This window comes from Bubalus bubalis, chromosome 9 (assembly GCF_019923935.1).
Source record: "Bubalus bubalis isolate 160015118507 breed Murrah chromosome 9, NDDB_SH_1, whole genome shotgun sequence".
NCBI lineage: Eukaryota > Metazoa > Chordata > Mammalia > Artiodactyla > Bovidae > Bubalus > Bubalus bubalis.
The window spans coordinates 102,207,146-102,279,234 of record NC_059165.1 but is presented as its reverse complement, the minus strand read 5'-3'; the positions used below and the strand labels follow the sequence as shown (position 1 = coordinate 102,279,234).

General features: G+C 42.3%; 2 protein-coding genes and 1 pseudogene across 2 annotated transcripts in view; all 3 read right to left on the bottom strand.

Annotated features, from left to right (window-relative positions):
* Positions 1–16,390: 16,390 nt before the first annotated feature.
* CASP14 (caspase 14) lies at positions 16,391–25,531 on the bottom strand. Its single transcript, XM_006044848.4, has 7 exons — positions 25,347–25,531; positions 22,486–22,555; positions 20,850–20,999; positions 20,522–20,747; positions 20,065–20,181; positions 19,729–19,832; positions 16,391–18,788 (listed from the first exon to the last, which is right to left on the bottom strand). The coding sequence occupies exons 2-7, from the start codon at positions 22,510–22,512 to the stop codon at positions 18,684–18,686; spliced, it is 729 nt and encodes a 242-aa protein (XP_006044910.3). The 5' UTR covers positions 22,513–22,555; positions 25,347–25,531; the 3' UTR covers positions 16,391–18,683.
* A 17,530-nt stretch (positions 25,532–43,061) lies between these two features.
* LOC112586998 lies at positions 43,062–44,602 on the bottom strand (annotated as a pseudogene).
* A 24,071-nt stretch (positions 44,603–68,673) lies between these two features.
* The window catches only part of CCDC105 (coiled-coil domain containing 105), a 9,779-nt gene continuing 6,363 nt past the window's right edge, over positions 68,674–72,089 (bottom strand). Inside the window, exons 3-7 of the mRNA XM_006073518.4 lie at positions 70,543–70,741; positions 70,205–70,371; positions 69,971–70,066; positions 69,769–69,882; positions 68,674–69,039 (exon numbers count right to left, since the gene is read on the bottom strand). Coding sequence (XP_006073580.3) covers positions 68,788–69,039; positions 69,769–69,882; positions 69,971–70,066; positions 70,205–70,371; positions 70,543–70,741 — 828 coding nt within the window. The 3' untranslated portion in view covers positions 68,674–68,787. The remainder of the gene's footprint in view (positions 69,040–69,768; positions 69,883–69,970; positions 70,067–70,204; positions 70,372–70,542; positions 70,742–72,089) is intronic.

Here is a 72,089-nt window from a genome sequence, read left to right as displayed (position 1 = left end):
GAAAAGCTTTATAAATTAATTAACTATTTAAAAAATGAAAGTATAGTTAATTTACAATGTTGTGTTAGTTTCGGGTGTACAGCAAAGTGATTCAGCCATCTATATCTATCTATCTATGAAGGATCAGGTCAATCATATTAAGATTTCATAGTAAGTCCTATAAACTAAAGGGATGTTACAGCTCTGGATTTACTCAGCATCTGCTCAACAGTCATACCAAGAAATTCACACATTTTCCAGTCCCAGGTGAGTCTTGGAGATGCTGGGATTTATTTTTAATTTTTGGTCTTGGTGGAACTTTCTGGACTGGATTGGTTCCCACCTCTTCAGTTTCTTCTCCAAGCCAGAGCAAGAATAACTCACATTTGAAAGCTCTAAGTGGTTCAAGTTCACTCCATGATTTGCCAAAGACCTTGTCATCCAATCATCATTCATTTCTGAATGTCTCAAGTCACTTGTCTTTGAACATGGACTTCCACCCACAGTCATTTGGTGGGGTCAGTGAGAAATCCCACTGTTGACATTGTGTCCTTGTGACATTGATGTGACCATTTCAGTCAGCTTAGATGTCCACAAGTAGGAGGACCTGGGCTCAGTCTAATTCAGTTGCTCAGAGGGCTCCAGCCCTTTGTCTTTGTCATCTAATATTAAAATCACTGTAACATGTGCAGTCACTATGGAAAATAGTATGAATGTTCCTTAAAAAATGAAAAATATATGATCCAACAATCCCACTTTGGGCATATATTTGGAAAAGATGAAAACTCCAATTTGAAAAGATACAATCACCCCAATGTTCATAGCAACATTATGTATAGTAGCCAAGAAATGGAAGAACCCTGTGTCCACGGACAGATAAATGGATAAAGAAGATGTGGTACATATATATATGATCGAATATTAGCCACAAAGAAAAATGAAACAATGTCATTTGCAGCAACATGAATGGACCTAGAGATTATTATACTACATTAGAGAAAGGCAAATATCATATGATACCACTTAAAAGTGGGGTCTAGAATAAGACACAAATGAACTTATATAAAAAATAGAAATAGACCCACAGAGACAGAAAACAAACTATGGTTACCAAAAAGGAAAGCAGGGGAGGGGTAAATTGAGATTGCGATTAACAGATACAAACTACTCTATCTACAAATAGCTGTGAAAAGAAGAGAAGTGAAAAGCAAAGGAGAAAAGGAAAGATATAAGCATCTGAATGTAGAGTTCCAAAGAATAGCAAGGAGAGATAAGAAAGCCTTCCTCAGCAATCAATGCAAAGAAATAGAGGAAAACAACAGAATGGGAAAGACTAGAGATCTCTTCAAGAAAATTAGAGAAACCAAGGGAACATTTCATGCAAAGATGTACTCGATAAAGGACAGAAATGGTATGGACATAACAGAAGCCAAAGATATTAAGAAGAGGTGGCAAGAATACACAGAACTGTACAAAAAAGATCTTCATGACCCAGATAATCACGATGGTGTGATCACTGACCTAGAGCCAGACATCCTGGAATGTGAAGTCAAGTGGGGCTTAGAAAGCATCTCTACGAACAAAGCTAGTGGAGGTGATAGAATTCCAATTGAGCTATTCCAAATCCTGAAAGATGATGCTGTGAAAGTGCTGCACTCAATATGCCAGCAAATTTGGAAAACTTAGCAGTGGCCACAGGACTGGAAAAGGTCCATTTTCATTCCAATCCCAAAGAAAGGCAATGCCAAAGAATGCTCAAACTATTGCACAATTGCACTCATCTCACACGCTAGTAAAGTAATGCTCAAAATTCTCCAGGCCAGGCTTCAGCAATATGTGAACTGTGAATTTCCAGATGTTCAAGCTGGTTTTAGAAAAGGCAGAGGAATCAGAGATCAAATTGCTAACATCTGCTGGATCATTGAAAAAGCAAGAGAGTTCCAGAAAAACATCTATTTCTGCTTTATTGACTATGCCAAAGCCTTTGACTGTGTGGATCACAATAAACTGTGGAAAATTCTGAAACAGATGGGAATACCAGAGCACCTGACCTGCCTCTTGAGAAACCTATATGCAGGTCAGGAAGCAAGAGTTAGAACTGGACATGGAACAACAGACTGGTTCCAAATAGGAAAAGAGTTCGTCAAGGCTGTATATTGTCACCCTGCTTATTTAACTTCTATGCAGAATACATCATGAGAAATGCTGGGCTGGAAGAAGCACAAGCTGGAATCAAGATTTCTGGGAGAAATATCAATAACCTCAGATATGCAGATGACACCACCCTTATGGCAGAAAGTGAAGAGGAACTAAAGAGCCTCTTAATGAAAGTGAAAGAGGAGAGTGAAAAAGTTGGCTTAAAGCTCAACATTCAGAAAACGATGATCATGACATCTGGTCCCATCCTTTCATGGGAAATAGATAGGGAAACAGTGGAAACAGTGTCAGACTTTATTTTTTTGGGCTCCAAAATCACTGCAGATGGTGACTGCAGCCATGAAATTAAAAGACGCTTACTCCTTGGAAGAAAAGTTATGACCAACCTAGATAGCATATTGAAAAGCAGAGACATTACTTTACCAGCAAAGGTCCGTCTAGTCAAAGCTATGGTTTTTCCCGTGGTCGTGTATGGATGTGAGAGTTGGACTGTGAAGAAAGCTGAGCACTGAAGAATTGATGCTTTTGAACTGTGGTGTTGGAGAAGACTCTTGAGAGTCCCTTGGACTGCAACGAGATCCAACCAGTCCATTCTAAAGGAGATCAGTCCTGGGTGTTCATTGAAAGGACTGATGCTAAAGCTGAAACTCCAGTACTTTGGCCACCTCATGTGAAGAGTTGACTCATTGGAAAAGACTCTGATGCTGGGAGGGATTGGGGGCAGGAGGAGAAGGGGACGACAGAGGATGAGTTAGCTGGATGGCATCACTGACTCGATGGACATGGGTTTGGATGAACCCTGGAAGTTGGTGATGGACAGGGAGGCCTGGCGTGCTGCAATTCATGGGGTCGCAAAGAGTCAGGCACGACTGAGCGACTGAACTGAATTGAACTGAACTGTATGTAAAATAGATAAACAACCAGGTTGTACTGCATAATTGGAGAAGGCATTGGCACCCCACTCCAGTACTCTTGCCTGGAAAGTCCCATGGATGGAGGAGCCTGGTGGGCTACAGTCCATGGGGTCACTAAGAGTCGGACACGAATGAGCGAGTTCACTTTCACTTTTCACTTTCATGCATTGCAACCCACTCCAGTGTTCTTGCCTGGAGAATCCCAGGGACCGGGGAGCCTGGTGGGCTACCATTTATGGAGTCGCACAGAGTCAGACACGACTGAATCGACTTAGCTGAGCAGCAGCAGCATACTGCATAGTACATGAAAATATTTTCAATATCTTACAAACCAAAAAGAAAATATATATACATATATTAAACTGAATCACTTTGCTGTACACCAGAAGCTAAAACAACATTGTAAGTCAACTGCTTCAATAAAGACGTTTAAAAAAAAAAATCACTGCACCATGATTTTAAAGAGAGTAACAATGTCTCACTTTATTTGGCAAGAGGCCTCATTCTGGGACCAGACAGGTCAAAACTGAACAAAATGGGCTACTGTAATGCAGATCAGGAAGCAACAGTTAGAACTGGACATGGAACAGCAGACTGGTTCCAAATAGGAAAAGGAGTACGTCAAGGCTGTATATTGTCACCCTGCTTATTTAACTTCTATGCAGAGTACATCATGAGAAATGCTGGGCTGGAAGAAGCACAAGCTGGAATCAAGATTGCCGGGAGAAATATGAATAACCTCAGATATGCAGATGACACCACCCTTATGGCAGGAAGTGAAGAGGAACTAAAGAGCCTCTGGATGTATATTGTAATCACCGACTCGATGGACATGGGTTTGGATGAACTCCGGGAGTTGGTGATGGCCAGGGAGGCCTGGCATGCTGCGATTCATGGGGTCGCAAAGAGTCGGACACGACTGAGCGACTGAACTGAACTGAACTGAATGGAATTTTGTTTCTTTGATTTATTTATTTTTAGTTGAAGGATAATTGCTTTACAGTATTACATTGAGTTATACCATTTTATAACCAGAATTTTATTTGGGAATGATTGGAGAAAATTAATCACTATGTTAGCTTCCCTGGTGGCTCAGACGGTAAAGCTTCTGCGTGCAATGCAGGAGACCCAGGTTCGATTCCTAGGTCATGAAGATCACCTGGAGGAGGAAATGCAACCCACTCTAGTACCCTTGCCTGGAAAATCCCATGGACAGAGAAGCCTGGTGCAGGCTACAGTCCGTGGGGTCACAAAGAGTCGGACAGGACTGAGCGATTTCACTTTCACTTTCAATCACTATGTTAGTCACTTTTCAAGTAGTAGCAGTTTGATTTCATGGCTACCTTATATGTTTACTCATTTATTCATTTTTATGGATGAGAATACCTTTGTGCTAAGTTGCTTCAGTCATGTTTGACTCTTTTTTTTTTATTCGTTTCATACATGATATTTTACATGTTTCAATGCCATTCTCCCAAATCTTCCCACCCTCTCCCTCTCCCACAGAGTCCATAAGACTGTTCTATACATCAGTGTCTCTTTTGCTGTCTCGTACACAGGGTTATTGTTACCATCTTTCTAAATTCCATATATATGCGTTAGTATACTGTATTGGTGTTTTTCTTTCTGGCTTACTTCACTCTGTATAATAGGCTCCAGTTTCATCCACCTCATTAGAACTGCCATTAAAAAGAATACATTTGAATCAGTTCTAATGTTTGACTCTTTTTGACCATATGTACTATAGCCTGCCAGGCTTCTCTGACCATGGGATTCTCCAGGCAAGAATACTAGAGTGGGTTGCCATTTCCTCCTTCAGGGGATCTTCCCAACCCAAGGATTGAATCCACATCTCTTACGTCTCCTGCATTGGCAGGTAGGTTCTTTACCACTAGTGCCACCCGGGAAGACCCAGATGACTATAAATATTTGTCAGGAGTTTTTGAGGCTCAGCCCTCTCTCCTGATTAGAATTTATTAGCTCAAGGAAGGAGAAATAAAGCACAATAAGCTCTACAATGATGTGATAAACAGCAAGCTTGTGAACTGCCCATGGTGGGCCATCTCCCAGATTTGGAAAGTCAAACTCTTTCCAACAGCTAGAAGAAAGTTCCACTACACTCTAACACTGACATGGGGCACCTCCCTCTCCATCCCTTTTTCCCCTCGTTCACAGTGGCACAGAGGTTTACTGTGAATCTCTGTCTCTGTCGTGGGTTCTGAAGTCTGATCGGTATTGATGCCCTTTGGAGGGAACCAGATGTGGGAAGAACTCAGAGCACAGATGAAATGGGCTTGTGTCACTTACCAGCTCGTAACACTCATCTCTCATAGCTTCCATCTCTTCTTTGAAGACAGATGGGGAGAACATGTTATCTTTCCTACAGGGTCCTTATGACAAGGAATTTTAAAAATGTATTTTCTGTATTACTTCCTTATTTTATTAAATTTTTTTTTTACAGTAGGTTCTTGGTTATCTAATTTAAATACAGCAGTGTGTACATGTCAACCCCAAAGTCCCAATCTATCCCTCCTCCCCTTCCCCCTTGGTAACCGTTAAGTTCATTCTCTTAAGTCTGTGAACCTGTTTCTCATTAGTAAATACGTCCATTTATATTATTTTAAAAAACTTTTTACTCAGCTTTAAAAATATTTTTTACTTATTTAAAAAAAAACTTTTTATTTTGTATTGGGGTCTAGCGACAGAGGATGAGATGGTTGGATGGCATCACCAACTCCATGGACATGTGTTGAGCAGACTCTGGGAGATGGTGAAGGACAGGGAAGCCTGGCATGCTGCAGCCCACAAGATCACAGTCAGACACGACTTAGCGACTGAACAACAACAGCTAGCTGATTAACAGTGTTGTGATGGTTTCAGGTGACCAGTGAAGGGACTCTGCCATACATGTATACGTATACATTCTCTCTCAAACTCCCCTCCCATCCAGGCTGCCACATAACTTTGAGCAGAGTTCCATGTGCTATATAGTAGGTCCTAGTTGGTTATCCATTTTAAATATAGCAGAGTGTGTATGTCCATCCCAAACTCTCTAACTATCCTTTCCCCCAACCCCCACTCCCCACCAAAAGTTCATTTTATGAGTCTGAGTCTCTGTTTTGTAAGTTTATTTGTATCATTTGTTTTTGGATTCGACATATAAGGGATGTCGTATGAAATTTCTCCTTTTCTATCTGACTTATTTCATTTAGTATAATAATCTTCAAGTGCATTCATGTTACTGCTGTGCTGTGCTTAGTTGTTCTTAGAGTCCTGTCTGACTCTTTACAACCCCATGGACTTTAGCCCATCAGGGTCCTCTGTCTGGGGGGATTCTCCAGGCAAGGATACTGGAGTGGGTTGCCATGCCCTCTTCCAGGGGATCTTCCCAACCCAGGTCTCCCCTGAATTGCAGGTGAATTCTTTACTGACTGAGCCACCAGGGAAGCCTGTGAATACTGGAGTGGGTAGCCTATTCCTTCTCCAGTGGATCTTCCTGACCCAGGAATCAAACCGGGGTCTCCTGCATTGCAGGCAGATTCTTTACCAGCTGAACTACCAGGGAAGCCACGTTGCTGCAAGTGGTATTAAACGTCCATGTGGTGAAAGCTATGGTTTTTCCATTAGACATGTATGGATGTGAGAGTTGGACCATAAAGAAGGCTGAGCACTGAAGAACTGATGCTTTTGAACTGTGGTGCTGGAGAAGACTCTTGAGAATCCCTTGGACAGCAAGGAGATCAACCCAGTCAAAACTAAAGGAAATCAACCCTGAATGTTCATTGGAAGGACTTATGTTTAAGCTGAAGCCCCAATACTCTGGCCACCTGATGCGAAGAGCTGACTCATTGGAAAAGACCCTGATGATGGGAAAGATTGAAGTGCAAAAGGAGAAGAGGGGATGGCAGAGAATGAGATGGTTAGATGGCATCACCTACTCAATGGACATGAATTTGAGCAAATTCTGGGGGATAGTGAAGGACAAAGGAGCCTGGCATGCTGCAGTTCATGGGGTGGCAAAGAGTCGGACATGATTTAGCAACTGAACAGCAACAACATATGTGTGTCTGTGTATTGTGTGGGCATATGTGTATGTGTGTGTATAAGCTCCTCAGGGCTGCCATAACAAAATGCCACAGACTAGGTGGCTTACACAACAGAAATTAATTTACTTGAAGTTCTGGAGGCTAGAAGTTTGAGATCAAGGTGTCAACAAGGTTGATTTCTTTAAAAGTCTCCCTCCTTGGCTTGTGGATGATTGTCTACTCTCTGTAGCTGGTCCTAATCTCTTTTTTATAAGAACAGTGGTTATATTGGATTAGCACCCACTTCAATGACCTGATCTTACCTCAATAACCTCGTCTCCAAATAAAGTCACAGTCAGAGGTAGGTACTGGGGATTAGGACTATGAAATGGAATATCTCCTGCCACATCAATGAACAAGGATATAACAGCCATCAGTGAATTCAGACCTTCAAATATGAATTTCTGAGGCCGGAGGGCCCCTGAGATGGAGAACAATGCCTGCAATCCAGCAGCTGTCAGCTGAACAAGGAACGAGGTGAATGAGGAATTAAAGATGTGAAAAATCAAGAAGCAGGTTGCTGGCCCCAGATAGCTGAGATGTATATGAAAGAAATGATTTCATTGAGCCCAGATGCTTGCATCTTCCCATACAAAGAAGAGTGCTGAATTCTTTAATTTGAGATATCTCATTTTTCCTTAATTAACAATAATCTTTTGATATTCAGATTACCTTCCCCTTGCTGCAAATGTTGATGTAACCTGCACATTCACATACATGTGTGTGTGTGAAAGTGTGAAAAGTGAAAGTGTTAGTTGCTCAGTCGTGTCTGACTCTGTGCAACCCCATAGACAGTAGTAGCTCCTCTGTCCTTGGAATTCTCCAGGCAAGAATACTGGCATGGGTTGCCATTTCCTCCTCCAGGGAATCTTCCTGACCCAGGGATCAAACCCAGGTCTGCCCCATTGCAGACAGATTCTTTAGCATCTGAGCCACCAGGGAGGTCCCATGTGAATATGTACTTATGTGTACATATATGTGTATCAGGCGAGCATGTTTATGTGTGCAAATGAATGTGCATTTATATGTGTGGTCGTGTACTTATGTATGTATTTACTTAAGCATGTATATGTACTTAGGGAGGTGTGTGTGTGTGTATGTGTATTGTGTAGACATATGTGTTTGGGTATAATTTTATTTATTTTTGGCTGTGCTGGGTCTTTGGTGCTGCTCGAGCTTTTCTCTAGTTGAGACTAGTGGGGATACTCTTCATTCAGGAGCACGGGCCTCTCATTGTGGTGGCTTTGATTCTGGACATGCACAGCAGTAAGCTGCAGCTTGCAGCAAGCAGCAGCGAGGGGTAGCTGAAAGCAGGGTCTTAGTTTCCTGGACCAGGAGTCCTAACCACTGGACCACAAGGGTGAGCAGTTAGGGCTAGAGTCCCTTGTCCTTGCCTGCCTGTTCAGGAACAAATTCAGGCAAGGAGGCAGAAGGTAAAGAGTAATGTAGAAAGTTTAAGGAAAGGAAAAGTACATGCAGAAAGGCACACGGGCCAGCTCAGAGAGAGACTTGCGCCTTTGGGAAGTGTAAATCCTTGATAAGTGGGCTGTTTTCCAGGTCTTTGTCTTCCCTCAGGCCAGTCATCTTGCTCTGTCCCCTCTCTGGTTAATTTGCCTCAGGTCCCTCCCCTGGGTACATGACCCTTCAGCCAAGATGGGTCTCAAAGTGAAGGCTTTTGGGAGAGCAAGATGCATTATGGTCTGGAATTATCCCCTGACTTTTGACACCCAAGGAGCTCCCTTGTCCCACAAAGGGGGGGATTGGAGAGCCCTTAATCCTTTACTCAAACAGGGTTTTCCCTCTTTTTGTTCTTGCCATGATTATTACCTTGACTATTGCCATGACGATTACCTTAAGGTCTTTACTAGAGGCAAAGACTGGTTATTTACCCTGTTTCTGTTGTTACTTCCATTTTGGAGGGCAAACAGGAGGCTGATTGTAAATGCCTTGACTGGTGCCCACCTGTCTCTTGTCTCAGGGAATGCAAACATGAGGCTGGTTTTAACTATTCAGTCTGAAGCCCATTTGTTCGAGTCCCATGAATTGCAAACAGGAGGCCAGTTGTAAATCACACTTGGAGCTCGTCTGTTTCCTACCTCAGCTTCTCTTGTTGTGCAGCATGGGCTCTAGGGGCAGGGCTTCAGTAGTTGTGGCATGTAGGCTCAGTGGGTTCCGGGCTCTGGGGCACAGGGTCAGTAGTTGGGGCACATGGACTTAGTTGCTTCTTGGTATGTGGGATTTTCCCAGATCAGGGATTGAACCACGTCTCCTGTATTGACAGGTGGATTCTTCACCACTGAGCCACCAGGGAAGCCCTGTTGAATTATTTCTTTATGATAACTTTCCTGAAGTGGAGTTACAGGGTCAAGGAAAAGAACATTTTTACAGCTCTTGACGAAGCCAGTCGTTTCCAAAGGTTATAAATTTATACATCACCAATTCATAAAACTTTGTACTAATTTTTAGGGTGTTACAGGTCCCTATCTGGTGCTGTGGTAAAGAGCCCATATACCAATGCAGGAGAGAGATGTGGGTTCAATTCCTGGGTGAGGAAGATTCACCTGGAGAAGGCCATGGCGTCTATGGGGTCGCACAAAGTTGGACACGACTGAAGTGACTTAGCAGCAGCAGCAGCAGCAGTTTCTGCAGAACACTCCCTTGTTTGCTTGCATTGGATTTATGAGCTCCTTTGGGGGATTGCTGTGGGTGAGCTCTGTTTAAATACCTTTGGGGGTTTGAGGTTGCAGGAAGGGAAATCTTGAAATTCAGAAGTGGATGCTTACCTTGGGGGATGGGGTAGATTTTGGTATTACAAGTTTCTAAGGTTAAGCCAAAATCTGCTTCCTTCACATTTCTTCCTGGAGGTCCTTGCTTTCATCCCCAAACCACAAAGAATGTTCTCACTGCTTTAAGAGCTTAGTGTCTTCAAGGTCCCTTTGTGCTAATGTGTGAATTAGTGGTGCTTTAGTCGCTAAATCGTGTCCAACTCTTGTGACCCCATGGACTGTGTAGCCTGCCAGACTCTTCTGTCTGTGTGAATCTGTATTACATGCTTTTTTAGATTGCCAGGTAATATTCTGTTGTATGTTGTATGGGTAAGTTCTATTTTTTTTTTTTTAAATAGACTCATTAGAAGAATTGAAGCATAGTTGATTTACAATGTTGTGTTAGTTTCAGGTGTACAGCAAAGTGGTTCAGTTATACATTGTCAACTACGAATTGGCACTTGCCATCTGCCTCTACAAGGATTAAACCATACGCTGCTGTCACTGCTGATTTTCAACACTCTCCAAAAGGAGTTTGGGGTGGAGAGCAGAAATGAGGCACTCTGTGCTCAGGGGGGATAAACTGGCAGAACAGGTCTTCAGATAGTTATTTTCAGGAGTTGATTTTATGAACCCAATTCTTGCATCTCCTCATACCTAGAAAGGCACTGAAATCCCTCATGGGGATGATTGTTCCTCGTGTCTGGCAGAAAGCTTCAGGTGACTAACAGAAACCTTCTGGAAAAATATGTGCTTGATTGCACATATTCCCCTTCATCAAAATCGTATATATACTGCCCTTGCCTGCCTCCCCCGCCTCTTTGGGGCAGTTTCTCAGAGCTATCTGAGGTGCTGTCTCCCAGGCTGCAGTCCTCATTTTGCCCCAAGTAAAACTTAACTCACAACTTTCATGTTGCACGTTTTTTAAAAGTAGACAACATGTATGTTTATATGTCTGTTCTTTTTTCAGATGCTTTCCCATGATAGGTTATTACAAGATATTGGGCATAGTTCCCTGTGCTGTAAGTAGGTCCTAGTTTATTTTATATATAGTAGAGTATATTAATCGCAATCTCCTAATTTATCCCTTCCTCCCATTTTTCTTTAGTAACCATAAGTTTGCTTTCTATGTCTATGAGTTAATTTCCGACAGTTTATTTTATTGTAAAGTAATTAACCTCCAATTAAAATACATAAATTTATATTAAAAATATATAAAAAAAGAATTTAAAGAAAAACGAGTAAAATAATAGTGTAGGGGTTTGTAGATATATGATGAACATAATGTGCATAGACCATTAGATCTTTACATGGTTCTCACTCATCGTTTCTTCAGATCTCTGCTCCACTATCACCTTTGTTGTTGTTCAGTCGCTAAATGATATCCGACTCTTCCCTCCAATTCTTTAGCCTCTTAAGGTGCTCCCCACTCCACTGCACTCAGCGCTACCAAAAATCACATTGTTCTGTTCATTATCTCCCCACCAGAATGTGAATTCCATGAGATCAGGAGCTTGGTCAACCACACTATTTCCAGAACCTAGAACAGTATTTGGCATTGGGTAGGAATTTGATAAATTATTTTAATGTAACGAATGAGTGAACACATGGAAAATAAAAATGCTCCTACCTTTGTCTTAGCAATTCTTTGAGAAATATTTATACACATGAACAAAGAGGCAAAGACCAGGATACCGGCCATGATGTCAAAAGGCAAACTGGTTGTACACTGAGGCGACTCTTGATGTTTCATATATAAACCTTATTTTTTCTGTTACCACTTTTTAATGTGGTAAAATAGGCAATTTTATAAATTTTACAATTTTATACATTAAAATTTATAAAGTTTATAAAATTTCATACAATTTTATAAATATACAATAAAATATATAATTTTAGTTATTTTTAAGACTATAGCTCAGTCTTAAGTTCAGTCTCAGACTTAAGTACATTCACATGGTTGTGTAATCATTACAACTATCCATCCAAAACTTTTTCATCTTACCATACTAAAACTCTGTACCCATTAAACAATAACTCTCTAGCCCTCACCCCAAACCCTGGTAACCACCATTCTTTCTTTGTCTCTATCATACATGAACATTTAAACTTTTAATTGTATGTATGGACTAAAAAATTGAGATATAATTGACATACAACATTATGTAAGCTTAAGGCGTACTGTGTGTTGTTTGGAAACATTTATATATTGCAATACAATTTCCACCACAGCATTAGCTAACACTTCTATCATGTCACATAATTATCATTTCTTTTTTGTGGTGAGAGCCCTTAAGATTCAGTCTCTTAGCAACTTGGAAATTTATACTACAGCATTGTTGACTATAATCCCTATTCTGGGCATTAGACCTCCTTAACTTATTCATCATCCAGTTTGCAAGTTTGTACCTTTAAAACATCTCCCCAATTCCCCTATCTCCCAGGCTCCAATCACCACCTTTCTACTCTGTTTCTACAAGTTCAGCTTTTAAAAGTTTCATGTACGAGTGATTTCATACAGGATTAGTCTTTGTGTGGCTTATCTCACTTAGCATAATGCCTTCAGGTTCCATCCATGTTGCTGCATGTGGCAGGATTTCCTCCTTTCTCATAGTTGAATCATATTTTTATGCTTATATCCTAATTATGGCAAGTAATACTGACTTTCCACGTATCATAGTAGGTAACTACTCCCTTTAAAACGTAGTTTTATTATATATAATTCACACACTATCAATTTACCCTTTGAAACTACAGGGTTCAATGGTCTTTGGTGTGTCTAAAGAGTTGTGCAACCACATACCAAGGGAGTTGGAATCACCAAAGGAGTTTTAAAAATCTATATTAAGGTAGTTTTATTCCCTATAAGGCAAACAAATTATTATTTTTTTAAAAACAACTTTGCTATACATCAACATGAATCCGCCACAGGTCCCCATCCCGAACCCCCCTTCCTCCTCCCTCCCCGTACCATCCCTCTGGGTTGTCCCAGTGCACCAGCCCCAAGCAACCAGTATCATGCATTGAACTTGGACAAAACCAATACAATATTGTAAAGTAATTAACCTCCAATTCAAATAAATAAATTTATATTAAAAAAACAACAATTTTGTTGTTGTTGTTATTTAGTTGTTAAGTCATGTCCGACTCTTTTGTGACACCACAGACATAGCCCGCCAGGCTCCTCTGTCCAAGGGATTTCCCAGGCAAGAATATTGGGGTGGGTTGCCATTTCCTCCTCCAGGGGGTCTTCCTGACCCTGGGATTGAACTCACATCTCCTGCACTGGCAGGCAGATACTTTACCACTGAATAATCAGGGAAGCCCAAAACAACTTTATTGAGATGTAATTCACATGCCATCCAATGCACCCATTTAAATTGCTCAATTCATTGTCTTTTGGTATATTACATTATTAGCTTTTAAAAATTGTGGTAAAATATATGTGACACAAAGCTTGCCATTTTAACCATTTTAAGGTGTGCGGTTCATAATGGGCAGCCAACTTCACTATCTATTTCCAAAATTTTTTGTCACCCCAAACAGAAGCTCTGTAATCATTATACAGTAGCTCCCCAATCTCCTTGCCTCCAGCTTCTGGTTGTCTCTAATCTACTTTGTGTCTCTATGAGTTTGCCTATTTGGAGTAGGCAAACCTATCAGTGGACTCATATAACACTTGTCTGTTTATTTTTTTAAACTTATATTTATTTATTTGGCTGTAATGGGTCTTAGTTGTGGGATACAGGATCTTTAGTTGCAGCATTTAACTTTTAGTTGTGGCATGTGGAATCTAGTTCCCTGACCAGGGATTGAACCTGAGTCCCCTGCATTGGGAGCACCAAGTCTTAATCACTGGACCACCAGGGAAGTCCCAATACTTGTCTTTTTGTGTCTGGCTTACTTCATTGAATGTAACACTTTCAAATTTTATTCGTGTTGTAGATGCACTCAAGGTATTTTAAAAGAGAGAATTTATCGTGGGCATTGACCTAACAGGTAGTGGGGGACTGGAAAGGCAATAAGGCATTTCTAGGGTTAAACCAGAGATAGTTCAGGTAGGGATCAGGTGACCTGCCCAGGCCTGGGAAGCAAAGGGAGCAGCTGAGGTTAGCAGATCCTAGAAGCACAAAGGATGGAGAAAAGTGTACCATGTGAATCTGGTACTCATACCTCTGTGATGGGTTGCTGACCAGTTGGGGCTGGTGTATTTAGGGGGAGGCATGATGATGCTAGTTTTACATATGGGTCAAAGCAATTGGAAACTGGAAAGATCTGATACAGCTGGACAACAACAGGAGAATTCAAATCACATGTCCTTCCTCCTCCTTCCTGTCTCTCTCTTGTGTCTTGTATGGTCAGAATGTAATAGGAAGCCAATTGGGTGTAAGGAGCTCACCTTGGGTGAGTTGTGGGCATGGGTGTAGACTGTGGGCAAGGAGATTAAATTAATTGGTCAGCATGAGGATGACCTCATTTCCTGTAATTGATCATCTGTAAGGACAACTTCATAAACAGTTGAAATGTTTTACTCCCCGAATAACCCAGCCAATTAGAATGAAAGCAGACCAGTTTGTATCCCAAGTTCTGAAAGCTAGATATCCCATTGCTTTTCTTGTGTCTTGTGCTGAACTGGAGGCCTTTAAAATAGCTTTAGGTGATCAATTCCTTGTGCTTCCCTTGCTAGTGTATGTTGTTGTTTAGTAGCTAAATTGTGTCAAATTCTTTGCCACCCCATGGACTGCAGCATGCCAGGCTTCCCTGTCCTCCACTATCTCCTGCAATTTGCCAGGAGATAAAGTTTGTGTCGATTGAGTCAGTGATGCTATCTAACCATCTCATCCTCTGCTACTGTATACACTCTTTAAAAATAAAAAAATTATTAAATAATTTTCCAGTTTATCAGGATATTCCAGTGGTCATGTATGGATGTGAGAGTTGGACTGTGAAGAAAGCTGAGCGCCGAAGAATTGATGCTTTTGAACTGTGATGTTGGAGAAGACTCTTGAGAGTCCCTTGGACTGCAAGGAGATCCAACCAGTCCATTCTAAAGGAGATCGGTCCTGGGTGTTCTTTGGAAGGAGTGATGCTAAAGCTGAAACTCCAGTACTTTGGCCACCTCATGCGACGAGTTGACTCATTGGAAAAGACTCTGATGCTGGGAGGGATTGGGGCAGGAGGAAAAGGGGATGACAGAGGATGAGATGGCTGGATGGCATCACCGACTCGATGGATGTGAGTTTGAGTGAACTCCGGGAGTTGGTGATGGACAGGGAGGCCTGGCGTGCTGCAGTTCGTGGGGTCACAAAGAGTCGGACACGACTGAGTGACTGAACTGAACTGAACTGAACTGAAGTTTAAGGTATACAATGTGATGATATATTGCATATATTGCAAAATGATTAAGAGGATAAACTTTAAAAGAAATTTATTTATTTGACTGCATCAGATCTTAGCTGTGGCATGTGGGATCTGGTTCCCTAATCAGGGTTTGAACATAGGCTGCTGCATTGGAAGGTGGATTCCTTATTTTATTGTTCTCATAGATTTGAAAAAAAATGTGTTTATTTTTAATTGAAGGATAATTGCTTTACAATATTGGTTTCATTTCTGCCATATATCAATATGAATTAGCTGTAGGCATACACATGTCCCCCCATCTTGAACCTCCCTCCCACCTTCCACCCTTTCCCACTGCTCTAAGATGTAACACAGCCCCAGTTTGAGCTCCCTAGATCATATAGCATATTTCCATTGGCTATCTATTTTACATATGGTAGTGTATATGCTTCCATGCTACTCGCTCCATTCATCTTACCCTCTTGGGGAGGAGGATTCTTAACCACTGAACTGTCAGGGAAGTCCCTAGAAAGTGTGATTGATTAGTCGTGTCTGCCATGGGCACCAACATAGAGAGAGGTGGCACACTTGCTAAATATCTGTGATCCTATAACTAGTTGATCTCCAAGATCCCTTAGGGTTCCAAAAAGCTACAGTTCTGTGTGTGGATACTTCCTTGGGAACATTCTGAAGCTGGAACTGTCAGGTAAAATACAGCCACATGGCATGGAAGTGTGGCCTGTAACTTTACCATTCCCAGCACATCTGCTTATATGAAAGGAATGAGGCTCTTTATTCTCTGTGCATTATAGACATACTGGGAGGCAGCTGGCCATCAGATAAAAGGAATCAAACACACAATGCCTATCTCATCAGCCTCACTGTTTAAGTACAGAGCAAAGATTCCAACATATTCTTTTATTTTATTATTCAAAAAGACACATCTACCACAATGTCCATTGCAGCACTATTTACAGAAGTCAGAATATGGAAGCAACCTAGATGTCCATCAACAGATGACTGCATAAAGAAGTTGTGGTACATATACGGAATATTACTCAACCATAAAAGGAATGAATATGAGCCAGTTGCAGTGAAGTGGATGAACCTAGAGCCTGTTATAAGTGAAATAAGCCAGAAAGAGAAAAACAAATACCACCCATTAATGCATATTATATGGAATCTAGAAAAATAGTACTGATGAACCTATTTGCAGGGTAGGAATGGAGACCCAACAGATTTTTAAAGTTTGACAACTATTTACTGAACATCTATTATGTTGAGGAAAGACTTGTTCCCCACCCTGGAGAAATTGTAATTTGTGTCTGATCCTGGGTGAGAGAGCAGAATCAACCGGAAAGAATATTAGGAATGGCTTTCTGGAATAAGCAGGGGTGGGAGATAGTGGAAAGTGGGTGAACAAGAGAGAGAGGGCACTCATGCTTGGAAAAATGGTAAGAGCAAAGGCTTAGATGCAGGGATGAGTAAGACATTAGTCTTGTTGTTGGAGCATGGTTGGGGGTGGTGGGAGATGAGTTTAGATGATTGCTGATAGAAGTGGGATTGTACAGGTGTGAGAAATCAGGGTGTGGAGTTGAGCCTTGATCTCTGTGTAATGAGGCACCATTGTGTCTTCTTTAGTGTTCTGGGGAGATCAAGAATTGTAGATGATATGGAGGTCAGAGGAGGAGTGAGATGGGAGGGCATAGAGACAAGGAAGGAAACTGGTGCAAAGATACAGACATGAGAGGATGGAACTAGAGAGTGACAAGGAAAGGAAGAGAATGTTTCAAAGTCAAGCTGGGCTGGGTATGGTAGCTGATGACATATGAAGGATGAAGGAAGATGGGTGTCATAGATGACTGCAGAGGTTTGAGGTTGATGGTTCCAGGGAACACTTGGAGGATGGACCAGGAAGAAATGATTCTTCTTTAGCCATGAGTTTTCAGTGATGGCAGATATGACCACAGGTTATCATGGTGGGAAAGGTCAGGGCTGTAGATAGATAGAAAGTTGTCATAGACTTGGGAGCCTCTGATCCAGCTTCCAGCCCAGTGTCAGAATCCCATGGAGGTAAACTTGCCCAGGTAGTGCTAGTGGTAAAGAACCTGTCTGCCAATTCAGGAGATGCAAGAGACTTGGGTTAGATCCCAAGGTTGGGAAGATCCCCTGGAGGAGGGCATGGCAACCCTCTTCAGTATTTTTGCCTGGAGAGTGCCATGGACAGAGGAGCCTGGTGGATTACAGTCCATGGGGTCAAAAAGAGATCAGACTGAGTGACTAATCACACACTCACTAATGGAAGACTTAGCAGGTAATGGAAGTGGGGCTAGCCTGGAAGCCAGACCTTGACCCTGCCACTGGCTTACTGTGTGGTATTTGAGAAGAGATTTAGCCTCTCTAGTCCTCTATAACCTTCTCTGAAAAGTAACAGGGTAACACTAGGGGTTTTTCCATAGCTCCAACATGCTATGATTTAGAGTGGTTGGAAGTTGACTAGTGGGAAGTTGCTGTGTGACACAAGGAACTCAACCTAGTGCTCTGTGACAACCTGGACGAGTGGGATGGGGGTGGGGTGGGAGAGAGGTTCAAGAGGGAGGGGATATATTATATTTATGGCTGATTCACACTGTTGTACAGCAGAAACAACACAACATAGTAAAGCAATTATCCTCCAATTAAAAACAGAAATTTTTCTTTTAAAAAAGAGAGTCAAAACCTGAGAATGGGTAAATGGATGGATTGTCTCAGACAGATGTCAGAATTCAGAGCAGTGGATGGGGTGGCATTAGTTAGGAGGAAGGGCTTCAGAAAAGGAGGAAGCAGCTCCATTAACCAGAGAGAACCCATGAGGTGGATGGCGTCAAGGCACCTGCTTGCTGGCCAAAGAAGAGGGGTCTTGGAGAGAGAACAACTCTTGCTTTACTGAATTTCCAGAAGTTGAGAGGAAATCTCTCGGAGATGGGAATGGATGCAATTGCCAGGAGGAGGAGGTTATAATTCCACGTGAAATTCCAGAGCCAGTGAAGTTTTGATTGGGATGGGAGGTGATGAATGGGCATGGTTTATCAGTGGAAAATCTTGAGTGTTATCTGGTTACATTTGTATGGGTATGATTCATGGCAGAAAGAAGAGGGCTTCACCAGAGCATAGGAATAGAGAGTGGGATAAGTGAGTGTCTTTTTAGGTATATTAATAGAGGTGGAGAGTCCAGCCTGAGGGAGGTGATGTTAATGTTATCACCATGCCTTGTGCTCAGTTTTAGCTGGTTTGCCCTAAGAAGGATGGGGATAGATTGAAGGAGGACCTTCATGAAGGGTGAAGAGCTGGGCACCATTTAGCTTTGGGAAGAGAAGATTTTGGAGAAGTGGTGAGAGCTGCTTTTGAATCTCTGTGGGGGCAGAGAGGGCACCTGAAAGAGAGCTGCACCCCCACCCTTTCAACTACTGCAGATAGAGTCGTTTCCGAAGAGTGCTTTGGATTTCAGGGTTCACTTTCTTTGCTTCCCCTTCTTGAACCATCTCTGCTTCTGCCATCCGCCGGGTCACCTGCAGCAACAGGAATGGTCAGCTTGGGGCTGGACTTTTGGGGGAGTCAGGTAATGGGCTTATTGGGAGAAAGTTAGGGCAGGTGAGTCTCCTTGTCTTAAAGTGAGAGACCTTTACTGTCTCATCCTACACTATAAGCAGGCTTTTCTGTTGGCTCAGAAGGTAAAGAATTTGCCTTCATTGCAGGAGAGCCAGGTTCCATCCCTGTGTCAGGAAGATCCCCTGGAGAAAGAAATGGCCACCCACTCCAGTATTCTTGCCTGGAGAACTCCACAGACAGAGGAGCCTGGGGGGCTAAAGTCTAAGAGGTAGCAAGGAGTTGGGTACGACTGAGCAACTAACACTTTCACACCATAATCTCTGTGGAATCACTGGCTGCACATTCTCGTTATATGTTTTTTTCTAATCTGCCAAAATAACACATACCCATCAGAATGTCCAAATATGAGTTAAACCTAAGGGGCTTGTTTACAGAAATTTATCCATATTTCATCTAAATTATCTCACATACTGTAATCTTTGGAATTCCCTGCTTTAGGGAAAGTCACTTCTGGGAGATGGGTGTTCTAGTTTCTGTGCTGGGACCCAGGTTGGCCTTGGAGCAGGAGGCAAGGGAGGGGGAACATGCAGAAAGGTTTGGAAGAGGCTCAACATGCAGGAAAGGGATGCAGTTGGTAAAGAACGTGCCTGCCAATGCTGGAGGCGCAAAGGATGTGGGCTTGATCCTTGGGTCAGGAAGATCCCCTGGAGGAGGAAATGGCAACCCACTCCAGTATTCTTGCTTGGGAAATCCCATGGATAGAGGAGCCTGGCAGCCTATAGTCTATGGAGTCACATAGAGTTGGACATGACCGAGTGACTGGGCATGCACATACATCCCGTTCTGCATGCTCCCTGATCAGGCTGGGTGGGGGTTCCAAGGTACCTTCTCCCAACTCACCTCTGTCAGAAGCTCGAGGATGGGTCCTTTCTTATTGATGAACACATCAACCAGAGTCTGGATGAAGTAGGAGCCCTCTTGGTCGTGTCTGTAGGCAATGTACCCTGGAAATTACAGAGAAGTGGGCTCAGGGGAGCTCAGTGGGGTGGGTGACTGTGTGTGTGTGTGTGTGTGTGTGTGTGCACGTGTGCACATGCATGCGTGCACATACACCTGCACGTGCATATGCTACAAAATGCCTTGGACAATGGTGGGTCCTGGAGGGGAGTCTCAAGGGTCAGGAGTGGCAGGCGAGGTGGAGAAGCAGGCCACACCGGGTCAGCTGGAAGCTCATACCCTCTATGGTGGAGAAGACATGGAGGGTGTCTGTGTATGTTGGGATGGTTTCAGGAGTGTTTTCTGTGATCATCACAAGATGCCCTCCAGTGACTGGTTCACCAGGGTCCTTTTGTTCTGAAACATCAAGAAGGAAAAGGCATAATCAGAGAGAAAGAAGGAGAAAAAAAGAGAAGGTCGATGCAAGATACAGGAAGCTTGGGGCTGGTGCACAGGGATGACCCAGAGGGATGGTATGGGGAGGGAGGTGAGAGGGGGGTTCAGGATGGGGAACACGTGTACACCCGTGGCAGATGCATGTCAATGTATGGCAAAACCAATACAATATTGTAAAGTAAAATAATAATAATAATAATAATAATAAAAGAAGGTCATAAGACAGATGGGAAACCCAAGGCTTAGCAGGGGTTTTGGATCTGGGAGGGAGGGGCTCTGTGTCCTTGGCTCTTGGCCCCACCTCCTCGACAAGCCTGCACGATGTACACCTTAGGCTTGGCTCTCAGGGCCCGGCAGTTCTTGTTGTTCAGAGCCTGGAAGAGGTCCTCCAGCTCGACCATCTTCTCATCCTTCCCTTTGAGACGCCCTTCTAATCCGTGTGCCATGAGAACCACAAAGGCACAGCTGACAAAGTCTTCTCGGGCATCGATGGCCTGTTGGAACTTTTCCAACTCTTCGTGGAATTGCTGGAGAGAGAGGAAGGGCCGAACTCAGGGGTGACTCCGGAATCCACCTTCCTCTTCAGCCCCCACCCCTCCCCTGCTGGGCTGGAGCTGGCAGCGCAATACCTGGGCGGTAGGGTCTCTCTTCATGGTGCTTTCAAAGCCCAGCTGCCGGAACATGCGCTCCAGAGCATCCAGATCTGCCTCGGAACCTTCCCGGGCTTTGGTGACGCACAGTGTCAGGGCCAGGCGGGCACCCGACATATCGTATGTCTCCTGGGCCAAGAGACGACAGAAATTATCAAAGGGGTATGCAAGGGGAGGAGAAAGCCCATGTGGTCCAAAGATGCCTGGGGGTAGGGTTGCTGAGTAAAATACAGAATGCTAAGGTATACTCAAGATTCAGATAAAAAAAAAACAAAACCCAAGTTTTAAAGAATAAAGCCCTTTAAAGAATAAAGGCCTCAGATGGTGAATCTGCCTGCAATGTGGGAGACCTAGGTTTGCTCTCAGGGTTGGGAAGATCCCCTGGAGAAGGGAATGGCAACCCACTCCAGTATTCTTGCCTGGAGAATCCCATGGACAGAGGAGCCTGGTAGGCTACAGTCCATGGGGCCGCAAAGAGTTGGACACGACTGAGCGATTAACACTTTGAAGAATAAGTATGTCCTCAATATTGCATGGAGTATATTTACACTGAAAGATTATTTGTTGTTGACGTGAAATTAAAATTTGACTGGGCATCCTTTATTTTTATTTGCCAAATCTGGCAATTCAACCTGGAGTCCAGTGTGAACTTGAGTAAGTCACTGCTCCTATTTGAATCTCAGTTTCCAAATATAGGGGCTTCCCTGGTGGTTCAGATGGTAAAGAATCTGCCTGCAATATAGGAGACTTGGATTCAATCCCTGGGTTGGGAAGATCCCCTGGAGAAGGGAATGGCAACCCACTACAGTATTCTTGCCTGGAGAATTCCATAGACAGAGGAACCTGGTAAGCTACAGTCCATGGGGTTGAAAAGAATTGGGCATGAATGAGTGATTGACACACTCCCAAAAAGAGACAATGAATATGTGTGAGGGGGCCAGATTTTGAGGGTCTCCTCCAGGTGTCATATTTGATAGTCTTGTCTCTCTCTCCATCATTCCCAAGAGTATTCTGAGCATTACCTTCTCACTTGCAGAGGTCTCAGACTTTATGAAGCTAATTCTGAGATTCTATCTTGTCCTATCAGAGGAAGAAGAATATTGGGGCCAAAATTTCTTCTTTTAGAAGAAAAGCAGGGTGAGACTTCCCTGGTGGTTCAGTGGTTAAGAATCTGCCTTCCAATGCAGGAGACACGGGTTCGATTCCTGGTCCAGGAACTAAGATTCCACATGCCATGGGGCAATAAACCCATGTGCCACATCTAGAGAGAAGCCCTCTAGCTGCAATGAGGATCCTTTGTGCCCCCATTAAGACCCAGTTTAGCCAAAAATATGTAAATAGTTATAAAAAAAAGAGAAGCAGAATACTGAGTACCATAATTATAAAAATTTTATCATTGAGATAAAGGTAGCCAGGGTGCCCCTTTCTTTTCCCAGTTGCCACAACTTCAGTTCCATTGCTGAGTTTTTTTCTCCAACTGAATGATCACAAAGCACCTGAGTTCTGAATCCACGTCATGACTTTTCACCCCCTCTAGTGTCTCAAACATTGAGTTCCTCTCTTCCCCTCTCCCCAGATGCTCCCACCCCTCTCCCCTAGCCTGCACCCAGCCCACCTCTTCCAAAGGCTGAGGACTGCTCATCTCTTTTGATTCTGAGTCCGAATCTCACCACCCTTGGCTGATCCTAAGGGAAAAGGGACAAGAGAAGATAGGTTAAAGGTCTCCAAAGGAAGACTGAGGGGCTCAGGGGACAGACTAGGTTGTCTATTTGGGTTTTTGAGACTGAACAGGATCCCAGGGGTGGGGACTTGGTTCATGTTAAAACTTGGGGCAAGAGATGACATTTCATGAAGTGTGTCCTGTCTAGTGTGATACTCCGATGATTCTTGCTCATTGCTTCCCGGGTGGCTCAACGGTAAAGAACCTGCCTGCCATTGCAGCAGATGTAAGAGACACAGGTTTGATCCCTGAGTAGGGAAGATCCCCTGGAGAAGGAAATGACAACCCACTCCAGTATTCTTGCCTGGGAAATCCTATGGACAGAGGAGCCTGGTGGGCTACAGTCCATGGGCTTGCAGAGTTGGAATAACTGAGCAACTGAACAATAACGACAATGTTCATTGCAGCATTATTTACAAATGCCAAGATATGGAAACAACCTACATGCTCATGGTAGATGAATGGATGAAGAAGATACTTATATAAACGATGGAATATTATTCAGCCATAAAAAGAATGAGATCTTGTCATTTGCGACAACATGGATGGACCTAGAGGGCATTATGCTAAGTGAATAAAATCAGACAGAGGAAGACAAATGCTGTATGATTTCACTTATATGTGGAATCAAAAAGGAAAAAAAAACAAAGCAAATGAAGAAACATAATAAAACATAAACAGAGCTATAGATACAGAAAACAAACAGGTGTGTTTCCAGAGGGGAGGAGGATGGGGGTGATGAGAGGAATAGGTAAAGAAGATTAAGAGGTACAAACTCCTAGTTACCAAGTAAAAGAGTCATGGGTAAGAAATGTACAGTGTGGGGAATTTAGTCAATATCTATTGATACCGTTGTATGGTGGCACATTGTGATTAGACATTGTGGCAATCAGTTTGAGATGTACAGAAATATCAAACCACTGTGCTGTGTAACAGGAACTAACAGTGTGTTAGGACAATTACACTCAGAAACAAATGAATTAATAAAAAAGAGATTAGATTTGTGGTTATCAGAGGTGGAGGGGGGAGGGGAATTGGATGAGGGAAGTCAAAACATACAACTTCTAGTTATAACATAAATAAGTATTAGGGATGTAGTGTACAAGATGGTAATATAATCAACATTGCTGTATGCTATACATGAAAGTTAAGACAGTAAATCCGAGTTCTCATCACAAGAAAAATATTTTCCTATTTCTTTAATTTTGTATCTATATGAGATGATGGATGTTCACTAAACTTATCATGATAATCATTTCATGGTGTATGTAAATCAAATCATTATGCTGTACACCCTAAAGTTATTCAGTGTTGTATGTCACTTGTATCTCAATAAAACTGGAAGAAAAAATAAAATGAGAATGTCATCAAAGTGGGGAATACAATTTTGAAACTGTCCCGGAAGGTCTCAAATCTGAATACATCAATTCACCTTCCTCCCTCTGCCTTGAGCCTGAACATCTGTCCAAGTTCTTCATTCTCATCTCTGATTCTTTTTCTGGACAGAATGACTTTTTCCATAGTCTTGGCATTTCCCCATTTCTTTACTTTTTGTTACATTTTGTCCTCAATCTTGAGTGCTTTTTACTAGTTAACACCCTGCTCTGCCAATCTTGGGAGCATCAGGTCTGCTATGACTTCCCCCCACCATTTATCCATCCACTCACACATCTGTTCATCCCATTCAACCAACCAGCCATTCATCCATCTGTTCATTCATTTATCCATCCCTCCATGGATCCATCCATTCTTCCATTCATCAGTCCATCCAACACCTGCCCATTCATTCGTTCATCCACTCATCTATCCATCCATTTACTTCTCCATCCAATCACCCTGGATATATATCTATCTATCCAGCAAATATTTTCTGGGTGTCTATTATGTGCTGGGCACTGGGAATACACTGTATAAGACAGACATGATCCCTGCCCTAAGGTAGCTCTAGTCTATGATAGAAACTGGTGCCAGTGCTGTGAGGAAAGAGGAATTCAACACTTTGAGAAAGAAAGCGGAAGGAAGCTTAACCTAGAATTAAGTCCTGCCTTGGCCCCTTCCCAGCTGTGTGAACTTGAGCATCCCACTCTCCTCTCTGAGACAGTTTTCCTGTCTGAAAAGGACCTAGAAACAATAGACGCTTTATAGCAATGGCACTGTAAAGTGGGTTTTAGGATCCCTGTCGACCCATTGGAAATTGCCTCTCCTTCCTCTGGGCTCCCACAGCTCTGCCAGTCTATACTTACGTTACAGCTTTTGATTCTTATTCTAGTAACTGAACGAGCAGCTCCATTTTCAGAACTGATAGCCTGACTTCTTTGTCTCTGTCTCCATCAGGGCCACCAGTGTGGGAATGGGCATAGAGCTGGTGTCAGGGAGAATTTGTTGAGTAAACAAATAAGTGAACAAATGAAAGAAATAATGATGGATGTGTAACTGGATGGACATTTCTTCTGTTCTGCCCAAACTGGACTGAGCATCCATTCGTGCAGGGAGAGGGAAAAGAGAGAGGAGGAAGTAGGGGACTAAGGGGGAGAGGGGAGAGAGACAGAGAGCTGTACACAGACAAACACACACTCACATACATACACAGAGAGAGAGACAGAGAGAGACAGACACACACACACATACACATACAGAGAGACAGAGACAGACACACACACACAGACAGACAGACAGACACACACACATACATACACAGAGACAGAGAGGGACACAGACAGACAGACAGACAGACACAGACATTTAATATCACTTACTGACTCTGGAAGTAACTTCTCAAATTCAGGCTCTCTCACCACGCTCCTAGCTGCCAACACGTCAGGGCACTGAGGAGGGGTCAGGCAGCACGTGCTGACCTTGGAGAAAGGGCTGCCAGCCTGGGATCTTCTCAGGTGTCTCCTGAGAGGCCCGTCTATGAACTGGGCAGCACAGCTGTCTGGGCCTTTATTGCTGGCAAGCTTTCTGTTGCTCAAGAAACCTTATGACAGGAGGGACACACCCTTGACACAACCTCGGTGAGGAAACAGAACCAAACGCCCATGGAACGAGTGATGGCAAAGCTTTGCTGACACCCCCTGGCTAAGGAGGCTGAGGCAGAGCATCCAAATTAGCCAGGGCTTTGATGCCATCCCAACCACCAAGCACCTCCCAGATTCCAGCTCATCATTCTCATTCTTACAGCTCTTCTATCCCTTCCACATTTGCCTGTGCAGATAATGCCAACTTCACATGTTTATTAACTCCTCCAGTCCTCAACAGTCCTAGGAAATCAGCACTGTTGCTCCCATGAAGCAGCTGAGACTCAGAGGTGAAATGACTGCCCGACCACTAGTTGGCACAGTTGGTATTCAAATCCAAGAGGGACCAGCCCCAGAGGGTTTGGTCCAGCCCCCTGCATGGACATTTCACAGTTGATTCAGTCTCTCTCTTCTCTTCCTCATGACCTCCTTCCTCTATACTTTTTCAGCTTTAATTTTATTTTACTTTTAAATTCAATTCAACTTACTTTTAATTAAAAAATTATTTTTAAATAGGATTTTAAAGGTTACTTTCCATTTATAGTTATTATAAAATATTGACTATATTCCCCATATTGTACAGTTTATTCTTTTATTTAGCTATTTAAAAATAAACAGCAATTTTAATTAAAATATTTTCAATAAAATATTAAAATTTAAATGTTTTATTTTAAAATATAAATAAATCCTCTTGAATTTTAATACCAATTGTGCCAATGAGTTGTTGGGCAGTCGTGTCACCTCTGAGACTCAGTTGCTTCATGGGAGGAACAGTGATCTCTTAGGGCTGCTGAGAACTGCAGGTGATAGTAAACATGTGAAATTGGCATTATCTGCACGATCAAATGTGGAAGGGATGGAAGAGGTGTAATGATGGGAATGATGGACTTGATAGCTGGATGAGCTGGGATCTGGGGGATGCTTTGTGGTTGGGATGGCATCAAAGCCCTGGCTAATTTGGATGCTCTGCCTCAGCCTCCTTAGACAGGGAGTGTTGGTTAAGCTTTGCCATCATTGTTCCGTGGGCGTTTGGCTCTGTTATGTCCTTCCTCTTCTATTCTTTTTCAGCTTTAATTTTATTTCACTTTTCAGTTCAATTCAATTTACTTTTATTTTATTTAAAAAAGTAAATTAAAAATACGATTTTAAAGGTTACTCTCCATTTATAGTTATTACAAAATCTTGGCTATATTCCCCGTGTTGTACAACCCATTCTTTTTTTTTTTTAATTTTATTTTATTTTTAAACTTTACATAATTGTATTAGTTTTGCCAAATATCAAAATGAATATGCCACAGGTATACATGTGTTCCCCATCCTGAACCCTCCTCCCTCCTCCCTCCCCATACCATCCCTCTGGGTCGTCCCAGTGCACCAGCCCCAAGCATCCAATATCGTGCATCGAACCTGGACTGGCAACTCATTTCACACATGATATTTTACATGTTTCAATGCCATTCTCCCAAATCTTCCCACCCTCTCCCTCTCCCACAGAGTCCATAAGACTGTTCTATACATCAGTGTCTCTTTTGCTGTCTCGTACACAGGGTTATTGTTACCATCTTTCTAAATTCATATATATGCATTAGTATACTGTATTGGTGTTTTTCTTTTCTTTTTTTTTTAATTTTTAATTTTATTTTATTTTTAAACTTTACATAATTGTATTAGTTTTGCCAAATATCAAAATGAATCCGCCACAGGTATACATGTGTTCCCCATCCTGAACCCTCCTCCCTCCTCCCTCCCCATTCCATCCCTCTGGGTCGTCCCAGTGCACCAGCCCCAAGCATCCAGTATCGTGCATCGAACCTGGACTGGCAACTCGTTTCATACATGATATTTTACATGTTTCAATGCCATTCTCCCAAATCTTCCCACCCTCTCCCTCTCTCACAGAGTCCATAAGACTGTTCTATACATCAGTGTCTCTTTTGCTGTCTCGTACACAGGGTTATTGTTACCATCTTTCTAAATTCCATATATATGCGTTAGTATACTGTATCGGTGTTTTTCTTTCTGGCTTACTTCACTCTGTATAATAGGCTCCAGTTTCATCCACTTCATTAGAACTGATTCAAATGTATTCTTTTAATGGCTGAGTAATACTCCATTGTGTATATGTACCACAGCTTTCTTATCCATTCATCTGCTGATGGACATCTAGGTTGCTTCCATTCCTGGCTATTATAAACAGTGCTGCGATGAACATTGGGGTACACGTGTCTCTTTCCCTTCTGGTTTCCTCAGTGTGTATGCCCAGCAGTGGGATTGCTGGATCATAAGGCAGTTCTATTTCCAGTTTTTTAAGGAATCTCCACACTGTTCTCCATAGTGGCTGTACTAGTTTGCATTCCCACCAACAGTGTAAGAGGGTTCCCTTTTCTCCACACCCTCTCCAGCATTTATTACTTGTAGACTTTTGGATCGCAGCCATTCTGACTGGTGTGAAATGGTACCTCATAGTGGTTTTGATTTGCATTTCTCTGATAATGAGTGATGTTGAGCATCTTTTCATGTGTTTGTTAGCCATCTGTATGTCTTCTTTGGAGAAATGTCTATTTAGTTCTTTGGCCCATTTTTTGATTGGGTCATTTATTTTTCTGGAGTTGAGCTGTAGGAGTTGCTTGTATATTTTTGAGATTAGTTGTTTGTCAGTTGCTTCATTTGCTATTATCTTCTCCCATTCTGAAGGCTGTCTTTTCACCTTGCTAATAGTTTCCTTTGATGTGCAGAAGCTTTTAAGGTTAATTAGGTCCCATTTGTTTATTTTTGCTTTTATTTCCAATATTCTGGGAGGTGGGTCATAGAGGATCCTGCTGTGATGTATGTCAGAGAGTGTTTTGCCTATGTTCTCCTCTAGGAGGTTTATAGTTTCTGGTCTTACATTGAGATCTTTAATCCATTTTGAGTTTATTTTTGTGTATGGTGTTAGAAAGTGTTCTAGTTTCATTCTTTTACAAGTGGTTGACCAGATTTCCCAGCACCACTTGTTAAAGAGATTGTCTTTAATCCATTGTATATTCTTGCCTCCTTTGTCAAAGATAAGGTGTCCATATGTGCGTGGATTTATCTCTGGGCTTTCTATTTTGTTCCATTGATCAATATTTCTGTCTTTGTGCCAGTACCATACTGTCTTGATAACTGTGGCTTTGTGGTAAAGCCTGAAGTCAGGTAGGTTGATTCCTCCAGTTCCATTCTTCTTCCTCAGGATCGCTTTGGCTATTCGAGGTTTTTTGTATTTCCATACAAATTGTGAAATTATTTGTTCTAGCTCTGTGAAGAATGCTGTTGGTAGCTTGATAGGGATTGCATTGAATCTATAGATTGCTTTGGGTAGTATACTCATTTTCACTATATTGATTCTTCCAATCCATGAACATGGTATATTTCTCCATCTGTTAGTGTCCTCTTTGATTTCTTTCACCAGTGTTTTATAGTTTTCTATATATAGGTCTTTAGTTTCTTTAGGTAAATATATTCCTAAGTATTTTATTCTTTCCGTTGCAATGGTGAATGGAATTGTTTCCTTAATTTCTCTTTCTGTTTTCTCATTATTAGTGTATAGGAATGCAAGGGATTTCTGTGTGTTGATTTTATATCCTGCAACTTTACTATAGTCATTGATTAGTTCTAGTAATTTTCTGGTGGAGTCTTTAGGGTTTTCTATGTAGAGGATCATGTCATCTGCAAACAGTGAGAGCTTTAACTTCTTCTTTTCCAATTTGGATTCCTTTTATTTCTTTTTCTGCTCTGATTGCTGTCGCCAAAACTTCCAAAACTATGTTGAATAGTAATGGTGAAAGTGGGCACCCTTGTCTTGTTCCTGACTTTAGAGGAAATGCTTTCAATTTTTCACCATTGAGGATAATGTTTGCTGTGGGTTTGTCATATATAGCTTTTATTATGTTGAGGTATGTTCCTTCTATTCCTGCTTTCTGGAGAGTTTTTTTTTTTTTTATCATAAATGGATGTTGAATTTTGTCAAAGGCTTTCTCTGCATCTATTGAGATAATCATATGGTTTTTATTTTTCAATTTGTTAATGTGGTGTATTACATTGATTGATTTGCAGATATTGAAGAATCCTTGCATCCCTGGGATAAAGCCCACTTGGTCATGGTGTATGATCTTTTTAATGTGTTGTTGGATTCTGATTGCTAGAATTTTGTTCAGGATTTTTGCATCTATGTTCATCAGTGATATTGGCCTGTAGTTTTCTTTTTTTGTGGCATCTTTGTCAGGTTTTGGTATTAGGGTGATGGTGGCCTCATAGAATGAGTTTGGAAGTTTACCATCCTCTGCAATTTTCTGGAAGAGTTTGAGCAGGATAGGTGTTAGCTCTTCTCTAAATTTTTGGTAGAATTCAGCTGTGAAGCCTTCTGGACCTGGGCTTTTGTTTGCTGGAAGATTTTTGATTACAGTTTCAATTTCCGTGCTTGTGATGGGTCTGTTAAGATTTTCTATTTCTTCCTGGTCGAGTTTGGAAAGTTGTACTTTTCTAAGAATTTGTCCATTTCTTCCACGTTGTCCATTTTATTGTCATATAATTGTTTATAGTACTCTCTTATGATCCTTTGTATTTCTGTGTTGTCTGTTGTGATCTCTCCATTTTCATTTCTAATTTTATTGATTTGATTTTTCTCCCTTTGTTTCTTGATGAGTCTGGCTAATGGTTTGTCAATTTTATTTATCCTTTCAAAAAACCAGCTTTTGGTTTTGTTGATTTTTGCTATGATCTCTTTTGTTTCTTTTGCATTTATTTCTGCTCTAAGTTTTAAGATTTCTTTCCTTCTACTAACCCTGGGGTTCTTCATTTCTTCCTTTTCTAGTTGCTTTAGGTGTAGAGTTAGGTTATTTATTTGACTTTTTTCTTGTTTCTTGAGGTGTGCCTGTATTGCTATGAACTTTCCCCTTAGGACTGCTTTTACCGTGTCCCACAGGTTTTGGGTTGTTTTGTTTTCATTTTCATTCGTTTCTATGCAAATTTTGATTTCTTTTTTGATTTCTTTTGTGATTTGTTGGTTATTCAGCAGTGTGTTGTTCAGCCTCCATGTGTTGGAATTTTTAATAGTTTTTCTCCTGTAATTGAGATCTAATCTTACTGCATTGTGGTCAGAAAAGATGCTTGGAATGATTTCTATTTTTTTGAATTTGCCAAGGCTAGCTTTATGGCCCAGGATGTGATCTATCCTGGAGAAGGTTCCATGTGCACTTGAGAAAAAGGTGAAATTCATTGTTTTGGGATGAAAAGTCCTATAGATATCAATTAGGTCTAACTGGTCTATTGTATTGTTTAAAGTTTGTGTTTCCTTGTTAATTTTCTGTTTAGTTGATCTATCCATAGGTGTGAGTGGGGTATTAAAGTCTCCCACTATTATTGTGTTACTGTTAATTTCTCCTTTCATACTTGTTAGCATTTGTCTTACATACTGCGGTGCTCTCGTGTTGGGTGCATATATATTTATAATTGTTATATCTTCTTCTTGGATTGATCCTTTGATCATTATGTAGTGACCTTCTTTGTCTCTTTTCAAAGCCTTTGTTTTAAAGTCTATTTTATCTGATATGAGTATTGCTACTCCTGCTTTCTTTTGGTCCCTATTTGCATGGAAAAATCTTTTTCCAGTCCTTCACTTTCAGTCTGTATGTGTCCCCTGTTTTGAGGTGGGTCTCTTGTAGACAACCTATGTAGGGGTCTTGTTTTTGTATCCATTCAGCCAGTCTTTGTCTTTTGGTTGGGGCATTCGACCCATTTACGTTTAAGGTAATTATTGATAAGTATGACCCCGTTGCCATTTACTTTATTGTTTTGGGTTTGTGTTTATACACCGTTTTTGTGTTTCCTGTCTAGAGAATATCCTTTAGTATTTGTTGGAGAGCTGGTTTGGTGGTGCAGAATTCTCTCAGCTTTTGCTTGTCTGAAAAGCTTTTGATTTCTCCTTCATACATGAATGAGATCCTTGCTGGGTACAATAATCTGGGCTGTAGGTTATTTTCTTTCATCATTTTAAGTATGTCTTGCCTTTCCTTCCTGGCTTGAAGAGTTTCTATTGAAAGATCAGCTGTTATCCTTATGGGTATTCCCTTGTGCGTTATTTGTTTTTTTTCCCTTGCTGCTTTTAATATTTGTTCTTTGTGTTTGATCTTTGTTAATTTGATTAATATGTGTCTTGGGGTGTTTTGCCTTGGGTTTATCCTGTTTGGGACTCTCTGGGTTTCTTGGACTTGGGTGATTATTTCCTTCCCCGTTTTAGGGAATTTTTCAACTATTATCTCCTCAAGTATTTTCTCATGGTCTTTCTTTTTGTCTTCTTCTTCTGGGGCCCCTATGATTCGAATGTTGTAGCGTTTAATATTGTCCTGGAGGTCTCTGAGATTGTCCTCATTTCTTTTAATTCGTTTTTATTTTATCCTCTCTGATTCATTTATTTCTACCATTCTATCTTCTAATTCACTAATCCTATCTTCTGCCTCTCTTATTCTACTATTTGTTGCCTCCAGAGTGTTTTTAATTTCACTTATTGCATTATTCATTATATATTGACTCTTTTTTATTTCTTCTAAGTCCTTGTTAAACCTTTCTTACATCTTCTCAATCCTTGCCTCCAGGCTATTTATCTGTGATTCCATTTTAATTTCAAGATTTTGGATCAATTTCACTATCATTATTCAGAATTCTTTATCAGGTAGATTCCCTATCTCTTCCTCTTTTGTTTGGTTTGGTGGGCATTTATCCTGTTCCTTTATCTGCTGGCTATTCCTCTGTCTCTTCATCTTGTTTAAATTGCTGAGTTTGGGATGTCCTTTCTGTATTCTGGCAGTTTGTGGAGTTCTCTTTATTGTGGCGTTTCCTCGCCGTGTGTGGGTTTGTACAGGTGGCTTGTCAAGGTTTCCTGGTTAGGGAAGCTTGTGTTAATGTTCTGGTGGATGGAGCTGTATTTCTTCTCCCTGGAGTGTAATGAAATGTCCAGTAATGAGTTATGAGATGTCTATGGTTTTGGGGTGACTTTGGACAGCCTGTATCTTGAAGCTCAGGGCTGTGTTCCTTTGTTGCTGGAGAATTTGCTTGGTATGTCTTGCCCTGGAATTTGTTGGCCCTTGTGTGGTGCTTGGTTTCAGTGTCGGTATGGAGGCGTTTAATGAGCTCCTGTCAATTAATGTTCCTTGGAGTCAGGAGTTCCCTGGAGTCAGGGTTTGGACTTAAGCCTCCTACTTCCAGTTATCGGTCTTATTTTTACAGTAGTTTCAAAACTTCTCCTTCTATACAGCACCATTAATAAAACATCTACGTTAAAGATGAAAAGTTTCTCTACTGTGAGGGTCACTCAGAAAGGTTCACAGCATTACATGGAGAAGAGAAGAGGGAGGAGGGAGTTAGAGGTGACCCAAATGAGATGAGGTGGAATCAATAGTGGAGAGAGTGGGCTGGCCAGTAGTCACTTCCTTATGTGCACTCCACAACTGGACCGCTCAGAGATGTTCACAGAGTTATACAGAGAAGAGAAGAAGGAGGCAGGAGACAGAGGTGGCCAGAAGGATAAAAGGGGGAAATGAAACGGAGGGAGACAGATCCAGCCAGTAATCAGTTCCCTAAGTGTTCTCCACCATCTGGAATACACAGAAATTCACAGAGTTGGGTAGAGTAGAGAGGGGTTAGGGAGGAGATACAGGTGACCTGGTGGAGAAAATGGAGAGTCCAAAGGGGGAGAGATCAGTCAAGCCAGTAATCTCGCTCCCTAGTGAAAAATGGGTCCTGAAGATTGGGTTCTTAAAGGTACAAAATTGGTAACAAATACATAAAAGCAAAAATTAAAAATCTAGAGTAGAGTTTGGAATTTCAAAAATACGACGTTAATGAAAAGAAGAAGGAAAAGAAAGAGAGAAAAAATGAACAAAGAAAAACAAACAAGGTCGCAAAATTATAAAGAAACTACAGGTACAAAATTGATAACTAATACCAAAAAATAAAAATTAAAAATCTAGAGTAGAGTTTGGAATTTCAAAAATACAATGTTAAAAAAAAGAAGAAGAAAAATAAAGAGAGAAAACAAACAAACCAACAAAAACAATGTGGCAAAAATTATAAAGAAAATACAGGTACAAAATTGATATCAAATACCAAAAAGCATAAATTAAAAGTCTTGAGTAGAGTTTGGAATTGCAGATATATGATGTTATATAAAAGAAGAAGAGAAAGAAACAGAGGAAAAAAAAAGTCACAGAAATTATAAAAAAAAGTATAGGTACAAAATTGATAACATATACCAAAAGGCTAAAATTAAAAATCTAGAGCAGAGTTTGGAATTTCAAAAATACGATGTTAAAGAAAAGAAGAAGGAAAAGAAAGAGAGAAAAAACGAACAAAGAAAAACAAACAAGGTCGTGAAAATTATAAAGAAACTACAGGTACAAAATTGATAACTAATACCAAAAAGCAAAAATTAAAAATCTAGAGTAGAGTTTGGAATTTCAAAAATACAATGTTAAAAAAAAAGAAGAAAAATAAAGAGAGAAAACAAACAAACCAACAAAAACAATGTGGCAAAAATTATAAAGAAAATACAGGTACAAAATTGATATCAAATATCAAAAAGCATAAATTAAAAATCTTGAGTAGAGTTTGGAATTGCAGATATATGATGTTATATAAAAGAAGAAGAGAAAGAAACAGAGGAAAAAAAAAAGTCACAGAAATTATAAAAAAAACTACAGGTACAAAATTGATAACATATACCAAAAGGCTAAAATTAAAAATCTAGAGTAGAGTTTGGAATTTCAAAAATACAATGTTAAAGAAAAGAAGAAAAAGAAAAAAAAAACAAAACACGGTCAAAAAATCATAAAATATATATATGAAGTTTGCTGAAGAAGAAAAAAATAGGGTCTTTTTTTGTTTTGTTTTTTTTTGTTTTGTTTTTTTTTTTTTTTTGCAAAGCAATAGGTTATAAAAGTGAAAATTAAAGAACAATAGAGGACTTAAAATTTTTTAAAAAAAATTTAAAAAAGAAAGAAAGAAAGAAAGATTGATCGTAAAAATAGTAAAAATATATCTAGGTCTTTCTCTGGTTTTGTTGGAGTATTGTGGGTTCAGTTCATTTTTGGCTAGTTCCTTGGTCCGACTTATATTTCTCAAGATCTATAGACCCCTTCCTATATAGTCCGTAGTAACCACAGGGTTTTAATCTATTGCCTGTAGCTTCCAAGGCGTTTCCCTCTGTTATAGCCTTTTCTGTTTGCTGGTCTCTTCAGTGTCTGGTTTCTGCCCTGACACAAAGGGGATGGTGGAGGACACTATTTTTTTTTTTTTTTTTTAAATTTAGGCTCACTTGTTCAGCCGCGCTGTGGGGAGGGAGGGAGGGATGCTGCAAACAAATAACACTGGCGTGCGCTCGCAGTGCCTCAGCCACACTGGGTCTGCCCCCGCTCACGGCGCGTGTAGCCTCCCTGCCCACACTGCTCGGGCTCTAGGTTGTTCTGCCGGGAACAATCAGAGGCCGGCCCTGGGCTGAGCTCCCAGGTCCAAGCCGCTCAGGTTCAGGCACTCAGGTAGTCCTCAGAGGCGCAGACTCGGTTGGGCCTGCGTTTTGTGCTCTTCCCAGGTCCGAGCAGCTCAGGTGATGAGGTGTTTGGCGAGCGCCAATGCTGCGACTTATCGCCTCCCCGCCACTCGGTTATCTGGGTGTAAAACCAGTGCACCTTCTCAGGCAGATGTTGACCGTCCAGACAGTCCAAGAAGTTTTAGTTAGCAAAGAAGCCTGCTTACAGTTTTATAGATAGTGTCTCTCTGGGGCTGCGATTGCCCCCTTCCGGCTCTGGCTGCTTGTCACCGGAGGGGAAACGTCTGCAGCTGGCTTTCTCTGTTCAGTCCTTTGTTCCGTGCGTGGGCCTGGCGGTGTCTTAGGTTAGGGCTGGCTTTTCGCGTGGTAGATACCCCACAGTCTGGTTTGCTAGCCCAAATTATTTCGCTCAGGTAGCGCTCAGGACATTTGGGTTAGATTCTTACTCTAAGCGACACAGCCCGCGCCGCGCTTCCCTGCCCAGCCCCCGCTTGCTAATGGCGTGTGCAGGCGTCTGCGCTGCCTCTCCACTGGGGGAGTTACCGTAGGGCTCGCAATCTGCGATTTTTAATTGTTTATTTATTTTTTTCTCCCTGTTATGTTGCCTGCTGTGCTTCCAAAGCTCGGCACAGATTCGGCAGTGAGAAGGTTTCCTGGTGTTTAGAAACTTCTCTCTTTTTAAGACTCCCTTCCCGGGACGGAACTCCATCCCTCCCTCTTTTGTCTCTTTTTTTGTCTTTTATATTTTTTCCTACCTCCTTTCGAAGAGTTGGGTTGCTTTTCTGGGTGCCTGATGTCCTCTGCCGGCATTCAGAAGTTGTTTTGTGGAATTTGCTTGACGTTTAAATGCTCTTTTAATGAATTTGTGGGGGAGAAAGGGTTCTCCCCATCCTACTCCTCCGCCATCTTGGCTCCTCCCCCTGGGTCTTTGTTGTTGCATGGGCTTTTTCTCTAGTTGTGGTGAATGGGGGCTACTCTCTGGTTGGGGGTCTGAGGGCTTCCTGTAGCCTTGGCTTCTGTAGCTCTGGTTCCCAGGCTCTAGAACACAGGCTCAGTAGTTGTGGCACATAGGCTTAGTTGCTCTGTGGCATGTGGGATCTTCGTGGACCAGGGGAAGAAACTGTATCTCCTGCATTGGCAGGCAGATTCTTAATCACTGGACCACCAGGGAAGCCCTATAATATATTCTTATAGTCTGTCTTACACCCAATAGTTTGTACTTTCCTTCCCCATCACTATATTGCTCACCTCCTCTCCCCACTAGGAGCTTCCCTGATAGCTCAGTTGGTAAAGAATTTGCCTGCAATGCAGGAGACCCCGGTTTGATTCCTGGGCCAGGAAGATTGGCTGGAGAATGGATAGGCTACCCATTCCAGTATTCTTGGGCTTCCCTTGTGACTCAGTTGGTAAAGAATCCACCTGCAATTCGGGAGACCTGGGTTCCACCCCTGGGTTGGGAAGATCCCCTGGAGAAGGGAAAGGCTACCCACTCCAGTATTCTGGCCTAGAGAATTCCATGGACTTTATAGTCCATGGGGTTGCAAAGAGTCAGACACGACTGAGTGACTTTCACTTTCTTCCCACTAGTAATCATTAGTTTTTTTCTCTAAATCTGTGAGTCTGCATCTTTTTTATTTGTGGTATTTTTAAGATTCCACATATAAGGGCTGTCATATGTATATGTTTTTCTCTGACATTTCATTTAGCATAAAGCCCTATTTTATGTTAACAGCTGATATAAAATGTAATTCACACAGTGTATATATCCATACAATTCACCCATTTAAAGTGTACAATTAAATGGTTTTTTACTATATTTACAGAGTTGTGTGACTATCACCACAGTAAAATTTGGGACATTCCCGTCATCTCAAAGAGAAATTTTGTGCCCTTTAGCTATTTTCCTGAATTTCCCCCTTCCCCAAACTCCTATATTACAGGCCTAGGAAGCCATTTCTCTACTTTTTGTCTCTATCAACAAATTTCAAAGGGCTGTTAAAAGACAAATATTAAAAAGCCAAAACTTTAGAACTTGGATGAAAAACCTAGACAGTGTATTAAAAAAGAGACATCACTTTGCTGACAAGGGGTCTTATAAAGCTATGATTTTTCCTATAGTCATGTATGGATGTGAGAGTTGGACCATAAAGAAGGCGGAGCGCCGAAGAATTGATGCTTTTGAACTGTGGTGTTGGAGAAGGCTCTTGAGAGTCCCTTGGACTGCAAGGAGATCAAACCAGTCAATCCTAAAGGAGATCAGTCCTGAATATTCACTGGAAAGACAGATACTAAGTTGAGTTCCCATACTTTGACCACCAGATGTGAAGAGCTGATTCAGTGGAAAAGACCCCAGTACTGGGAAAGATTGAAGGCAGGAGGAGAAGAGGATGACAGAGGATGAGATGGTTGGATGGCATCACTGACTCAATGAACATGAGTTTGAGCAAGCTCTGAGAAATGGTGAAGGACAAGGAAGTCTGGTATGCTGCAGTCCATGGGGTCGCAAAGAGTTGGACATGATTGAGCACCTGAACAACAGCAAAACTTTAGAATTTGTAGAAGAAAGTAAAAAGAGTACCTTTATGTCCTATAGATCTTAGAGTTAGGGTTAAAGGATTTCTTTTTATAAAAATTTTTTAAAAAAATTTTTGGCTGGGTCTTTGTTACTGTGAGTGGGTTTTCTCTAGGCAGTGAGCAGGGGCTGCTCTTCTTGGCTGTGCTCAGGCTTCTCATTGTGGTGGCTTTTCCTATTGCAGAGCACAGGCTCTAGGCGTGTGGGCTCTGTAGCTGTGGTGTATGTGCTTAGTTGCCCTGTGGCATGTGGGATCTTCCTGGACTAGTGATTGAATCTGTGTCCCCTGCATTGGTAGGTGGATTCTCATCTACTGTACCACCAGGGAAGTCCAAATTTATTTTTTTTTAATTAATTTTTTTTGCATATAGTTGCTTTACAGTGTTATGGTAATTTCTACTGTACAGCAAAGTGAATCAGCCACATGTATACATATATCGCCTCTTTTTTGGATTTCCTTCCCCTTTAGGTCACCACAGAGCACTGAGTAGAGTTCCCTGTGCTATAGAGTAGGTTCTCATTCATTATGTCTTGCTCTGTGGGAATACTGTCCCTCTCTTTCTCTGCTTCTAAGTGCCTATTTCCGTCTCTCAGTGGTTGTCACTGTGTGTGTCTCTCTCTGAGTCCTGTTAGTCTATTTCCCCACGTAGCATAGTGTTTTTAAGCTTCATCTATGTTGTAGTGTGTATCAGTATGTCATTCCTTTTCATGGCCGAATAATATTCCATTCTATGGATGTATCTAATTTTGTTCATCCGTCCATTAATGGGTGTTTGGGTTGTTTCCACTTTTTGACTATTATGAATTATGCTGCTATAAACATTTGCATGTAAGTTTTTGTGTAGATGTATGTTTTCATTTCTCTTGAGTTTGTACCTGGGATTGGAATATTCAAACAATACTGAAATTGTTCAGCAAAGCTGGAACATTCTCTCCAAATGCTGTAGTTACCACGGAAAACAGTATGATGGCTCTCCCCAAAATTAAACTTAGAATTATCATTTGATCCAGCAATTTTACTTCCAGGTATATACACAAAAGAATTGAAAACAGGAACTTGAACGGATATTTGCACACCAGTGTTCATAGTAGTATTATTTACAATAGCCCAAAGGTGGAAACACTCAAATGGCCAGTGATGGATAAAAGGATAAAAAAGTGATGTGTCCATACAATGGAATATTATTCAGCCTTAAAAAGCAGGGAGATTCTGACACATGCTATGACACAGATGAACTTAAATGACATTATGCTAAATGAAATAAGCCAGACACAAAAGGACAGGTATTGTCCTTTGATTCCATTTATATGAGGTGCCTAGAATATTGACATTCATAGAGAAAAAAAATGTAGCATGGTGGGTACCAGGCACTGGAGGAGGAGGAATGTGGAGTTAGTGTTTAATGTATGCAGAGTTTCAGTCTGGGAAGCTGACAAAGTTCTGTAGATGGATGGTTACACAACAATGTGAATGTACTTAATACTGCTAAGCTGGACACCTAAAAATGGTTAAAATAGTAGATTTTACATTTTGTGTATTTGACCATAGTAACAAAATTTAAAAAACTGGAACATTTCCATTCCTCCAGTTCTTCTTTTTGTTTTGAGATAATTCAGGTGCAAGACCGGACAGTTTTTTGCCAAATCTCCATTTTTGCATGACTTACCCATTAGAAGCTGTTGTATATGTTGACTCATTCTACCAAATTGTTCTGTTACTGCTTTGTTCATTTAATTATATGTCTGAGTCATCTTTCTGTGTCGGTGCACAATGGAACACTCATTTCTGGTTTTCTTTAAAAAAATTTTTAATTGAAGAATAAGCTATATGCAGAAAAAGGGATAGGCCATGTGTGTAACTCAATGAATTTTCACACTGAACACAACCATGCAATCATGGACATGATCAAGGGAAAGAATGACCCCATCTCTCCGTCCCTGGAATTCTTCTGCTTCTTTTCTTGTCATCACTCTGACCTTGCCTTCCCAAACATTCTCTTAATATAAACATTATAGATGAAATTTACCTGTCTTTGGAACTTTATATGATTGGACTCACACAATATACTCTCCTTTGTCTGATTTCATTTACTAAACATTCTGTTTGCAAAATTCAGCTTTTTAAAAATTGAAGTATATATGATTTATTATATTGTGTTAGCTTCAAATATACAGCAAAATAATTTAGTTATACATACATATATATTTGCACATTTTTTTCTATTGTAGGTTATTAAAGATATTGAATAGTTACCTATCAGTTCAGTTCAGTCCAGTTCAGTCGTTCAGTCGTGTCTAACTCTTTGTGACCCCATGAATCACAGCATGCCAGGCCTCCCTCAGTTCAGTTCAGTTCAGTCGCTCAGTCGTGTCTGACTTTGCGACCCCATGAATTGCAGCACACCAGGCCTCCCTGTCCATCACCAACTCCCGGAGTTCACTCAAACTCACGTCCATCAAGCCGGTGATGCCATCCAGCCATCTCATCCTCTGTTGTCCCCTTTTCCTCCTGCCCCCAATCCCTCCCAGCATCAGAGTCTTTTCCAATGAGTCAACTCTTTACATGAGGTGGCCAAAGTACTGGAGTTTCAGCTTTAGCATCATTCCTTCCAAAGAACACCCAGGACTGATCTCCTTCAGAATGGACTGGTTGGATCTCGTTGCAGTCCAAGGGACTCTCAAGAGTCTTCTCCAACACCACAGTTCAAAAGCATCAATTCTTCAGCACTCAGTTTTCTTCACAGTCCAACTCTCACATCCATAACTGACCACTGGAAAAACCATAGCCTTGACTAGACGGACCTTTGTTGACAAAGTAATGTCTCTGCTTTTGAGTATGCTATCCAGGTTGGTCATAACTTTCCTTCCAAGGAGTAAGCGTCTTTTAATTTCATGGCTGCAATCACCATCTGCAGTGATTTTGGAGCCAAAAAAAATAAAGTCTGACACTGTTTCCTCTGTTTCCCCATCTATTTCCCATGAAGTGATGGGACTGGATGCCATGATCTTAGTTTTCTGAACGTTGAGCTTTAAGCCAACTTTTTCACTCTCCTCTTTCAGTTTCATCAAGAGGCTTTCTAGTTCCTCTTCACTTTCTGCTATAAGGGTGGTGTCATCTGCATATCTGAGGTTATTGATATTTCTCCCAGCAATCTTGATTCCAGCTTGTGTTTCTTCCAGCCCAGCATTTCTCATGATGTACTTTGCATATAAATTAAATAAGCAGGGTGACAACATACAGCCTTGATGAACTCCTTTTCCTGTTTGGAACCAGTCTGTTGTTCCATGTCCAGTTCTAACTATTGCTTCCTGACCTGCATATAGGTTTTTTCAAGAGGCAGGTCAGGTGGTCTGGTATTCCCATCTCTTTCAGAATTTTCCACAGTTTATTGTGATCCACACAGTCAAAGGCTTTTGCATAGTCAATAAAGCAGAAATAGATGTTTTTCTGGAACTCTCTTGCTTTTCCCAAGATCCAGCAGATGTTGGCAATTTGATCTCTGGTTCCTCTGCCTTTTCTAAAACCAGCTTGAACATCTGGAAGTTCATGATTCACGTATTGCTGAAGCCTGGCTTTGAGAATTTTGAGCATCACTTTACTAGCATGTGAGATGAGTACAATTGTGCAGTAGTTTGAGCATTCTTTGGCATTGCCTTTCTTTGGGATTGGAATGAAAACTGACCTTTTCCAGTCCTGTGGCCACTGCTGAGTTTTCCAAATTTGCTGACATATTGAGTGCAGCACTTTCATAGCATCATCTTTCAGGATTTGAAATAGCTCAACTGGAATTCCATCACCTCCACTAGTGTTCATAGTGATGCTTTTTAAGGCCCACTTGACTTCACATTCCAGGATGTCTGGCTCTAGGTGAGTGATCACACCATCGTGATTATCTGGGTCATGAAGATCTTTTTTGTACAGTTCTTCTGTGTATTCTTGCCACCTCTTCTTAATATCTTCTGCTTCTGTTAGATCCATACCATTTCTGTCCTTTATCGAGCCCATCTTTGCATGAAATGTTCCCTTGGTATCTCTAATTTTCCTGAAGAGATCTCTAGTCTTTCCCATTCTGTTGTTTTCCTCTATTTCTTTGCATTGATTGCTGAGGAAGGCTTTCTTATCTCTTCTTGCTCTTCTTTGGAACTCTGCATTCAGATGCTTATGTCTTTCCTTTTCTCCTTTGCTTTTTGCTTTTCTTTTCATGGCTATTTGTAAGGCCTCCCCAGACAGCCATTTTGCTTTTTTGCATTTCTTTTCCATGGAAATGGTCTTGATCCCTGTCTCCTGTACAATGTCACGAACCTCAGTCCATAGTTCATCAGGGACTATAGATCTAGCCCCTTAAATAGATAGATAGATCTAGATCTATCAGATCTAGTCCCTTAAATCTATTTCTCACTTCCACTGTATAATCATAAGGAATTTGATTTAGGTCATGCCTGAATGGTCTAGTGGTTTCCCCTACTTTCTTCAATTTAAGTCTGAATTTGGCAATAAGGAGTTCATGATCTGAGCCACAGTCAGCTCCCGGTCTTGTTTTTGCTGACTGTATAGAGCTTCTTCATCTTTGGCTGCAAAGAATATAATCAATCTGATTTTGGTGTTGACCATTTGGTGATGTCCATGTGTAGAGTCTTCTCTTGTGTTGTTGGAAGAGGGTGTTTGCTATGACCAGTGCATTCTCTTGGCAAAACTCTATTAGTCTTTGCCCTGCTTCATTCCGTATTCCAAGGCCAAATTTGCCTGTTACTCCAGGTGTTTCTTGACTTCCTACTTTTGCATTCCAGTCCCCTGTAATGAAAAGGACATCTTTTTTGGGTGTTAGTTCTAAAAGGTCTTGTAGGTCTTCATAGAACCATTCAACTTCAGCTTCTTCAACATTACTGGTTGGGGCATAGACTTGGATTACTGTGATATTGAATGGTTTGCCTTGGAAACGAACAGAGATCATTCTGTCATTTTTGAGATTGCATCCAAGTACTGCATTTCGGACTCTTTTGTTGACCATGATGGCTACTCCATTTCTTCTGAGGGATTCCTGACCACAGTAGTAGATATAATGGTTATCTGAGTTAAATTCACCCATTCCTGTCCATTTTAGTTAGCTGATTCCTAGAATGTCGACGTTCACTCTTGCCATCTCCTGTTTGACCACTTCCAATTTGCCTTGATTCATGGACCTAACATTCCAGGTTCCTATGTAATATTGCTCTTTACAGCATCAGACCTTGCTTCTATCACCAGTCACATCCACAGCTGGTTATTGTTTTTGCTTTGGCTCCATCCTTTCATTCTTTTTTTTTTTTTTTTAAAATCAGGGTATTTATTTTTTCTCCAAATTCCTGGTTTAATAAGGTCTTGTTTATTTTGAGAAAAAAGGTCCCAAACATCAGGCTGTTCACAAAAATAACCCACAGTATCAACTTTAGAAAACAAATCTTAAGACTATTACACTAGTTATTTTTCTAGAGGATGCATTTAACATGCCAACTCTCATTCACAAAAATACATTGTTACATTTGTGTTGAACAGCCCCACACAGCACTCTTATGTGGGGTATAACACACATACCTCTAACTCAAAGCTGCTCTCAGGTTCTACTCAACTAATGAGACTGCCTTTGTAGTTAGGGAAGGAACTATTGTATGAATGGAAAGAACTGTACTCCCTGTGTAACAAGAGATTATTTTGGAGACAGTTGATAAAAACCATACATCCTTTTTATTGTTAAGTCATAAAGAGGTATCAAAATTAAAAGCAAAATTACAGGGTAAGACTTAACGTAACTACTAGGAGGGTCAAAGGAAGTGAAAATGGGACTAGGCGCAGGGCAATATGAATTAATGAACATGGGAAGGACAAGGATGGGGAGAACAGTGAGCATGTGCTGAAGATACTAGGGGAGAGGATCTGGTGAAAATTTTGATCTTAGACAAGCGCCTAGGTAAAGAAATAATGGGACAAGATTTCTAAACCCCGCTATGTGCTTAAGAGTCATCCTCGCCTTGGCGCTGTCTCTGTCATCCTCTCCTTCCTCAGCCTCTTTTTCATCATCCTTCATCAACTCCAGCTCCTTGTTTGCTCTGTTCCTTTTCAATTTTTTCCAGTAAAGAATCCACTTTTTGTTTTATCTGGGTTAACTCCTTCTTAATGGTCTGAAGGTCATCTCCTTTCAACTTTCCAGACTTAGAAGAAGATCCCCGCTGTCCACTCTTAGAATTGAAGCCACTTTTGCCCCTTCATGAGGTGTTTCCTGATACACGCTGGCGTTTGAGGGCACTACAGCCCGAGCAATAGGAGGAGGTGGAGGAACACGTGCTGGGTAACTGTATATCCTGTCATAATAATCTCGTTGAAAGTCATAGTCCAAGTCAAAAGATGAGCTGAGTAGAGGGGACGGAGAAGGGTGTTCTGGTACTGACCCATACATCTCCGCTGTAGATCGTTTCACACCTGCTTTTCCTCGGTTCACTTTTGGCTCTGCAGCCAGATTAATATCTAAAACCTGGCCAGCAATCATTCTGCCATCCTCTCCTGCCACAGCAGCCCAGGCATTTCTCTCATTAACATACTGAACGAAGGCAAAGCCCTTATGAACAGAGCAACCCACGATTTTGCCGTATTTTGAGAAGATTGCCTCCATGTCAGATTTCTTGACCACAAGGGTATTGAGATTCCCGATGAATACACGGGAGTTCATGGAGCGAGGATCCGTCTTGTTGGTAACATTGCTGGCCATTGTCTTTGATGATACGGTGCCTCACAAAGCTGAAAAATGTAGCTGAAGATCAAAAAAAATCTCACAGGAGGGGGAAGGGAGAAGAGATTCGATTCTGAATCTCCTACCCCTGGATTCTACGTGGAGAAGCTGATTGCTGCTCGAGGTGGGCAACGCCCATCCTTTCATTCTTTCTGGAGTTATTTCTCCACTGATCTCCAGTAGCATATTGGGCACCTACTGACCTGGGGAGTTCCTCTTTCAGTATCCTATCATTTTGCCTTTTCATACTGTTCATGGGGTTCTCAAGGCAAGAATACTGAAGTGGTTTGCCATTCCCTTCTCCAGTGGACCACATTCTCAGGCCTCCCTATCCATCACCAACTCCTGGAGTTTACTCAAACTCACGTCCATGGAGTCGGTGATGCCATCCAGCCATCTCATCCACTGTCGTCCCCTTCTCCTCCTGCCCCCAATCCTTCCCAGCATCAGAGTCTTTTCCAATGAGTCAACTTTTCGCATGAGGTGGCCAAAGTATTGGAGTTTCAGCTTCACCATCAGTCCTTCCAATGAACACCCATGACTGATCTCCTTTAGGATGGATTGGTTGGATCTCCTTGCAGTCCAAGGGACTCTCAAGAGTCTTCTCCAACACCACAGTTCAAAAGCATCAATTCTTCGGTGCTCAGTTTTCTTCACATAGTTACCCATGCTACATAGTTAATCCTTGTTATCTATTTTATGTATAGTAGTGTGTATCTGTTAATTACATACTCTTAGTTTATCCCTCCCCCCTTTTCCCTTTGGTAACCATATGTTTGTTCTGTGAGTTTGTATTGTAAATAAATCCATTTGTATTCTTTTTTAAGTTCCACATGTAAGTGATATCATAAATATCTGTCTTTCTCTGCCTGACAATTCACTCAGTATTACAATCTGTAATACTGATAACATGTAATAGCATCCATGTTGCTCAAATAGCAATATTTCATTTTTTTATGAAAAAGTTTTTTTTTGCATGTATCTGTAGATCTTAAACCTTGCAGCTTTATTTCTCAATCCTTTTTCATTATTACCCCCAAGCAACTGTGTTAGACAATTTCCTAACTGTCCCTCCATGAAATTTAATATCACAAATATTCTCACCCTATCTATCTATCCATCTATATTCATATATATGTTGTATATACATCTGTTTATTTTTTCTTCTTCCCCAAATCAATTTTTGCCCTTGTGGAGGTAAAATATTGCTTCCATTGAGGACATGTACCTTTTAGTATTTTATTGTGTGAATATACCACAACAACTCATATATCCAGTCTGTTACTGATGGACATTTTTTGCCAATCCAATACATGCACTTTTCTGTTGGGATAACCTTATAAATGGGAGTGCTGGATTATAGGTAATGCTTATGTATAGTGTTAGTAGCTATTACCAAACCATTTCCAAAGAGTTGTACCACTTTTATCCTCCCACCAGCAGTGCGTGAGCACTCCAAATCCATGACAACATGTTATCAAACTCAGGTCCAGCTCCTTGCCACTCAAAAGCCAATACTCAATATTTGTTTTTCTCTTTCTGACTTACTTCACTCTGTGGAATCTGAAAAAATTGGTATAGGCGATCTTATTTACAAAGCAGAAATAGAAATACAAATGCAGAGAACAAACCTGTGGATACCAAGGTGGAAAGGGGCAGAAGGGATGAGTTGGGAGATTAGGATTGACATGTATACACTGTTGCTACTGTGTATAAAGTAGATGACTAATGAGAACCTACTGTATCACACAAGGAATCTAGTGGATGCTCTGTGGTGATTCAAATGGGAAGGAAAGCCAAAAAAGAGAAGATATATGTATATGTATAGCTGATCCACTTTGTTGTACAGTAGAAAGTAACACAACATTGTAAAGCAACTATACTTCAATCACCAGTCCAAGCTCGATGCATGATACTGGTTGCTTGGGGCTGGTGCACTGGGATGACCCAGAGGGATGGTATGGGGAGGGAGGAGGGAGGGGGCGTTTGGGATGGGGAACACGTGTATACCTGTGGCAAATTCATGTTGATGTATGGCAAAACCAATACAATATTGTAAAGTAATTAACCTCCAATTAAAATAAATAAATTTATATTAAAAAATAAATTAAAAAAAAGAAAGGAACAAAATTATATTTGGAGATGATACAACTTTGTAAAGGAAATCACCCCTGAATATTAATTAGAAGGACTGATGCTAAAACTCCAATACTTTGGACACCTGATGTGAAGAGGCGACTCATTGGAAAAGACTCTGATGTTGGGAAAGATTGAGGGCAGAAGGAGAGGGGGTGACAGAAGATAAGATGGTTAGATGGCATCACCAACTCAATGGACATGAATTTGAGCAAACTGGGAGATAGTGAAGACAGGGAAACCTGGTGTGCTGCAGTCCATGGGGTCACAAAGAGTCAGACACAAATTAGTGACTGAACAACATGACTATATATACTGTGTATGTAGGTAATCTGTGTTTTAGTGAAACAATAAGAGTTTCTTATAGAGTTTAATATGGTTGTTTGATATATGGTTGATATAAAAATTAATTGCATTTTCAAGTACTAGAAACTAATAGAAAATAGAAATGTTTAAAAGAGAAAGAAAAAATAGCCAATACTTGAGGACAAGTGTTGTTAGGAAAGGAAAGTTTGCTTTATTTTGGAGGCTGTCAACCAGGGGAGAAGGTGGACTCATGTCCAAGAACCAACTCAGAATTACAGCTAGGGGGCTAGAGCTTCTAAAGGGGAGTTGCAGGGGTGTATTGGCAGAGGGAGAGGGCAGAGCAGCAAGTCAGCTCTGAAAGTCATCTTGAAATCAGGAGTGTGGTGGTCTGGCCAGCATCATCTTGATTGTTTTAAGTACAGTTAACCTTCAGTTGCAGGGTTTGTTCCTGTTTCTCAGGTCAGTTCTTAGAATTGTGTACATGGGGCAGCTTATGTCATGGCTACAATTTGGTCATCATGGAGTCATCTTCCTTCACCTGCTGGGGACTTCAGTATCTGCAAAACAGCTCATAGAACATGGCTGAGAATATTAGCTTCAGGGGGCTTCCCTTGTGGTCCAGTGATTATGACTCTGAGGTTCCACTGCAGGGCCACAGGTTCAATCCCTGGTCAGGGAACTAAGAACTAAGATCCCACATGCCTTGTGGCACAAAGAGGTAAATAAAATAAACAAAATAAGTTAAAAAAGAGAATATTATCTATAGCCCTTGAGGAGTAACTAAAGTCCTTGAATTTGTTTAAGGACTAAACTATTATTATTTTGTCCTATGTAATGGCTTCGAGTTTAAAGTACAACTAAGTTTAAGGCTAAGGGGGCGGGGTGGTGCTTAAAAACACTTGGTATTTTCCTTTTTTTTTCTTTTTAGCCATTTCAGTGCCTGTGCAACACCACTGGTTTTATAAGCTGCACAGTATTCTATAGAATGGGTGTACAATAATTTTTTAGTCATTATCCTGCTGATGGACATGTCATGTGTTTCCAGTTTTTCACCATGACAAGTAACGCTGCCAGAAGCAGCCTTGCACCTACCTCTTTAGGCACAAGATTGAGCCTTTTCCAAAGAGTCTCCAACCACATGTCTCCAGTGTGGAAAAGGGCATTTCCTGAGGTAAACTTTCTTCAGAAAAGCAGGTGGGTCCAGATAGACTAGTCCCTGGCGTGGAGACCATGTTTGAACATTTCACTCAAAGTCAAAGGAGGTCAAAGGAGGAAGAGCTGGGTGGATGAAGGCTCTGGCGTATTCGGTTGTCTCCTGAAAGGGAGAGCAGCAGAGATGGTTCCTCATCAATTTCTCCTCAGTCCATCAATGACAAAACATCAGAAGGTCCTGGCTTCTCCAATGAGACACATATTTATACAATGTCAGTGTGTGAGAGAAAAATGTGTCACTGCAGGCTACAGGCTGGAGTAACTGTTAATTAATCTAGTTGCTATTGTTCAGTCACTCAGTAGTGTCCAACTCTTTGTGACCCCATGGACTGCAGCATGGCTTCCCAGTGGCTTCCCAGTCATTCACTATCTTCTGGAGTTTACTCAAACTCATATCCACTGAGTCAGTGATACCATCCAACCATCTTGTCCTCTGTTGTCCCCTTCTCCATCCACCCTCAATGTTTCCCAGCATCAGGGTCTTCTCCAATGAATCAGCTCTTCACATCAGATGGCCAAAGTTATTGGAGCTTCAGCTTCAGTATCAGTCCTTCCAATGAATATTTGGGGTTGATTTACTTTGGATTGACTGGTTTGATCTTGCAGTCCAGGGGACTCTCAAGAGTCTTCTCCAGCACCACAATTTGAAAGCATCAATTCTTTGGTACTCAGCCTTCCTTATGGTCTAACTTTCACATCTGTACAGGACTACTGGGAAAACTATAGCTTTGACTATACAGACCTTTGTTGGCAAAGTGATGTCTATGCTTTTTAATATGCTGTCTAGGTTTGATATAGCTTTTCTTCCAAGAAGTAAGTGTCTTTTAATTTCATGGCTGCAGTCACTGTCTGCAGTACTGATTAATTATATTAATCAGAGTTATCTGACAATTACCAAAAGAAAGACAACCCAGTGTAAAGACTCCTTGGACGGATGGATGCATAAGATTATATAGAGTTGCAGGTTGGCTTCCTAGAGAAGCTAGCATTTCACAGGAGGCCTGAGGAATGAGAAGGTGCTTTCCAGGTGGGCATTTAGAGGAGGCATTTATTGCAGAGAGATCTCAGTATGGGCAATAGCAGAGGTGAAGGAGAGATCTCAGCAGCTTCAGGGTACCATGCCTACTTCCGTGGGACTAGAGGATAAAATGTAAGTGGGTGGCGTTAGTGGCAGAAACCTGCCTGTCAATGCAGGAGATGTAAGATACTCAGGTTTGATCCTTGGATCAGGAAGATCCGCTGGAGGAGGGTATGACAACCCACTCCATATTCTTGTCTGTAGAATCCCATGGACAGAGGAGCCTGCTGGGCTACAGTCCATAAGGTTGTAAAGAATTGGACGTGACTGAAGTGAAAATGGCAGCTCACTCCAGTATTCTTGCCTGGAAAATCCCATGGATGGAGGAGCCTGGTAGGCTACAGTCCATGAGGTTGCAAAGAGTCAGACATGACTGAGTGACTTCAGTGACAGTGAAATGACTTAACATGCACATGCATGCTGGCGGTGAGTTCAGGTGGTGAGAGGTGAGTCTAGGTGAGAGTACAGGTATTAAGAACTGCATCTAGGAGGGGATTCCCTGGTGGCTCAGAGGTTAAAGCGTCTACCTGCAATGCGGGAGACCTGGGTTCGATCCCTGGGTCGGGAAGATCCCCTGGAGAAGGAAATGGCAACCTACTCCAGTATTCTTGCCTGGAGAATACCATGGATGGAGAATCCCATGGACGGAGAAGCCTGGTGGACTACAGTCCACAGGGTTGCAAAGAGTCAGACATGACTGAGGGACTTAACTTTCTAGGAGGGGATGAGATCATAAAAGGACTTGAAACTTCTTAAGGAATCTGGATTTGGTTGGGTCATAGGGAAAAAATTCATTCTGGTTTGTTTGATTTTTTTTTAAATTTAATTTTTAACTTTAAATTGGAGTATAGCTGATTAACAATGTTGTCATAGTTTTAGGTGCACGGCAGAGTGACTCAACAAACCTATATATGAGTATCCATTCTCCCTCAAACCCCCCTCCCATCCAGGCTGCCACGTAACATTGAGCAGAGTTCCCTGTGCTCTACAGTAGGTCCTTGTTGGTTATCCATTTAAAATATAGCAGTATGTACCTGTCCATCCCAAACTCCCTAACTACCCTTCCCTCCCACCCTTCTCCCTGGTAACCATAAAGTCATTCTCTAAGTCTGTGAGTATGTTTCTGTTTTGCAAATAAAGTTCATTTGTATCATTTCTTTTCAGATTCCATATAAGGAATATTATATTTCTCTTTCTTATCTGACTTACTTAATTCAGTATGACAGTCTCTAGGTCCATCCACGTCTCAACCAGTGACCCGATTTTGCTCCTTTTTATGGCTGAGTAATATTCTGGTGTATATATATACCACATCTTCTTTATCCGTTCCTCTGTCGATGGACATTTAGGTTGCTGCCATGTCCTGGCTACTGTAAATAGTGCTGCAGTGAACATTGAAATGCATTTTGGACCATGTTTTTTTCTGGATACGTGCCCAGGAGTGGGTTTGCCAGATCATATGCTAGCTGTAGTTTTAGTTTTTTAAGGAATCTCCACACTGTTCTCCATCGTGGCTGTACCAATTTACATTCCCACCATCAGTGTAAGAAGGTTTCCTTCTCTTCACACTCTCTCTAGCATTTATAGTTCATGGATTTTTAAATGACAGCCATTTTGACTGGTGTGACGTGGTATCTCCTTATAGTTTTGATTTGCATCTCTCTAATAATTTGCGCTGTTGAACACCTTTCCATGTGCCTCTTGGCCCATTTGAATGAAGACTGATGGATTTCTGGGGTGCAGGGATTTAAGTGCTAAAAACCTGGAAAAGTCCCGGGCAAAGCAAAATGAATTAGTCCCCTATTCAATAGGTAATGGGAAGTCACCGAGGGATTCTAAGCTGGGGGATGATTTAATTACTCTTGGTTGTTAAAAGATCAGTTGGATGTCAGGGGAAGTGAAGCTTCTGCAGGAAGCCATCTCTGAACCCTCCCTGAACCAGATCAGATCCCAGTTTCCAGGGCTCCCTGCACTTCTACTGGGCAGTGACACTGCTCTGATTATGCTGACTTGACATCTATTTTCCCCAAAGGACTGCTGGCTGGTGAGAAGGTGAGGCACACTTGTTTACTCAGCGCCTGGCCAGCCTCATGGAAAGCCTTCAGTAAAGCTCTGTGAACTGGGAGCCTGGTCTTGTCAGCATTGATACTAGTGCTCCCTAACCCTATAGGTATAAACTGGGAATAATACCACCTCCCTCATCAAGACCATAGTATGAAAAGTCTAACACAGGACTTGGGGGTGGAATCGGGGCTTAAGAAATCTTAGTGCAGTAAGAACTGTAATCATAAGGCAGAGAAGGATGAGTCAGCATGGATTAGAGCAACTGTTAATTAATCAATTAACAAAGTTGATGAATTATATTTATTATTGCATACATGCTCAGTTGTGTCTGACTCTTTGTGACCCTATGGACTGTAGTTCGCCAGACTCCTCTGTCCATGAGATTTTTCAGGCAAGAATACTGGAGTGGGTTGCCATTTCCTTCTCCAGGAGATCTTCCCGATCCGGGGATTGAACTCACATCTCTTGTATCTCCTGCACTGACACATGGATTCTTTACCACTGAGCCATCAAGGAAGCCCCCCTCTTTTTTTTTATTGGTGTATAATTGCTTCACAATGTTGTATTAGTTTCTGTTGTATGACAAAGTGAATCAGCTATAAGTATACATATACAACCTCTCTCTTGAGCCTCCCTCCTCCCCGCTCCATCCCAACTCTCTAGGTCATCATAGAACACTGAGATGAGCTCCCTGTGCTATACAGCAGCTTCCCACTAGCTATCCACTTTACACATGGTAGTGTATATATGTACTCTCTCAGTTCATGAGAGCCTCCCAACCCCCTTGTGTTCACATGTCTTTTCTCTATGTCTACCTCTCAATTTCTGCCCTGGAAAAAAAAGTATTTATTAAAAAAAAATAGGGTCCCAGATGATTCAAATGCATTGTAAGGTTGAACACCATTGGCTTTGTGGGAAGGGACAGATAATAAGTGAACAAACAAATGAACAATGTAATTCGATGGTGACATGCATTTAAAATGGAAATAGGCCAGATAGGTGACAGGAAATGACTGAAGTGGTGAGAGTATGGGTGGGTCTTGGAGGAGATGGCACTTAATAAGTCCTGCGAAGTGTGGATGTTTAATTCTCATAGTCCTCCCTCCTTTCCTAACATTAGTGGTTCTCAAACTTGCTATACTTTGGAGTCACTGAGGGAGTTTTAAAAAGTACTCAAACCAGGGCTCTGCAAAGATCCAGAGGGGTTGGGTGGGGAGGGAGCTGGGAGGGAGGTTCAAAGAGGGAGGGGACATATGTATACCTATGGCTGATTCATGTTGATGTTTGGCAGAATCCAACACAGTTCTGTAAAGCAATTGTCTTTCAGTTAAAAAATAAATAAATTCAAAAATAAAAAAAGAAATAAATACAAAAAGGAAAAAAATTAAAGCAAAAAAAAAAAAAATTAAAGCATGGCTCCCAACCCCAGAGTCCTGGTTCAGTTGTGGCCCAACTGATTTAATGGGACTTAAGCCATAAATAGGGCTTCCCTTGTGGCTCAGATGGTAAAGAATCTGCCTGCAATGCAGGAGACCCGGGTTTGATCCCTGTGTTGGGAAGATCCTCTGGAGAAGGGAATGGCTACCCAACCCAGTATTCTTGCCTGGAGAATTCCCTGGACAGAGGAGCCTGGCAGGTTATAGTCCATGGGGTTGCAAAGAGTTGGATATAACTGAGCAAAGAACATCTTCATCATCAAACCGTAAATACCAAAATTTCCCATTGTAATCGTTCTAAAGAATACAACTTAGTAATATTGACTGTATTCTCAATGTTGTGTCACAATCTCTCCTATCTATTCCAGAAAATTTTCATCATCCCAAATGGAAACCCGATACTGGTTAGGTAGTATATTTTCCCCTTCTCCCAGAACTTGCAACTAGAACTCTGGATTAATTCTGCCTCCAAACATTTGCCTATTCTTGGGACTTCCCTGGTGGCACAGGGGTTAAAAATCCACTTTGCAATAGAAGGGATGTGGGTTCAATCCCTGGTCAGGAAGCTAAGATCTCATGTGCCAAGGAGCTGCTAAGCCTGTGAGCTGCAACCACTGAAACCTGAGAGCTCTGGAGACCGAGTGCCACAATGAAAGATGCCACATGATGCAGCAAAGATCCTGTGTGTGGTGATGAAGACCTGATGCAGTCAAGTAAGCAATTTATAAATATTAAAAAATAAAGTTAGTTAAAAAAATTGCCCATTCTTACTCAGAAATAGCCAAAGGGTGGAAGCAACACAAATGTCTATCAATAGATGAGTGCGTAAACAAAATGTGGCATATCCATACCACAGATATTATTCAGACACAAAGAATAAAGTTCTGACATACACAACAGACTTAGCGACTGAACAGCAACAATAGACAACAATGTAGATGGAGCTTAAAAACATCAAGTTCAAGTAAAAGGGGTCAGACACAAAATGTCACAAACTGTATGTTGCCACAGGAATTTTAAAAGTCCCAGGTGACTCTGACATGTATCAGAGCTTAAAAACCACCGCCTTTTTCCATGTTGTGTTGTTGAGTAGCTAAGTCTTGTCTGACTCTTTGTGACTCCATGGCCTGCAGCATGCCAGGCCTCCCTGTCCTTCACTGTCTCCCGGAGTTTGCTCAAACTCATGTTCATTGACTTGTGATGCCATCCAACCATCTCATCCTCTGCCACCCTCTTCTCCTCCTGCCTTTAATCTTTCCCAGCATCAGGGTCTTTTCCAATGAGTTGGCTCTTCATATCATGTGGCCAAAATATTGGAATTTCAGCTTCAGCATCAGTCCTTTCAATAACTATTTAGAGTTGATTTCCTTTAGGATTGACTGATTTGATCCCTTTAAGGACTCTCAGGACCTTCTCTAAGACTACAATTTGAAAGCATTAATTCTTTGGTGCTCAGCCTTCTGTATGGTCCAACTCTCACATCCATAAATGACTACTGGTAAAACCACAGTCAGTACAAGATTGGTGTTTAGATGTGGGTTGACATTATTCACAGTGACGGCAATGGCTTCTCAGGCCTGAAATGGACTTCTCAGGCAGATGTTGTGTGAGGACACCCAAGTCCCCAGGCTGCCCAGTCTCTCAGACTGTTTTGCAAAAAAGTGAGGGGAGATGGTTCATTGCACTTTCATATGCTCCTTTGACACTATGTTTCTGTGAGTCCACAGGCATGGTGGCTATGCTCTGCCTTCACACATGGCCAGAGAATGGCCATGTACCCAGAGAGCTCGTACTCACCCCTTGGGCACATCTATGAATTTGCCTTTGCAGCAACAGAGCCCCTTGTCTGCCCATGCCTCTCTTCTCATCTGTGACATCAGTCCATGGTTCCCTTCGGGCTTCAGGTCCTCATCTCTGGGGTCCCCTCTGCCTGTGTCGAGAGCTGCGGCCGTAAGAAGTCTTCATGATGAAAGGAGGTGGTGTTGCTCAAAGACTTGGCCACTCTCATCATCTCAGTCTCCCTTGGGGGTAAACAAACCATGAATGCCTGACAAGACTAGACGAGACAATATCTTGTCAGACAGGATTCTGTCGATACAGTCGTGAAATACACCCATGTGCCTCAGGCACTGGTATCAGAGTTGTGCAAGTTTTGCAATACAGTGGGGAGCAGAGTTCTGCAGCTGTCTGTTCTCAGGCACATTTGAACAATGGGAACTCAAATGCTGACAACTGTGACATAGCTCGGAGAAAACTGAGGTTCAGAAAACTCAGTGGGAGAAGGAGAGGGTGGGATGATTTGACAGAATAGCATTAAAACATATACATTAGCATATGTAAAACAGATAACCAGTGCAAGTTTCATGTGTGATGCAGGGCACCCAAAGCCGCTGCTCTGTGACAACCTGGAGAGATGGGGTGGATGGAGGGGACACCTGTATTCCTATGGCCGATTCATATTGGTGTATGGCAAAAACCATCATAATATTGTAAATAATTATCCTCCAATTAAAATAAATTATAAAGAGAAAAAATATACCCTCCGAAATTCCTCTGCATAATAAATAATGATAAATTACTATAATAATCCCCCCCTCCAAAAAAAAGAAAAGTAAGTTGGCTCAACAGCGGTGCAGCTGAACTCTGAGGACAGCTGTTTTGGAGTCCTGAGTCCTCTTATTTTTTCACTAGAAAACCAGCAAATTTTATTAAAATTATTAACTAGAAAAAATAACACAATTAACATATCTATTTGGTATTGTAGGCAAATCTTATGCATAAACTGTTGTAAACACATAAAATTTATTATGTTGGTATATAAACAAGGTGGACTTCCCACATGGCTCAGCGGTAAAGAATCCAGCTCCCAATGCAGGAGATGTGGGTTCAATCCCTGGATGGGGAAGATCCCTGGAGAAGGAAATGGCAACTCACTCCAGGATTCTTGCCTGGGAAATCCTATGGACAGAGGAACCTGGCGGGCTATAGTCTGTCCATGAGGTCACAAAAGAGTCGGACATAATTGAGTGACTAAACAACAACAACATATAAACAAGGTATCAGGATGAGTCCTCTTATTTTTGTTCCTTCATAGTCCAAGCATCAGAACAATGAAAAAGAAACCAAAGAGGAAAGATCCAGCTTAAGGAGCTCAGCAGAATAAATGGGTTAACCCAAGCTTCTCAGACTTTTTTCAGTTCCCTGGTGACTCAGATGGTAAAGAATCTGCCTGCAATGTGGGAGACCCAGGTTCAATCCCTAGGTCAGGAAGATTCCCTGGAGAAGGAACTGGCAACCCATTCTAGTATTCTTGCCTGGGGAATCTCATAGACAAAGGAGCCTGGCAGGCTACAGTCCATGGGGTTGCAAAGAGTTGGACATGACTGAATGACTAACACACACACAAGCTTCTCAGGGTGACCTAAAGCAGGTCTGACAACCAATGAAGTTCTCTCTCTGAACTTGAGTGAATGCCTCCATTCAGCATGGCCACATTCTCTGACCTGGCCCACTCCTTGGACATCTACATATCTCAATTTTCCCCATTCCTACCAGTCTGCTGTAGATGTGGGTGTATGTGTACGTGAGTGTGTGCATGTGTGTGTAAAGGGACATGGATGGAAGAGATGCATATACGTAGGAAATCTTCTAGCAAGCAGAAGATTGCTAGCAAACTCTCTAGCAAGCAGATAATTTAGCAGGAAGATATATAGCATAATGGTAAAAGATGTAGGCTTTGGAATCAAACTGCCTGGGTTGGATACTTGACCCCTGTGACTTGAATTATGTAACCTCTTGGTGGTTCTGTGCCCTTGTCTGTGAATAAGAGACGAAAATGCCCACCTTACTTGTGTGTTGTGAGGGATTGATATATCCAAGGCACTTAGAAAAGTGTCCACTATTTATTTGTTTAAATTTTTAATTCATGTTTTATTGGAGTATAATTGCTTTACAATGTTGTGTTAGTTTCTGCTGTGCAATGAAGCGAATCAGCTGTATGTATACGTATATCCCCCTCTCTCTGAAGTCTCTCTCGCACCTCCATCCCACCCCTCTATGTTGCCACAGAGCACCGGGCTCGGCTCCCTGTGGTATACAGCAGCTTCTGACTAGCTGTTTTACAACAGCAATGTATGGGTGCCAGTGCTACTCTCATAGTTTGTCCCACCCGCCCCCTTCCCTCACCATGTCTACATGGCCATTCTATACATCTACAGCTCTATTCCTGCCCTGCAAATAGGTTCATCAGTACCATTTTTCTAGATTCCATATTTATGTGTTAATGTATGATACGGTGTCCATTATTTGGGTTTCCCTGATTGCTCAGATGGTAAAGAATCCATCTGCCAATGCATTAGACCTGGGTTCGATCCCTTGGTCCATTATTCAGAAAGCACTCTGTTTTACTTCATCAATACTTTTTGAGTTCATCTGTTTCTCTCCAACATCACTTCCCAGTTGAGATGACCAACATCCGTGACCTGGATGGCAGCTGAAGACTTACTGATCTTCACTAGCCAGTTGCATGACTCAGAAAAGCCCCTGCCACAACCCCAGTACACCTGCCTCTTCATTCTGCACAAGGATATTAGCTCTGGTCAGTTGGTTTGTTTTAGAAGCCAAGTGGTGTGTGTACTCTTATGTCTTTTTCATGATAAGGGTGGAGGAGAAAAGAAGGGAAAGAGGTGGCCATAAACCGATACTATCAATAACCTCAGCTGACTCTTCTGGGAAGGGACCAGGTTCACACCACTGTGAGACGCAATGGCTTAATAGCAATAAATGATGTCTATTGTGCTATTAATGAGGCATGAGATGAAGATAAAAAGAATAATTATCATGTGTTAGCGCCATGAACAAGCAGAAATGGCAATTGTGGTTACTCTTGCAGTGAAGAGTCATAAACAGGTTTTTGTGTTCAGAAATGGGTGAGGAAAGAGACAGGAACTAATGAGTGAGAGAGAATTCCAGCAGGAATGTGAAAGGGTGCCTGGGTGGAAAATTGCTGCTGGAGAAGGGATTATAATGGAACTGTGAGGATGGTTTAAATAGGATGTTTAGTGGTGTTACACAAAGAATGTTTTTTTCCATACTAGGGGGACCCTTTTTAGATAGGACTTTCTCCCTCTCTGCCTCCTTCCATTCCTTCCTTTCTTTTTTCTTCTCTTCTTCTTTTCTCCTTGCCTCCTTCCCTCCCTCTATTCTTCCTTTCTTTTCTCTTTCTGCTACATTTATTAACTGCCTACTATATTCCAGGTATAGTAAATATAATGGAGAAAAATTAGATATAATCCATGCTGTCATGGACCCTACATTTATTGGGTGGAGACAGTCATTAGCAAAACAATCACACTAATGAATACATAATCAGAAGCTGAAATAAGTATGCTGGAGGAGAGAAGCATGGGTATCTGAGACCAACCGATAACTAGGAAGACTTCCTTGAGGAAGAGACATGCTTACGTGGGGATCTTCCAAGCAGAGATGTAGGATGGGGGTGATTATGAGGAAGGGTGGCTTAGGTACAGAATCAATGGAGACAAGAGGCCCTGGGACTGGAAGGGTGATGGGACAGTAGTCCAAGATGTGAATGAAGAGAGTCAAAAGTCAGTCCTGCAGATTTCTGCCCCAAAGTGACTCTTTCCTCCAAGTGGAATGGCATAGGATCTGCCCATCTCAGCCTCCAGCTGCTGCAGGTCATAGTGTCAGAACTCAGAAAGGTAAGTATCTCCAAGACCACCCAAGTCAAACCCAGTGAAGACTTTCCTCAATTTACAATGTTGTGTTAGTTTCAAGTGTGCAGCAAAGTAATATATCAGCTTTGCTGTATATATTCCTTTTCAGATTCTATTCCCTTATGTGTGTGCGAAGTCACTTCAGTCATGTCAGACTCTTTGAGACCCTATGGACTGTAGCCTGCCAGGCTCCTCTGTCCATGGAATTCTCCAGGCAAGAATACTGGAGTGGGTTGCCATTTCCTACTCCACTATTCCCTTATAGGTTATGACAAAATATTGAGTATACTTCCCTGTGCTACACAGTAGGTCCTTGTTGGTTATCTATTTTAAATACATAGAGTAGTGTGTATATGTCAATCCCAATTTCCCAATCTATACTCCCCCTTATCCACTGGTAACCTTAAGTTTGTCTTCTACACATGTAACCCTACTTCTGTTTTATAAATAAGTTCATTTGCACCCCCCCTTTTAAAAAAGAATCCCATAAGCAATGTCATATGATATTTGTCTTATTCTGTCTGGCTTACTTCACTTAGTGTGATAATCTCTGGTTCCAGCCATGTTGCTGCAAATGACATTATTTAACTCTGTTTTTTTGACTGAGTAATAGTCCATTGTATAAAAAGGCCACATCTTTATCCATTCATCTGTTGGACATTTAGATTGCTTCCATAAGCAATCTAAATGCTGTGATGAACATTGGGGTGCATGTATCTTTTTGAATTATGGTTTCCTCTGGATATATGCCCTGTAGCGGTATTGCTGGGTCATATGGTAGGTTTATTCCTAGTTTTTAAAGGAATCTCCATACTGTTCTCCATAGTGGCTGTACCAGTTAACATTCCCACCAATACTGTAGGAGGGTTTCTTTTTTCTCCACACCTTCTCCAACATTTATTATTTGTAGACTTTTTGATCATGGCCTTTCTGACTGGTGTGAGGTGATATCCCATTATGGTTTTGATCTAATCTCTAATAATTAGAGATTTTGAGCATCCTCTCATGTGTCTTTTGTAGGCCAGGCCCTCTAGTGTTCTGCAGGGATTCAAGGCACCTGTTGACAATAGCTGACCCCTCAAGTGTACTGGCGGTTTGCAGAATTGTTTACCAATGCTAATGAGATTCTTGATGTAAGAAATCAACTTTATAACAGAGATCAGTCTGAGGAGACAATGAAGAATGTGCAGAAGAAAGGAGGGGGGCTCTCAAATGAATTATAAGAGAGGAAGTATCTGGACCACATCACGACAGGAATCTGATCTGCAACACTGGGTCCCTGGCCGCCTACTTAGTCTCATCTGCCACCATCCTAAAACTGTTTTTTCAGCTTTCCAAGTGCACCATATGCATTCTCTCTTGTCTCAGAACCTTTCCCCAGGCTGTTCCCCTTTCCTGGAACGTTTGTCCTCACTCTTTCTCTTACCTAGGTTACCACAAAATATTGAATATGCTTCCCTACGCTATGCAGTAGGTTCTTACCTAACTGATTTATGATCAAATGTCAGTGACAGAACTTCCCTGGTGGCTCAGATGATAAAGAAGTCAGCTTCTTTAAGGCAACCTTTTATGACCTGCTTTGTCTCCACTGAGTAAGTTTTCTCCATCCATCCATTTACACCTTACTCTCATTCTTTATAAAACTTCTAATTACACAGGTCAAAATCCGTGTTGTCTGTTTAGGAGTACTCACCGTGTGCCAGATACTCTCTTAAGCACTTAATTTAAAAATTAAAAAAAATTTTTTTTGGTTGGTATTATGTCTTTACTTTTTATTGGAGTATAATTGTTTTATGATATATTAATTTCTGCTGTGTAATAAAGTGAATCAGCTATATGTATATATATCCCCTCTGTCTTGAACCTCCTCTCACTCTCTTAAGCACTTTATTTTATTTAGGTTTATTTACTTTTAACTGGAGGATAACTACTTTATATTGTGTTGGTGTCTGCCATATATCAATTTAATTAGCCATTGTTGTCGTTCAGTTGCTCAGTTGTGTCCAACTCTGTGTGATTCCATGAACTTCGGCACGCCTGACTTTTCTGTCCTTCACTATCTCCCTGAGTTTGCTCATACTCATTTCTGTCGAGTTGGTGATGACAACCAAGGGTCTCATCTTCTGCCTGCCCTTCTCCTCTTGCCTTCAATCCTTTCCAGCATCAGGGTCTTTCCCAATGAATCAGCTCTTCGCAGCAGGTGGCCAAAGCAATGAATCAGCCATAGGTATATACATATGTCTCTTCCCTCATGAACCTCCCTCTTATCCCCTTAAACATTTTAAGTGGATTATCCCATTTAATTCTCATAGCCCTGTGAGGTAAAAACTGTTATTAAGAACATTTTAAAAATGGAAATATAGTTGACATACATATATTATTTTCAGGTGTACAACATAATAGTTCAACATTTATATCCATTGCAAAATGATCACTACAGTAAGTCTAGTTACCATCTGATTATGGCCATTTTACATTTTGGGGAAGCTGAGGTACAGAGAGATTAAGTAAGTTGGTCAAGGTTTCTCAATGAGTGCTTGGCAGCACCAGAGTTTGAACTAATTTCTGACTTCAATATCCATGTTCTTCACTACTTCCTACAGAATAAAAGGATGAGGGATAAAGCTGGAAAATTAGGCAGGGGTTTCCCAGAGCAAGACAGGTCTGCCCTTTCCAGGCCACTCTGACAATCAGAGCTCACCCCAGAACACAGGGATCAGTACACCCCAAGGTACATGCTTGCCTGCTCAGTCATGTCCTACTCTTTGTGACCCCATATACTGTAGCACGCTAGGCTCCTCTGTCCATGGGATTTCCCAGGCAAGAATACTGATGGGGTTGCCATTTCCTCCTCCAGGGGACCTTCTTGTCCGAGGGATCGAACCTGCGTCTCCTGAATTGGCAGGCAGATTCTTTACCACTGAACCACCTGGAAGCCATCACGGCAGCTCTCACCAAATAGGAATGTGATGCAGCAACATGTAAGGGTTGAGTCAGTAGCTGACTCAGGTGACGAACTGTGGGAGATGGGAGCAGATAGTGGCTTAGTGGTGCGTGGCTATGTCTCTGGAGGAAAGAGACAAAAGGGCCTCTGGGCTTCTACTAACACAAGGTGGGAACTAAAAGTATATTATTTAGAAAATGTTTGACTCTTGTAACTGGCTTAAGAAATAGAAGATCACTGGGAACTCCACTCAATATTCTGTTGTTCAGTCGCTAAGTTGTGTCTGACTCGTTGCAACCCCATGGACTCTAGCTAGCCAGGCTCCTCTGCCCATGGGATTTCCCAGGTAAGAATACTGAAGTGGGTTGCCATTTCCTTCTCCAGGGTATCTTTCCAACCCAGGGATCGAACCGGTGTCTCCTGCATTGGCAGGTGGATTCTTTACCACTGAACCACCAGGGAAACTCTGAAAAAGAGTGGATATATGTATATGTATTACTGAGTCACTTTGCTGTATACCTGAAACTAACACAACATTGTAAATCAACTATAAAAAAGTGTAAAACCATCAAAATATTAGATAAAATCTTTACTTCTTGTGTTTTGTACTTACCAAAATTTTTAATATTTACAATGTATTTGTTATTATGACCAAGTAAGAGCAGATAAACATAATTGTGGGGCTTCCCTGGTGGCTCAGTGGTAAAGAATCTGTCTGAAATGCAAGAGACATGGGTTCAGTCCCTGGGTGAAGAAGATCCCCTGGAGAAAGAAGTGGCAACCCACTCCAGTATTCTTGTTCGGGAAATCCCATGGACAGAGAAGCCTGGCAGGCTACAGTGCTGGGATTGCAAAGAGTCAGACAGGACTGAGCATGCACACACTGTTACACTGGGTCTCCGTGTTTTTATTTATTTTTAGTATATAACATATTTATTTTACTTTGTGGTAAGTGAGCCTTTCTTTAGCTGCAAGAAGGAATTCAAGCATCACTTTATAGCTTTATAATCATCTTTCCTGTTGCTAATACTGTTCCTGAATTATACAGTGAGAACATTTTAGTTGCTGTTATTCAGTCGCTAAGTCATATCCAACTCTTTGTGACCCCATGGACTGCAGCACGCCAGGCTTCCCTCTCCTTCACTATGTCCTGGAGTTTGCTCAAACTCATGTCCATTGAATTGGTGATGTGATTCAACCATCTCATCCTCTGCTGCCAACTTTTTCTCCTGCCCTCAATCTTTCCCAGCACCAGAGTCTTTTCCAGTGAGTTGGCTCTTCTCATCAGGTGGCCAAAGTATTGGAGCTTCAACTTCAGTACCAGTCCTTCCAATGAATATTCAGGATTGATTTCCTTTAGGGTTAACAGGTTTGATCTCCTTGCAGTCCAAGGGGCTCTCAAGAGTCTTCTTCAACACCACCATTCAAAAGCCATCGGTTCTTTGGTGTTCAGCCTTCTTTATGATCCAACTCTCACATCCTTACATGACTACCAGAAAAATCATATTTTTGACTATACGGACCTTTGTTGGCAAAGTGATGCCTCTGCTTTTTTTTTTTAATGAGACCATACTAGGATCCTATGAATGGAAACTTTCAAAGGGGAAAAAAACTCATTAAAAATCAATATAAGCAAAATTGAATTAAATCTGTCAAATACTAAGTAAACAAATAAATAAATGTTTTAATAAAATTGAATTTACCACCAAGTTACTGTGATACAAATTTGGTCACTGTCTAATTGTTGTGATGCCAAGTAATCATACATGAATAGTCCTGTGTGATTGGAAAGTCAGAGAAGAGTTCTCAGTGTCCAGAAGATAGTAAGGAAGCCCATCTGATCTGAACTGTTTTCCCTTTTGTAGCCTCAAGAATGGGTCACTTTACCAAAAGCCTTCCCTGTTAGTCAAGCAATCTGTGTTTTTTTTAAAAACCTATAATCTAACTAATACAGAATTTGGTACCAGGAGAAAAGTATTTCCTTAAGAGAACCCCAAATTTATGACACTGCCTTGGCATGTGTGCATACATGCTTGTTCAGTTGCTCACTCATATCTGACTCTTGTGACCCCACGGACTGTAGCCCAACAGGCTCCTCTGTACATGGGATTATCTTGGCAAGAATACTGGAATGGGTTGCCATTTACTCTTCCAAAGGTTCTTCCCGATTTAGGGATCGAACCTGTGTCTCCCACACTGACAGGTGGATTCTTTACCACTGAGCCACCTGGGAAGCCCTGGCTTGGTATAGTGATTCTTAATGGTATAATGATTCTTGCTGCTGCTGCTGCTAAGTCGCTTCAGTCATGTCCGACTCTGTGCGACCCCATAGACTGCAGCCTACCAAGCTTCTCTGTCCATGGGATTCTCCAGGCAAGAACACTGGAGTGGGTTGCCATTTCCTTCTCCAATGCATGAAAGAGGAAAGCGAAATCAGTGGCAGTTCTACAAATTTGCCCCTCCACCTGGGACATTTGACATAGCCTATGAATGTTTTAGATTGTCTTCAGTTGGAGGGAGATGTTACTGGCATTCAGTGGGTCAAGGAGGCAGCTAAATATTCCACAATATATAGGACACACCCCAATACAAGGTAGTATTTGGCCCCAAATGTCAGCAGTACCATGACTGAGAAACCCTGGCTTAGCAGTACGTGACAAGGGTGCATGTTCACATGCTGGAAAGCTAGTCATTCATGTGCTACTGTGATAAAAACATTTGGTAAGACTGTTCATTACAATGTATACAGAGCCTGGGGATCTAAAGGAAATGTTTTTTGAAAAATTTAAAATGTTGGAGTGTGTGGACTCCTTGCTGCTGTCAGTGTGCGTTTGTGCTCAGTTGTGTCTGACTCTTTGTGACCTCATGGACTGTAGCCCATCAAAAGTTCCTCTGTCCATGGGGATTCTCCAGGCATGAATACTGCAGTGGTTGCTGCTTCCCTCTCCAGGGCATCTTCCCTACCCAGGGATTGAACCCATGTCTCCTGCATTGGCGGGCAGGTTCTTTACCACTGAACCACCAGTGCTTATTATATATTTATTTTTATGTATTTATATGTTTTTTCTGCCCTTAAAAGAAATGAAAAAGAAAACATTTTTGTGGGTCCCTCCTTTAGTGTCTGCTGTGGCCAGTGCAGAAGCTGGCCCTGGGAAGTTGGCAGCAGGGACAGAATGCATTTCAAACACGTGTGCATCAGACTTACTAGAAATGCAAATTCCTAGGCCTTGCCTCCTGAGATTCAGATTCTCTAGGTCTGGAGTGTGGCCCAGGAATCTGCATCTTTGGCAGGCATTGTAGGTATTCTTATGCAAATGATACCTGGACAGTTCTTGGGAAGCAGTGCAGAATCTCCTTGTGGGGACATCCCCACACATTTAAAAGTCCAGACTTAACCCCTCACTTGTTAGGTGGCATTTTAAGTCTTTTTGTGCGTGCTCAGTCACTAAGTCATGTCCAACTCTTTTGTGACCCCATGGACTGTAGCTCACCAGGCTCCTCTGTCCAGAGTATTTTCCAGGTAAGAATACTGGAGCGTGTTGCTACTTCCTCCTCCAGGGGATCTTCCCAACCCAGGGATTGAACCTGCGTCTCCTGTGTCTCCTACGTTGGCAGGTGGGTTCTTTTACCATTGAGCCGCCATTGCTTTATTTCTTTAACTCTAACATGGGGTTGAGGACACTTACTTTTAGTATCATTGAGAGGCCTCCTGGGTGCCTAGGACTCGACTTAGGAGCACAGCTGAAATATGAGCTCTAAAGCAACCTAGAGAGTTGTGCAAAAAATGCTTTCGGGGAACATTGGGTGAGCTGAGGTGACAAACTGGGGCTATGTTGTTTAGGATGAGGGTTGCAGGTGGCAACCCAGAGGATAAAGCATCGTATGCAAGGGGAATATTCGCATCCCCATGTGATGTGTCTGGGAGAAGATGGATGGACAAAGACGCAGACAAAGGGGACAGTCCCCAGGCTCAGGAAGAACCCCTGAGAGGCTCAGAAGTCAGAAGAGTGATGATGGCTCTATGCCTCAGGAGACTGAGGGGAGTGTTTCAACAGACTCCCTTTCTCTTTGACTTTGACCATTAGGGAAGGAGAGGAGATAGAGACATCAATTCCCCCAGTATCTGCATGGCGAAGGGCTTCCCAGGCTTTGTGGTAAAGAATCCACCTGCCAATGCAAGAGATGCAGGTTTCATCCCTAGGTCGGGAAGATCCCCTGGAGAAGGAAATGGCAACTCACTCCAGTATCCTTGCCTAGGAAATCCCATGGATAGAAGAGCCTGGTGGGCTATAGTCCATGCAGTCGCAAGAGAGTCAAACATGACTTAGCGACTAAACAACAACCCTTAATTATATATTGTTCAATAAAAGTATATTAGACATTAATGTGAGTTATTACTATTGAACTCAAGGCCAACAGCGCCATAACTTGTGCCTTAAGGGAGCTTGTGTAACACATGCATTTTCTCTGTAAGGCACATGCCAGCTTTCTTGCAGTTAGGGTCACCATACAGCATTTTGGCATGACAGGGGCAATTTGAGACAGTGAAACTGGCAACAAAAAGCGCTCACACACACACATACAAATGTGCCACAAATTAGACTCAAAAGGGATGCTTGTTTAAGGATGAGACCTAAAACAGAAAGGCAGAGTGTTGCCTTGTTGGACCCTCTGGGAATGTGAGGTCCAGACACACAAAAAATTTTTTCCTGCTCTTTACATACCTGCAAATAACCCAGAAAGCACCACAGTATACTGGGGGTTAGGAGTAAATTTTAGTGAGTTGGGTTAATTCATGAATACAGAATCTTTGAATAATGGAGATCAATGGTCATTTCTTTGTTAAAATTCCTTCAAATCATGTGTGCTGCTTCCTGTCGGCATCTGAATGGGTATATAGAGGGGGTACCTGAAGAACAATCCTGGGGAAACTGGAGCCCCAGGGAACCACAGGAGGCCCCTGACTGTGAAGTCCCTCTTGAGATAAGGGAGCTGACTGTGATGCCCAAGGACTCTTGAGTAGTTACTGCTGGTTTGAACCCCCTGCCCCTGCTCCTCAGCTGAGCACACAACCCTCCCTTTTTTCTTGCATATTTCCCTGTCAAGTGAACATAATTTGCTCCACCTCCACTTGGTTGTTAGGGTGAGCCCATGGATGTCTGTAGCCCAGAGCAAGAGAGAAAGAACATGGATTCAGATCCAGGTTTAAATCCTGCTTTGTCCTTTGCTGGCTGTATGACCCTAGGCAAATAATTTCACCTTCCTGAACTTTGTTTCCTTCTCTGTAAAATGTTGGCTGGGCTCAGTTGTGTCCAAGGGGCTATGCCAAAAAGATTGTATTTGTGATGGTCATTCTTAGGCTATGCACGGTCAGTTTCATGAGAGAGGGATCATGTGTGTCTTGGTCCTTGCTGTACAGTCTCTGGCATGAAGCAGTTGCTTGCGAAGTATTTGTGGCTTGAATGAACACCCCTTATTCTGTGTCTACCACACCCTGAAATCTTCCTGTGAGAGCGATGATTATCACAGCTTAGTGTGAGTAGTTCTGTGATGGGAGGGTGTCCAAAAGAACACAGAAGAGAAACTGAGCTATGCCTGAATGAGTGGGTGCAATCAGGTGGGCTTCCTGTAGGAGGCCACCCTAGAGCTGCAGTATACCTATGGCTGATTCATGTTGAGGTTTGACAGAAAACAGCAAAATTCTGTAAAGCAATTATCCTTCAATAAAAAATGAATTAAGAATAATAATAAAAAGGATGACACAGGTTGCACTCCATCAACTTGTAAGTTCCTTGAGAGCAGAGACCATGTAAGCCTTGCTCACTGCTTCACTCTCAGTGCCTGGCTCAGAACCTGGCACTTCCCAACCCTCCCCCCACCCCCACAATATTCTTTTTTTTTTAATTTATTTTTAATTGGAGGATAATTGCTTCACAATGTTGTGTTGTTTTCTGCTGTACAACAACGTGAATCAGCTGTAAGTATACAATATATCCCCTGTCTCCTGAGCATCCTTTCTACACTCCCCCCATCCCACTTCTCTAGGTTATCACAGAGCACTGAGCTCCCTTTGTTACACAGCAGCTTCCCACTAGCTATCTGTTTTGCACATGTTATTGTGTATATTTCAGTGCTACTCTCTCAGTTCATCCCACCCTCTCCTTCCCCTACTGTGTCCACAAGTCTAGAACCTGGCACTTTATAAGGGCTTAATAAGTGAATGAAGGAGGCTGTAAAATTTGGAGAAGCAATATCCACCGCCCTCCCACCCCCCACCCCCCCCACCCCCCCACTCCTGCCCTGGTAAATGGAGATAAGGGCAATGGAAAGCAGGGAGGGCTGAATTGGACCTTCCTATGGGCTTCCCTTGTGGCTCAGCTGGTAAAGAATCTGCCTGCAATGCGGGAGACCTGGGTTCAATCCCTGGGTTGGGAAGATGCCCCTGGAGAAGGGAATGGCTGCCCACTCCAGTATTCTGGCCTGGAGTATTCCATGGACTATACAGTCCATGGGGTCACAAAGAGCTGGACACTCACTGAGTGACTTTCATTTTATGGAGTTGCTTGGGGTCTGGGAAAATAAACAGCCTCCACTAGAGAGAGCTCCAGGGGAGGAAGTTATATCCCTGAGTGTGTGTTTTGTCAATAAAGGCAGAATCCCAGTTCTGCTTAGAGAGCAAGCTGTAGAGTCAGGTATTAAAATTCCAGTTCTAATGACTAGCTGTGTGACCTCCGCCATCTGCTTAACCTCATTGTGCTTCACTTTCCTCAAGTGTAGAATGGGAATAATAATTCATTTGCAGTTAAGGATGTTTTATGTACAGTCACCATTCTCCTACCCCCTTACAACAAGCCTCCAAAGTTAATGCTACAATTCTACATTTTACAGGCTGGAGACACTGAGGCCAGAGACAAGTAGTGACTTGACTAAGGCCACATAATCTGAAATTGGGGAGCCGGGATTTGAACCCCCCAAATACAGTGGCCAAATCCATCCTATCATTAATAACTTCCAGGATGCATAGCCTATAACGTGTTGTAGATTAAGTGATCAGCTGGCTCAGATGGTAAAGACTCTGTGCGCAAAGCAGGAGACCCATGTTCCATCCCTGGGCCAGGAAGACCCCCAACCCACTCCAGGACTCTTGCCTAGGAGATCCCCGGGACAGAGGAACATGGCTGGCTACAGTCCATGGGGTCGCGAGAGTTGGACTCGACTTAGCGACTAAACCACCACCACGACCACGAGCCTAATAAGTGGTAATTATGCATTCTCGTTTTTAATTATAATTCTGCTAGAGGGCGCTCTGAGGGCGAAGGGGGTCAGGAGAGAGGGAGGGCCACTGGGCTGAGGCCTGCTGCGGCAGGAGTTCGCCTGTCACTTGGTGGCAGCGGTGTTGGACTCCACGCGCGGCGGCGTGCGTGGGTCCCAGTCATTAACCAGGCGCTGCGCTTGCTCGTAGCACACGTGCGGGTGCCGCTGGCGGAGGCGCAGGCGCACCACGCTATAGTCCACGTCGTGCCCGATCTTCTTGCAGTTGAAGCTCCAGGTGAGCTTCTTGCGCATGGCGAGCAGCTCATCCAGGTTCTTTTCCACGTGCGAGATGTGGCGCTGCAGCTTGTCAGTGCCCTGGACACGAGGAGGGGCGGTGTTGGGAGACAGGCGAGCCAGAGCGTGGCACTGTCTAGGATGGGCAGGCACACCTGGGCCAGGTATGCGTGTAAAAGGACGACAGCTGAAGAGCGGATGGGCCTCAGGTTGGCGGGGCGCACATCTGAGTCAGGTGTGCGTGTGGAAGGACCTCGCCTGGGTAGGAGCATCCCTAGGAGGGCAGAGCCTAGAATGGGGTTGGGGGTTACACACCTGGGCCTGAATGTACTTGGAAAAGAACCTGTGACAGGGCGTGTATGAAGAAGGGGATGCTCATGAAGGTGAGGGGAGGGGCAGACCTTGGATAGAAGTAGGGCAGAGATTGAGGGAACTTATTTGAGATGGGTGTATTGAGCTTCCCAGGTGGCTCAGTGGTAAAGAATCTGCCTGCCAGTGCAAGAGATGCAGGAGACCCAGGTTCCATCCCTGGGTTGGGAAGATCCCCTGGAGCAGGAAATGGCAACCCACTCCAGTATTCTTGTCTGGAAAATCCCATGGACAGAGGAGCCTGGTGGGTTGCACCTATGGGGTAGGAAAGAGTTGGACTCTACTGAGCACGCTGCACATGTGGGTACTGAAGGCATCCTGCTGGGGGCAGGGGGAGCTGAAGGACTCAAAGACCTGGGTCGGGTGTCTCACCTGGGCTGTGTGCTTGAGAAAGGAGTCTTACAGGGCAGGGCCTGGCAGGAGGGACTGAGAGGTGCTTACCTGGGCGAGGCGTGTGGCCTCCGGAAGTTGGGTGCCCACATGTCTCTGATACATGCGAACCAGAGGTCTGTCCAGTTTCTCTCGAGTCTCCAGGTGATTTTTGGACAGAGGACCCTGGCGGAGTGCGGTGTGCAGAGCCGTGAGGTTTGACCTCCCGGACGCCCCTGGCCGCATCCCCGCAGACCGTTTCCCCCAAACCTACCTTGATGAGGCCGCGGGTGATGTACATCTCCTGGTTGAATTTCGTGCACCGGTGGATCGTTCCCCTCATGAGTCCTAAGGTCATGTTCAGTCTATCCTGGGTGGGTGGTAGCACAGCGCGGAATCACACCGGCTTCGGGTCCCCTCTCTGCCTACGTCCCTCCACCCCCAACCCCCCATACTATAGCATTCTAGACTCCAGCCGCCGACTAGGAGCGGCGCGAGAGGGGCGCACCTTCAGCTCCAAGGTCTCGCGCATTTTCTGCGCTAGCGAGGCGCACACGCGGTCGCTTATCTGCTGCTGTTGCTCTCGGATGTCCTCCTCGTTCTTTGCCATATCTAGCAAAGTGTCCTTGGACTCCATTAACAGTCGCTTGGCTTCGTACAGCGCCGTGGCGCACTCTGCAGGAGTTGGGGGGAGGTGTGTGTGTATGCGTGTATTAGGCACTGTCATGTCTGACTGTTTGCGACCCCATGGAGTGTAGCCAGCCAGGCTCCTCTGGCCGAGAAGTGGGGGAGCAGTTGGGCACCAAGGGCACCCACTGTACTGGACTCATTTCTGCGCGGTTTTACCTGGGGTATAGGTGCCCACAGGGTCTGGAGGCGGGGTTTTCAGGCCCTGTGTGCGCGGAGTGGGGACTCGGGAGATGTTCACCCAAGAGTGGCGGCCTGCCTGCTCCAGAACCTTGTCCAGTGGCTGGTTCATTAGCTCCACAGCTTGGAGCCTCTCCTTACAGCAGAAGACCAGAGCATCACGACAGGAGGCCAGGGTCTGGGAGCGAGGAAGGAGAGGCAGAGAAGGTCAATTGTAAGCTGGAAGATAGGGGAAAGTGACTGAAAGTGGGGCTTCCTAGGTGGCTCAGTGGTAAAGAATCCACTTGTCAATGCAGGAGATGCTTGTTTGATCCCTGGGTTGGAAAGATCCCCTGGAGAAGGAAATGACAACCCACTCTTGCCTGGAAAATCCATAGACAGAGAAGCCTGGTGGGTTTAGTCCATGGAGTTGAAAAAGAGTTGAACGTGACTTAATAATTGAACAACAATAAACAAAAGTTCTCCAGCCAGGGATCGAACCTGCACCCCCTGCTTAACCACTGGACGACCAGGGAAGTCCCTATCTTTTTTTTTTTTTTTTAAATAAAACTGTATTGGAACATGGCCATGCTCATTCATGTACATATTGTTTCTGGCTATTTATGTACTTCACTGTCTAAATTAAGTATGATCTTCCTCAAGTTACAATAGGGTTACATCCCAGTAAACACATTGTAAGTTGAAAATATTATGTTGAAATGCATTTAATACATTTAACCTTACTGGATATCATAGCTTAGCCTAACTTACCTTAAATATGCTCAGAACACTTACATTAGTCTATAGTTGGACAAAATCATCTACTGCTGCTAAGCCGCTTCAGTCGTATCCGACTCTGTGCGACCCCATAGACGGCAGCCCATCAGGCTCCCCCATCCTTAGGATTCTCCAGGCAAGAACACTGGAGTGGGTAAGATCATCTAACACAAGGCCTATTTCCTAATAAAGTGTTTAATAGTTCATGTAATTTATCGAATACTGTACTTAAAGTGAAAAACAGAATGGTTGTATGGGCACAGAATAGCTCGAAGGGCATCAGTTATTTACCCAGTGGCTGACTGGGAACTGTGACTCACTGCTGCTGCCCAGATCAGGTGAGAGTATTATACTGCATATTGCTAGCTCAGGAAAAGATAAAAATTCAAGATTAGAATTACAGTTTCTACTGAATGCGTATCATTTTGCACCAGAGGACCATCTATAATTGTGACAGAGATTGTATTGCACACAAAGCTTAAAAAATTAACTAGCTGACTCTTTAAGAACAAGCTTTTGAAATTTGAAATGTCATATACACAGAATCTTACAGAGTGTACTTTTACATCCAGCTTCTTTTGCTGAATATTATTTCTTTGGGATTCATCCATTTGGGTAAAAAATATAAAGTCTTTCATTCATTAATTCAAATGTTCATTAAGCCCTTACTGTATTCTAGGAATTGCGCTAGGTTGCAGGGATGCCATGGGGGAAAATGACCCAGTTTCTGACCACAAGTGTGCAGATAAGATTGACTAGTGAGTGAATCA

Excerpts from the sequence above, each read along its gene's own strand:
- CASP14 (XM_006044848.4), bottom strand. The coding sequence starts at position 22,512 with ATGAGCAGTCCTCAGCCTTTGGAAGAG. Across the intron at positions 20,182-20,521 it reads CGTGCAGGCTTGTCGAGGAG|AACAAAAGGACCCTGGTGAA; the intron begins GTGGGGCCAAGA and ends TTGATGTTTCAG. Across the intron at positions 19,833-20,064 it reads TGTCTTCTCCACCATAGAGG|GGTACATTGCCTACAGACAC; the intron begins GTATGAGCTTCC and ends TGTAATTTCCAG.